This window comes from Mesoplodon mirus (assembly GCF_964341445.2).
Source record: "Mesoplodon mirus genome assembly, contig: SUPER_14_unloc_4, whole genome shotgun sequence".
Lineage (NCBI taxonomy): Eukaryota > Metazoa > Chordata > Mammalia > Artiodactyla > Ziphiidae > Mesoplodon > Mesoplodon mirus.
Genome location: NW_028295741.1, coordinates 1,041,935 through 1,114,023, shown reverse-complemented (window position 1 = coordinate 1,114,023; position 72,089 = coordinate 1,041,935).

Sequence of the window (72,089 nt, the reverse complement as noted above, 5' to 3'; positions counted from 1 at the left end):
TCGGTGGACCTAGGTTGAGCACAGTGTCTGCAGTAGCACAGGCCCCATTTTCAAGAACAATTCCTTTTTCCCAGCCGAAGCTTTCCCGTGAAAGGGAAAGGTTCATACCATATCTATTATAAATTGTATCATACCATGTCTATTATAAAATTCACATTTTGATTGGAGATCTTTTAATGTCTTTTCTAGAGAGATTTAATATGAATATTTTAAATGGTCTCCAGTTTCCCTGTGGATTATTGACATTTTAAACTCTGCACTTCAATTTTCCCTCAATACGTGTAATTTTGTCACAGCTATTTCTGTACTTAAAGATGAGGAACTATATAATTGATTTCTTCATTTTTTCCCCATCTCTTTCCAAGTTACTGCAGTTGATTGTGTCTTGCGACTGAGTGAAAAATGCTAGTCCTTGAGTCAGGACATTGGGCCCTTTAGCAAGTAACTCAACCTATCTGGGCTTCAGCTTCTGTATGTGCGATCAAGAGGCTTGGACTAGCTGACTTTTCAAATGCTGTGTTTCTTTGATTCACTCTCACTTACTGATCTGCTCCTTAAGAAGAGGGTCTGTTCTCATTAAGTAACAACAGTCTTTCGTACTCAGTTTGTTAGTTATATTGCCTTCTACGTATGCTTAGCTCTAAATAATTTATATGGCTCTTGTGACAATTTTTAGATCTTCTTTTTTTCTTATTTTCTTTTACAGTTTCTAATTTGTTATCGCCACTGTAGAGGAGCCTGATTGATTTTTAAAATTTATTTTTTTTTATTTTTTTATTTTTTTAAATTTATTGATCTTGTATGTGTGTGCCTTGTTGAACCGTGTTATTAGTTCCTGCTAGTTTATCTGTGGGTTCTTTTGGGTCTCCTAGATAAATGAGCATATTAAATGTAAATAATGTGTTCTTTGGATAAAGTTTATTTTCTTACATCTATATATATAGAAGCAATATGTTGAATTGATTTAAATATTTAAATACTTACATACCTGTTATCACAATCTAACGTTCTTTATCTTATTTTCTTTCAATCAATATTATGTTTTCAAGATTTATCCACGTGAATCCATATAGATCTAGGTCTTTGATTTTTGACTGTTTGATATTATGTGATCACATGCATATAGCATCATTTATTTTCCATTCAAGCATTATTGGACAATTGGATTGTTTCCCTCCCTTCTCTAGAACAAACAATATTTCCTAGAATATCCCTGAGCACACAGAGCACACAGAGCCTCTCGAGAGCCAGGCTCTGCCTTCTGAGAACTTCTCCCCTAAGGCTGCTCATAATTCACGTGATACCAGCCATATAGAGCCGACTTGGCCCACACTGTCACAGAAAGCCTTATCAGAATCTCTTCTTCTTCATACACTCTTGTGTCTGTTACTTGGTTATTGCCTTTGGTACTCCAGTGATGTGAACCACAGTCGCCAGGGGATGGAGGACACTAGTGACCCATCTTGCTCTGTGGCCTCAGTCCACAGCTGGAGGGTAAGGGAAGAGGCCAAATGAAGGTCAAGAAGGAAAGATGGAGTTTGAAGAGAAGACCTGAGTTAAGGGTGTCTTCTCAAGTCTTGATGACTGAAATGTAGCTCCAGTACCTGAAGTCCTGCTTGTTCTCAAGGCTGACCGCGGGGCTGGGTGCACTCAGTGAAGGAACCGTATACACTTAGTATTTCCTTGCTTGCTCACACTTGCCCTCCTCTGATACACCCTCTGCAAGACTGATCTTCCCCTGAAACAACTTTCCACCTGCTACTGTCATCTCAGGAACATTTACTTCCCCTTACTAGTGTCCCCCTAGAATGCCATTGCAGCCAATTCATAATTTGATAATCATGCTTCTTACCATAGTCTCAGCAACTTCTGAGAAATTTTATTCACTTTATTCCATAGTCTTCACCCATCAATAATCTTCCTTAACTTCCTAGCTGCAGGTTAACCCATTTGGAATCATTTCTTTTTCTTTCTCTTCTTTGGCAAATCCTTTCTATCTTTTAAGGTCTTTTTCTTGTCTCTCTACCATCCTGCCTTCCTGAACTTCTTTTTTTTCCGTTTAAGTAACCTTTCAATCTCCTTCCCCAGTTTCCTCATAAACATTGAGAGTTTATTCCTCACACGTTAGACAGCGGTTTATGAATGTCCAGGCATAATGTACTCAGAATGAGTTGGCACAACCGAGTTACCTGTCTTGCTGGGGAGCCACAGGTGAAGGGCTGTCTGCTGGACACATGTTTGCATGGAGTCAGGATGAGTGGCCTCAGGGTGTTTGCCCTGCACTTGTGTGTGTTTCTCCCTAGTTGGTTTCCTTGTCCAGCCACCTGTGACCTCCCTCCATCGAGCCCAGGGAATCCTTCTCATCACAGGGGTAGGATGTTTGTCTCATTTTCCATCACATCCTTTCCCCAAAGTTTGGTTGTGAGTTGTTCCCATTCCAAAGACCTTTCCTCTTTGAAGAGAAAAGAGAAAATCTTTTCTCTCCTTTCCTCTCACTTCACTTCTGCTCTATTATCACCTCCGTCCAGAATGGCCCACTGACTCACATGGGTGTAGATCCGAAGATGGCAAGAACTGCCAGCAATTCTGAGATAATAATACGGATGGATCAGGAAAACTTGAAAACCTTTATCCCTCCACATTAAAAAAAAATTGCACTTCCAGTGTATTCAGTGTCTCAATGTAGAAACACAAATGATAGAGAAATTGAATTACACTCAAGTTTTTCTTTCCTCCTTTCCTGATTGATTCTAATCCTCAGTGCTATCATGATGAACTATTTGTTAGGTAAAGTTTCAGACATTTTCTACCCATGCACACTTTTCTTTTTTTCACATAAGAGTGTGAACTAGGTCACTTTCAACATGCTGTGATTCTGTGATTCACTGTCTCCCACCGAGTCATCCACTGATAAAGTCATCTGTTTCACGGAGAACTATTTCCAATAGCTAATAGCCAATGTCTGTGGAGTGCTTACTCTGTGTCGGTTTCTTGTAACTACTTTACAGATCATTTGTACAGCGTACCCATGGACCAGGTACAATTATGACCCCCAAGTGACAGATAAGTGCAGATAAGTACAAATAAATAGAGGCCAAGTGACTTGCCCAAGACGCTGGAGCAAATCAAAATCCATGCCTCTGTAATCATTTTGCTCTATTGCCTCTGTCTGGGAGGCTTGATGATTTGGCAACTAAAACCTTAAATATCATGTTCCATTTTTATATCTGTGACACAAGCGTGGGGCTGTGATACGGGGTAACTAACCTGACTACTTTTGAAAACCCTTACGCACCTGGATGAAAGTAAGCCAGGGACTGCAAGCCATAGATTTAAGGTTTCCTACCAACTTTTAAAAATAGCTTCTTGAATGCAATTTATGTAGTGTCAAGTCTAGGATGTAGTCCAAATAGTAACAGAAAAATGGAGATATGTAGGAAAATACTTAAAGTTGACAAGTATTGGGAGTGTAGTATTTTGGGGGCCAGCGTGTAGACCACAGGAAAACTTGCTGTTTCCATCCCAAAGGGAAGAGCCCTACGTTGCAACTGCCAAGGTCCCTGGGGCAGCAAGTGTGCTCACTGCTTAGTAAAGAAGCATCCTCAGTTTGATAGAATCATATGGGAGCCTTACATTTGGTTAGCAGTTCTACATTCTTGATGTAATGATATTTTCAGAGTGTGGGAGCGTATCAAGCTCTGAAAATACCCTTGGAGAGATCTGCTTATTAAGTTTGGCTTTTTCAATCTCCCTACTACTTCTTTACTAAACACCAGGCGGTTTCCTTCACTTTTCAGAACCATGTTGTTTTTCCCTTGTCTAATGAACTTTGAAATACTTTTGGATGAGCTATTAAGTTTGGGAAAAAATAAACATCTCTTTAAAATAAGGAAGATAATAACAATGACAAGTAAAAAAAGCTCTAAAACAGAGTATATCCTCCATTCTAGCCAATGACGGAGTGGAAGGTTCGTGCTCGCTATCCAGGACGTAGAAATAAAAGCTGAGGAGGCGCTGAGGCGTCTCCTGGATCTCTATGAGCCTCCATCATTTCTGCTGCGTAGGGTTGACAGATAAATTATAGGCTGTTTAGTTAAATATGAATGTTTGAAAAACAACGAGTACATTTTGAAGATAAGTATGCCCCAAATAGTTCATAGATTATACTTATACTAAAAATAATGACTTATTATTCATGTGAAGTTCAAGTTTAACTGGGTATCCTGTATATTTATGTCCTAAATCTGACAGCCCTACTGATGATCCACAATGGAGGCAGTTGAGGAGGGGTACATGCTGGCTCTCGGACAGTCAGAAATGGCTTCAGCAGATCCAGGTACAGTATGAAGTTCTTTTTGGATGTAGCTCAGAAGCCATGGCCAGCCCTTGACTGCAAGTACTGCCTCGGGTTTCCCTGAGGTGGGGTAAACCTTCCTCTTAATGGCCTTTTGGTAAGTCTGGAAGACCATATCCAAGGGGAGCCCCAAAGTCAGTTTCATCCTCACAACCATGTTTCCAATTCCTGGAATTGGCTGCATGTGACTCACAAGAGCTGAGGAGGTTTGTGGAAGTTGGGAGTGTCATAGCTTGAACCCTTTGTAGGTAAAGTTTTGCTGTTGTGAGAGTTTTAACAGGAGCAATGTGAAAGACTCCAGGTCCCCAGGTAGATAGAAATAATCCTGTTCTACCTGTGTGTATGTGACAAGTCTCTAATAGTTCAGAGGGCAAGTATCTGGTCTTAGAAAGACTGATCCAAGCTTGGATGTTTCTGGTGACAAGGCAAGGTCCTGAGTTTCAAGTTCACCTTTTATGGTTGAGGAGACAATAAGGTGGTCAGAAGGGAAATCATGGAGGAGACCTTGGCTTCATCCATCGTGCAGGCTTGTATATGTGGTTCTATGTAGATTGTGTTTCAAAGGAGGAGCTTGTTTACAACTATGAACATTCTCCGATGTGCTTTTTGGACCTTCATTCCCAGAGCGAGAGCAGTGCCGAGGCTCTAGAAATGCCATGGATATTCTGAGCTGTCAGTGGCATTTCCCCGGTACTGTTCCCTTGGTGCCGCTCCTTGAAATGTCCAAAGGGATTATCATGTGTCTTGTGGAGGGTCCTAGCATTGTGAAAGGAAGCTGCTGCACCGGGCTCAGAGGATTTCGGATGTGGTGGGAGGAGAAGTAGTACTACGACTATAAATTGTATCACAGCATATCGATTCCATCTTGAGAGTGGGGTTGGGGGGTTATGAAGGGGGGCTTTTATTGTACTTTTATACATTGTACCCTTGAAACTAATTCAATTTTTAAAAATTAATTAATTTATTTGGGGCTGCATTGGGTCTTTGTTGCTGCTAGCGGGCGTTCTCTAGTTGCAGTGAGCAGGGGCTCCTCTTGGCTCTGGTGCACGGGCTTCTCATTGCAGTGGCTTCTCTTGTTGCGGAGCATGGGCTCTAGGCACGCAGGCTTCCGTATTTGTGGCACGTGGGCTTGGTAGATGTGGCACGGGCTCTAGAGTGCAGGCTCAGTAGTTGTGGTGCGTGGGCTTAGTTACTCCGTGGCACGTGGGATCTTCCCAGAACAGGGCTCGAACCCATGACCCCTGCATTCGCAGGCATATTCTTAACCACTGCTCCACCAGGGAAGCCCGATAATTCAGTTTTTTACGAAGAGAAGATTCCTAATATTATTCCAAAATTTTAAAAATATGTAGTTGGATAACACTATGAAAAATTAACTGATATATTCTTTTATTATTTCTCTTTGCTCCCTGGATCTTTTTCCCCATCCAGTCAGCTAGGCACTGTGAGTTCACTGCATTAGGAAGGTAAAGACTCAGCAGAAATGAGGGAGAAAAACAGAAAAGTCTCAGCTTTGGAATGTTCACAACGGAGGCCACAGTAGAACAGGTGAGAATTCTGTGAACCAAAAATAAATGTCGTCTCAAATGCAAAAAAGTATTCTCTGCACTGGGAGGCAGGAGAGGGAGGGAGGGAAGGACTGAAGGAGAGAGATCAGTGTGGCCAGGGACATGGAGACTGTGCTTGAGGACGATATGCCCAGGAAGAGAATCAGAATCTGGAGAAGATTCAGCCTGCACGTGATCATTGCCTCCAGCCAGCACCCTCATCTCAGACGTTGGGAAATTCAGAGAGAGAGTGGGAGTACGTCAGGAGGGCCACGCGCATAGTCTGTGTGGCACGGGTTGTGGCCGTTCCCTATTTGTGAGGAGTCCCCAGCAATTTGCAGGCCTCTTCTGGAAAATGCTGGCGGACGTCTCTAGTGCTTATGTGAAAGCTTGTTCACAAACCTTGAAAGATACAGATGTAGATGACAGATAGATGCATAGATAGAAAAATGTCCTTAAATAAAAGCTCCAGGAAAGGTTTGGAAAATGCCCTTTATTGCATAGGACGCTTCTATTGTCATATGATGTTAGACTGAGTGCCGGTCCCTTCATCCTCCTTCAGACCACGGCATTCTGTCTGCTACTCTCCCGAGGGTCCTTTCTTCTCCCTGGAAGGGATAAAACAAATGAGGTAGGACAGGAAGAGACAAGAAGCACTCCAAGCTCTGCTGGTCAGGGTTACCCTCCAGCATTGCCTTAATGCTCAGAGCCACACACACCACAGTGAGCTTGGCTCCAGATCAACTACCACGCAACGAAGGTTCTGGAACATTTCCATATCTCGGGGGACCTCATTTCCACGTGACTCTCTTTCATATTCCCCTTTGTCACAGAAGGCTAGGTCCAGTGGTCCGGGTGAGATCTCGGCTCAGGCCCAAGGCTCTCAGACCTCAAAGTTCTGGTCCTGCAAGGGCCCCTGTCCTCTCTTGAGACCACTCCTGGCTCTCTCTGCCGAGAAGGAGCTGCTGGCAGTACGTCCTCTAAGAGTTGAGGTCCATCGTGCAGACCCTGAGAAAACTCCTAGGAAAAGGCTCCACCTTCTTGTTTACGTCAACAGAGGTCAATGCCTTTGTTAGTGCTGGGTGTGTCCCATTTGATGCAACTGCAGAGCCATTAGGTAAACCAGCACATGTGTGCGGCCCCTTCCCTTAGACTCCTCTGGGCCCTCGTGACATAGGCTCAGAAGACTGCCAGCCTCAAGCCTTACCTCTTCCAAGGGACGGCCACACCGTCTTCCAGGATCTTCTGTCCCATGAATCTCAGTTGCTGTTTGGAACTCAAAGGAGAGAAAAGACCCTGCCTGCGGGGTCTCTTTGGGCTGGGGCCTTCCCCCGTGGGCTGCTCTCCCTCATTCTCCTTTTCTTCTTGCTTCTCTTCCTCCTCCTCCTCCTCGTCCTCCTCCTCAGGGGTGCTCTCGGATTCCACATTGCCCATCCACTGGGCCATGTTGAGATGAAAGACACGGCAGCTGAAGCCCTGCAGGACGCCGCCCTTCACGTGCTGCTGGAGGATCTCCAAGGTGGGGAAGACCCGGCAGCAGGCCATGCACCTGTAGCCGGTCTCCATGGTCACCATCCAGTCCGGTGTCTTGGCCCTGGGTGTCTCCTCGACGGCAGGTGACCCTGATGGGCTGCCTGGCTCTGCCATTTCCTCATACCCTTTCTCCTCCCCAGTGGGCTCACTGTCAGACAGGAGGCTTTCGGTGAACACATCAGAGGAGCAAGTGCCTACTGTGCACGCATCCTCAGGAAGGGTCATTTCTTCTATCGTCAGCTGCTTTTCAGGCAACTCCAAGGGTTTCTTTGTCTTCCAGGAGACAGCGACACCCTTGTTCACTTGTACCTGCATGTAGTATATTTTCATGCCCCTTTCCTCTTTGTCTGGGTTCAGATAGTCCTTACAGGGTGAAGAGAGTGATGAGGAGACACAGTGTGATGGGGGAGCGGTCTCCCCTTCTTCCTGAACCTGGGCTAGGGGTGCTGTAGGCCAGGCAGTGTCTCGAAATCTCCGCATTGCTGAAAAAGGAAATTAAAACCATAATAACTTGCATGGGCCGTGCCGGAAGCTGAGGGAGCAGGTGTGGTAGACGAGAGAGGGACATTTGCATGACGTAGCTATGTCGAGAGCTTGGTGTCTGTTGGCCGTAGGATGGAGCGGTGTATCTGGTGTCATCTGTGGGCTTTTCATGTGCGTGGGGGGGATACTGGATTGGTGTGTGTATACAGGGGTGTGGAGTATGGTGGTGAGGGCTGTGGTATGTGAGGGATGCGGCTGGATGCGTGTATGACAAGGAGTGTGATTTTGGTAATATCGGTGGTGCATTTCTTGTGGAATGGGGCTGTGGTGCTTGGGGTTTATGTGTGCTGTGAGAAGGGCTGTGCCTGGAGGGCAGATGTATGTGTGAGCTGTGTGGACCTGAGCTGGATGGTCCTGCTCTCAGGCTGGAGGTGTATGATGCAGAACTCTGTCCTTCTCTGGAAGCAAAGGCAAAGACAAAGCCTACATTTTCCTCTGAAGATGCTTAATCTGGTCCCTCTTCCCTCCACCTCAAGCCCAGACCTTTCCGGCCCCTGCTCCTTGACTTCCCCACCATGGTACTACCAGTATTCTCACCGCACCCCCAGTCTCAGCTGGCATCCACGCCCTCGGAATAGCTCAGCCATCCTGCCCAGGCTCCTCCACAGAGCCCTCATCACCTCTGATGACCCTGGATTTGCTCTCAGCCTCCCTGGGATCTGTGTGCCTCCTGCCTCACAGCCAAGCACCCCCTCACCTGAGGAGCCCCGCACCCTTACCAGCGTAGCTGAGCTTGCATGGAGTAGAAGTACAGAAGAAGTATTTAGGGGCAGAGGAGACCTCCATTGCCCCTGGGCTGCAGCCTTGGGCCACCACAGTGGATCCAAGCCGAGGGGGATCCTCTTGTGACTTCGAGATTCCTGAGGGAGGAATGAAAGGCTCAGGGTGGGTTCATCAGTCCTCTGTCCACAAATATTTACTGAGTGTGTGACACGTGTCAGGTGCAGTGAATACACACAGTTGAGAGTGTGGTTCCCAGTGGATCCTCCAGGATTTAATTCCAATCAATACTTATTCTCTCACTGTCTAGTTGGTAATGTAGGCGTCGGTGGTGACTGTGAGTGTGTGGGAAGAGTGAGTGATGTGTATCAGTTAAGTCTGTGGTAAGTGTGGGGTTGGCATGGGGAGCACAGTGCAGACGTGTCTATCTGTGTCTGTGGCCTTTGTGTGCATTTTTTCTGTTCACAAGTCAGGAATTCTGGGAAATGTAACTTTTCCTCATTACATGGTGTGGCTTGTATTTATGGTGCGTGTTCATTCATTCATTCACCAAGATTCAGTAAGCAGCTACTCCTGTGTATCCGGCACTCTTCCATTGTTGTAGTCTTTGGTAACGCTGCACATTCTAGTAGGGGAAGACACACACTAAACAAAACTACAATAAATATATAATACATCAGCTGGTGGTAAGTATATAAGGGTTGCCAGACTTAGCGAACAAGAATACAAGGCACCCAGTTAAATTTCAGTTTCAGATAAACCCAGAATAATTTTTTAGTGTAAGTATTCCCATGCGGTATTTGGCCTGACTTAGTTTTAGTGTAAGTATGGCCCATACAATATTTGGGAGATACTGATACTGCAAAATTACTTGTTCTTTATCTGGAATTCAAATTGAACTGGATAGCCCATATTTTCTCTGGCAATCCTGACATGGGTTACTGAGACTGTGGTTTACTGTGGTTTGTACAAAGCGGGTCTGGCATTACTCAAGAATGTGTTACAAGTGTGGTGTGTATGACACGTGAATGGTTCTTACAGAGGTATTTAGCGATGGCTGAAGTTAGCTGTGTTTGTGCGAGAGTTGTGGAGATACATATATATATATATATATATATATATATATATATATATAGTGTGTGTGTGTGTGTGTCCTATATATATAGTGTGTGTGTCTATATACATATCTCATCTCCAGCGTTTGGTGTTGGAGGAGAGGATTGTGATACAGGTGGGTTGTATGAGAACGTAGTACAGGAGGGATCTGTGTATATACCTCCATGTGCTCTGTGTGGTTTACTAAGGAAGTTATATGTGGGGTGTGTGATATTTTTGCTGCATCAGAGTGTACATGGGTGTATGAGTTACTGTCTCATAAAACACCCCTAACAAGAATTCTGTATACACTCTTACGTACACCGAGTGTCAGCCAGGTCCAGGCAGGGTGACAAGAACTTTACCACGCAGACGTTATATCTGGTAAGCACTCTAACCCCATTCATCTCGCTCTTCTCTGCACTACCACACACACACACACACACACACACACACACTCTCACACACCCACACACACACAGGAACATAGAGCAAAATATTCTGAATGGTCAGGGGCAGTCATTGCCTTCCCCAGCCTGTCCCAGCCACTGCCTGGAAATCTGCCTGCTGTCTAGAGCTCCATTCCCAGGGCCCATCTTACAGTCTCCAGGGCCCTGGGCCTGGTAGGAGCTACTGGGCTCCAATCTGGGGCAGAGGCCTCTAGCTGGAGCTTTGGGGTGACCACCCCTCTCCCAGGGCAAGCTACTCGCCTCCATTTAATGCACGCAGGCACCACGTGGCCCGTGGCTCTCAGAGCTCCCCGCAGGACCCTGAGGCCATTTCTCAGCCCCGCTCACGTGGTATCAATCTCTGGAAAACCCTTCCTTTCCCTTGATCTCCTTTGGGAAATTCTTCCTGTTGAAGGAATAAATCCTCCTTGCTTTCAATATGACACCATTCCTAGACAAAATCTTCTTTCAAAGTGCATTCCACTTGTCAAGATATTTTTCAACAGGGCCTTCAACTCATGGGGCTTCCCTTTCCACTTTGGTAAAAGAGGCCAAATAACTCATGGGTCTCTCTCAGCATCCTTGCATCCTTCACATCCCCCACCTCATGACCCCAGGGAAAGATCCAAGAGAATAAGAGAGAAATCGGGGACTGAGAAAAGCTGCACCTCTAGGTCTGTGCAAGCAGGATGCAGCCTGCTGTGAGTCCGACAAAGCTCCAGGCCCGGCTGCCCCAGGAGAGAGTCCTCAGACCAGCGGAGCTGACCTCCCATCTCCCAGGGGGCATCTGGCCGTTCTGTGCCATCTCACAACACAGGGGCCCTCCAGATAGATACGGCAGCATCAGTGAGACAAGGTCTCTCGCTCCCTGCTTCACAGGTGACACGTTCTCAGTCCCCCGCTTCCTAGAGAAGCTTCAGTTTGGCAGAAACCCATGTGCCCAGCCAAGTTGACCCCACATACCTCCTCCGTTCTCGGCAGTTTCCTGGGAATCTTCATTTTCCAGATGTTTCCTCTTTTGTCGCCATTCCATCGTACCAACTAGAAGTCTCCCTTAGAAGATGACTCAAGAGATGTCCAACTCCTCCTCTTCCCTACAGGTTGGCCCTTCTTGGCTCTTGGGCAATCCGTTGAAATGATTCAATACAAACAAAAATAGTCAAGTCTCCTAAATGGCTGAAAAACTTGTACCACTTAGTGAACCAGCAGTACTGCCTAGTGCTCACCAGGGCTGTTATGTTTGCAAGGTTGCCAGGCGCACAGCGGAATTCTGTGACCTCAGTGATGACATCAGAGCATTCGGTGGACCTAGGTTGAGCACAGTGTCTGCAGTAGCACAGGCCCCATTTTCAAGAACAATTCCTTTTTCCCAGCCGAAGCTTTCCCGTGAAAGGGTAAGGTTCATACCATATCTATTATAAATTGTATCATACCATGTCTATTATAAAATTCACATTTTGATTGGAGATCTTTTAATGTCTTTTCTAGAGAGATTTAATATGAATATTTTAAATGGTCTCCAGTTTCCCTGTGGATTATTGACATTTTAAACTCTGCACTTCAATTTTCCCTCAATACGTGTAATTTTGTCACAGCTATTTCTGTACTTAAAGATGAGGAACTATATAATTGATTTCTTCATTTTTTCCCCATCTCTTTCCAAGTTACTGCAGTTGATTGTGTCTTGCGACTGAGTGAAAAATGCTAGTCCTTGAGTCAGGACATTGGGCCCTTTAGCAAGTAACTCAACCTATCTGGGCTTCAGCTTCTGTATGTGCGATCAAGAGGCTTGGACTAGCTGACTTTTCAAATGCTGTGTTTCTTTGATTCACTCTCACTTACTGATCTGCTCCTTAAGAAGAGGGTCTGTTCTCATTAAGTAACAACAGTCTTTCGTACTCAGTTTGTTAGTTATATTGCCTTCTACGTATGCTTAGCTCTAAATAATTTATATGGCTCTTGTGACAATTTTTAGATCTTCTTTTTTTCTTATTTTCTTTTACAGTTTCTAATTTGTTATCGCCACTGTAGAGGAGCCTGATTGATTTTTAAAATTTATTTTTTTTTATTTTTTTATTTTTTTAAATTTATTGATCTTGTATGTGTGTGCCTTGTTGAACCGTGTTATTAGTTCCTGCTAGTTTATCTGTGGGTTCTTTTGGGTCTCCTAGATAAATGAGCATATTAAATGTAAATAATGTGTTCTTTGGATAAAGTTTATTTTCTTACATCTATATATATAGAAGCAATATGTTGAATTGATTTAAATATTTAAATACTTACATACCTGTTATCACAATCTAACGTTCTTTATCTTATTTTCTTTCAATCAATATTATGTTTTCAAGATTTATCCACGTGAATCCATATAGATCTAGGTCTTTGATTTTTGACTGTTTGATATTATGTGATCACATGCATATAGCATCATTTATTTTCCATTCAAGCATTATTGGACAATTGGATTGTTTCCCTCCCTTCTCTAGAACAAACAATATTTCCTAGAATATCCCTGAGCACACAGAGCACACAGAGCCTCTCGAGAGCCAGGCTCTGCCTTCTGAGAACTTCTCCCCTAAGGCTGCTCATAATTCACGTGATACCAGCCATATAGAGCCGACTTGGCCCACACTGTCACAGAAAGCCTTATCAGAATCTCTTCTTCTTCATACACTCTTGTGTCTGTTACTTGGTTATTGCCTTTGGTACTCCAGTGATGTGAACCACAGTCGCCAGGGGATGGAGGACACTAGTGACCCATCTTGCTCTGTGGCCTCAGTCCACAGCTGGAGGGTAAGGGAAGAGGCCAAATGAAGGTCAAGAAGGAAAGATGGAGTTTGAAGAGAAGACCTGAGTTAAGGGTGTCTTCTCAAGTCTTGATGACTGAAATGTAGCTCCAGTACCTGAAGTCCTGCTTGTTCTCAAGGCTGACCGCGGGGCTGGGTGCACTCAGTGAAGGAACCGTATACACTTAGTATTTCCTTGCTTGCTCACACTTGCCCTCCTCTGATACACCCTCTGCAAGACTGATCTTCCCCTGAAACAACTTTCCACCTGCTACTGTCATCTCAGGAACATTTACTTCCCCTTACTAGTGTCCCCCTAGAATGCCATTGCAGCCAATTCATAATTTGATAATCATGCTTCTTACCATAGTCTCAGCAACTTCTGAGAAATTTTATTCACTTTATTCCATAGTCTTCACCCATCAATAATCTTCCTTAACTTCCTAGCTGCAGGTTAACCCATTTGGAATCATTTCTTTTTCTTTCTCTTCTTTGGCAAATCCTTTCTATCTTTTAAGGTCTTTTTCTTGTCTCTCTACCATCCTGCCTTCCTGAACTTCTTTTTTTTCCGTTTAAGTAACCTTTCAATCTCCTTCCCCAGTTTCCTCATAAACATTGAGAGTTTATTCCTCACACGTTAGACAGCGGTTTATGAATGTCCAGGCATAATGTACTCAGAATGAGTTGGCACAACCGAGTTACCTGTCTTGCTGGGGAGCCACAGGTGAAGGGCTGTCTGCTGGACACATGTTTGCATGGAGTCAGGATGAGTGGCCTCAGGGTGTTTGCCCTGCACTTGTGTGTGTTTCTCCCTAGTTGGTTTCCTTGTCCAGCCACCTGTGACCTCCCTCCATCGAGCCCAGGGAATCCTTCTCATCACAGGTGTAGGATGTTTGTCTCATTTTCCATCACATCCTTTCCCCAAAGTTTGGTTGTGAGTTGTTCCCATTCCAAAGACCTTTCCTCTTTGAAGAGAAAAGAGAAAATCTTTTCTCTCCTTTCCTCTCACTTCACTTCTGCTCTATTATCACCTCCGTCCAGAATGGCCCACTGACTCACATGGGTGTAGATCCGAAGATGGCAAGAACTGCCAGCAATTCTGAGATAATAATACGGATGGATCAGGAAAACTTGAAAACCTTTATCCCTCCACATTAAAAAAAAATTGCACTTCCAGTGTATTCAGTGTCTCAATGTAGAAACACAAATGATAGAGAAATTGAATTACACTCAAGTTTTTCTTTCCTCCTTTCCTGATTGATTCTAATCCTCAGTGCTATCATGATGAACTATTTGTTAGGTAAAGTTTCAGACATTTTCTACCCATGCACACTTTTCTTTTTTTCACATAAGAGTGTGAACTAGGTCACTTTCAACATGCTGTGATTCTGTGATTCACTGTCTCCCACCGAGTCATCCACTGATAAAGTCATCTGTTTCACGGAGAACTATTTCCAATAGCTAATAGCCAATGTCTGTGGAGTGCTTACTCTGTGTCGGTTTCTTGTAACTACTTTACAGATCATTTGTACAGCGTACCCATGGACCAGGTACAATTATGACCCCCAAGTGACAGATAAGTGCAGATAAGTACAAATAAATAGAGGCCAAGTGACTTGCCCAAGACGCTGGAGCAAATCAAAATCCATGCCTCTGTAATCATTTTGCTCTATTGCCTCTGTCTGGGAGGCTTGATGATTTGGCAACTAAAACCTTAAATATCATGTTCCATTTTTATATCTGTGACACAAGCGTGGGGCTGTGATACGGGGTAACTAACCTGACTACTTTTGAAAACCCTTACGCACCTGGATGAAAGTAAGCCAGGGACTGCAAGCCATAGATTTAAGGTTTCCTACCAACTTTTAAAAATAGCTTCTTGAATGCAATTTATGTAGTGTCAAGTCTAGGATGTAGTCCAAATAGTAACAGAAAAATGGAGATATGTAGGAAAATACTTAAAGTTGACAAGTATTGGGAGTGTAGTATTTTGGGGGCCAGCGTGTAGACCACAGGAAAACTTGCTGTTTCCATCCCAAAGGGAAGAGCCCTACGTTGCAACTGCCAAGGTCCCTGGGGCAGCAAGTGTGCTCACTGCTTAGTAAAGAAGCATCCTCAGTTTGATAGAATCATATGGGAGCCTTACATTTGGTTAGCAGTTCTACATTCTTGATGTAATGATATTTTCAGAGTGTGGGAGCGTATCAAGCTCTGAAAATACCCTTGGAGAGATCTGCTTATTAAGTTTGGCTTTTTCAATCTCCCTACTACTTCTTTACTAAACACCAGGCGGTTTCCTTCACTTTTCAGAACCATGTTGTTTTTCCCTTGTCTAATGAACTTTGAAATACTTTTGGATGAGCTATTAAGTTTGGGAAAAAATAAACATCTCTTTAAAATAAGGAAGATAATAACAATGACAAGTAAAAAAAGCTCTAAAACAGAGTATATCCTCCATTCTAGCCAATGACGGAGTGGAAGGTTCGTGCTCGCTATCCAGGACGTAGAAATAAAAGCTGAGGAGGCGCTGAGGCGTCTCCTGGATCTCTATGAGCCTCCATCATTTCTGCTGAGTAGGGTTGACAGATAAATTATAGGCTGTTTAGTTAAATATGAATGTTTGAAAAACAACGAGTACATTTTGAAGATAAGTATGCCCCAAATAGTTCATAGATTATACTTATACTAAAAATAATGACTTATTATTCATGTGAAGTTCAAGTTTAACTGGGTATCCTGTATATTTATGTCCTAAATCTGACAGCCCTACTGATGATCCACAATGGAGGCAGTTGAGGAGGGGTACATGCTGGCTCTCGGACAGTCAGAAATGGCTTCAGCAGATCCAGGTACAGTATGAAGTTCTTTTTGGATGTAGCTCAGAAGCCATGGCCAGCCCTTGACTGCAAGTACTGCCTCGGGTTTCCCTGAGGTGGGGTAAACCTTCCTCTTAATGGCCTTTTGGTAAGTCTGGAAGACCATATCCAAGGGGAGCCCCAAAGTCAGTTTCATCCTCACAACCATGTTTCCAATTCCTGGAATTGGCTGCATGTGACTCACAAGAGCTGAGGAGGTTTGTGGAAGTTGGGAGTGTCATAGCTTGAACCCTTTGTAGGTAATGTTTTGCTGTTGTGAGAGTTTTAACAGGAGCAATGTGAAAGACTCCAGGTCCCCAGGTAGATAGAAATAATCCTGTTCTACCTGTGTGTATGTGACAAGTCTCTAATAGTTCAGAGGGCAAGTATCTGGTCTTAGAAAGACTGATCCAAGCTTGGATGTTTCTGGTGACAAGGCAAGGTCCTGAGTTTCAAGTTCACCTTTTATGGTTGAGGAGACAATAAGGTGGTCAGAAGGGAAATCATGGAGGAGACCTTGGCTTCATCCATCGTGCAGGCTTGTATATGTGGTTCTATGTAGATTGTGTTTCAAAGGAGGAGCTTGTTTACAACTATGAACATTCTCCGATGTGCTTTTTGGACCTTCATTCCCAGAGCGAGAGCAGTGCCGAGGCTCTAGAAATGCCATGGATATTCTGAGCTGTCAGTGGCATTTCCCCGGTACTGTTCCCTTGGTGCCGCTCCTTGAAATGTCCAAAGGGATTATCATGTGTCTTGTGGAGGGTCCTAGCATTGTGAAAGGAAGCTGCTGCACCGGGCTCAGAGGATTTCGGATGTGGTGGGAGGAGAAGTAGTACTACGACTATAAATTGTATCACAGCATATCGATTCCATCTTGAGAGTGGGGTTGGGGGGTTATGAAGGGGGGCTTTTATTGTACTTTTATACATTGTACCCTTGAAACTAATTCAATTTTTAAAAATAAATTAATTTATTTGGGGCTGCATTGGGTCTTTGTTGCTGCTAGCGGGCGTTCTCTAGTTGCAGTGAGCAGGGGCTCCTCTTGGCTCTGGTGCACGGGCTTCTCATTGCAGTGGCTTCTCTTGTTGCGGAGCATGGGCTCTAGGCACGCAGGCTTCCGTATTTGTGGCACGTGGGCTTGGTAGATGTGGCACGGGCTCTAGAGTGCAGGCTCAGTAGTTGTGGTGCGTGGGCTTAGTTACTCCGTGGCACGTGGGATCTTCCCAGAACAGGGCTCGAACCCATGACCCCTGCATTCGCAGGCATATTCTTAACCACTGCTCCACCAGGGAAGCCCGATAATTCTGTTTTTTACGAAGAGAAGATTCCTAATATTATTCCAAAATTTTAAAAATATGTAGTTGGATAACACTATGAAAAATTAACTGATATATTCTTTTATTATTTCTCTTTGCTCCCTGGATCTTTTTCCCCATCCAGTCAGCTAGGCACTGTGAGTTCACTGCATTAGGAAGGTAAAGACTCAGCAGAAATGAGGGAGAAAAACAGAAAAGTCTCAGCTTTGGAATGTTCACAACGGAGGCCACAGTAGAACAGGTGAGAATTCTGTGAACCAAAAATAAATGTCGTCTCAAATGCAAAAAAGTATTCTCTGCACTGGGAGGCAGGAGAGGGAGGGAGGGAAGGACTGAAGGAGAGAGATCAGTGTGGCCAGGGACATGGAGACTGTGCTTGAGGACGATATGCCCAGGAAGAGAATCAGAATCTGGAGAAGATTCAGCCTGCACGTGATCATTGCCTCCAGCCAGCACCCTCATCTCAGACGTTGGGAAATTCAGAGAGAGAGTGGGAGTACGTCAGGAGGGCCACGCGCATAGTCTGTGTGGCACGGGTTGTGGCCGTTCCCTATTTGTGAGGAGTCCCCAGCAATTTGCAGGCCTCTTCTGGAAAATGCTGGCGGACGTCTCTAGTGCTTATGTGAAAGCTTGTTCACAAACCTTGAAAGATACAGATGTAGATGACAGATAGATGCATAGATAGAAAAATGTCATTAAATAAAAGCTCCAGGAAAGGTTTGGAAAATGCCCTTTATTGCATAGGACGCTTCTATTGTCATATGATGTTAGACTGAGTGCCGGTCCCTTCATCCTCCTTCAGACCACGGCATTCTGTCTGCTACTCTCCCGAGGGTCCTTTCTTCTCCCTGGAAGGGATAAAACAAATGAGGTAGAACAGGAAGAGACAAGAAGCACTCCAAGCTCTGCTGGTCAGGGTTACCCTCCAGCATTGCCTTAATGCTCAGAGCCACACACACCACAGTGAGCTTGGCTCCAGATCAACTACCACGCAACGAAGGTTCTGGAACATTTCCATATCTCGGGGGACCTCATTTCCACGTGACTCTCTTTCATATTCCCCTTTGTCACAGAAGGCTAGGTCCAGTGGTCCGGGTGAGATCTCGGCTCAGGCCCAAGGCTCTCAGACCTCAAAGTTCTGGTCCTGCAAGGGCCCCTGTCCTCTCTTGAGACCACTCCTGGCTCTCTCTGCTGAGAAGGAGCTGCTGGCAGTACGTCCTCTAAGAGTTGAGGTCCATCGTGCAGACCCTGAGAAAACTCCTAGGAAAAGGCTCCACCTTCTTGTTTACGTCAACAGAGGTCAATGCCTTTGTTAGTGCTGGGTGTGTCCCATTTGATGCAACTGCAGAGCCATTAGGTAAACCAGCACATGTGTGCGGCCCCTTCCCTTAGACTCCTCTGGGCCCTCGTGACATAGGCTCAGAAGACTGCCAGCCTGAAGCCTTACCTCTTCCAAGGGACGGCCACACCGTCTTCCAGGATCTTCTGTCCCATGAATCTCAGTTGCTGTTTGGAACTCAAAGGAGAGAAAAGACCCTGCCTGCGTGGTCTCTTTGGGCTGGGGCCTTCCCCCGTGGGCTGCTCTCCCTCATTCTCCTTTTCTTCTTGCTTCTCTACCTCCTTCTCCTCCTCCTCCTCCTCATCCTCCTCGTCCTCTTCCTCAGGGGTGCTCTCGGATTCCACATTGCCCATCCGCTGGGCCATGGTGAGATGAAAGGCACGGCAGCTGAAGCCCTGCAGGACGCCGCCCTTCACGTGCTGCTGGAGGATCCCCAAGGTGGGGAAGACCCGGCAGCAGGCCATGCACCTGAAGCCGGTCTCCATGGTCAGCATCCAGTCCGCTGTCTTGGCGCTGGGTCTCTCCTCGACGGCAGGTGGCCCTGATGGGCTGCCTGGCTCTGCCCTTTCCTCATACTCTTTCTCCTCCCCAGTGGGCTCACTGTCAGACAGGAGGCTTCCGGTGGACACATCAGAAGAGGGGTCAGTGGCTACTGCGCACACATCCTCAGGAAGGGTCACTTCTTCTATCCTCAGCTGCTTTTCAGACAACTCCAAGGGTTTCTTTGTCTTCCAGGAGACAGCGACACCCTTGTTCACTTGTACCTGCATGTAGTATATTTTCATGCCCCTTTCCTCTTTGTCTGGGTGCAGATAGTTCTTACAGGGTGAAGAGGGTGAGGAGGAGACACAGTGTGATGGGGAAGCGGTCTCTCCTTCTTCCTGATCCTGGGCTAGGGGTGGTCTAGGCTGGGCAGTGTCTCGATGAAATCTCCGGATTCCTGAAAAAGGAAATTAAAATCATAATAACATGCATGGGCCATGCCGGAAGCTGAGGGAGCAGGTGTGGTAGACGAGAGAGGGACATTGGCACGACATAGCAATGTCGTGAGCTTGGTGTCCGTTGGCCGTAGGACGGAGTGGTGTATGTGGTGTCATCTGTGGGCTTTTCATGTGCGTGGGGGGGTATACTGGAGCGGTGTCTGTATACAGGGGTGTGGAGTATGGTGGTGAGGGCTGTAGTATGTGAGGGATGCGGCTGGATGCGTGTACGATGAGGAGTGTGAGTTTGGGAATATCGGTGGTGCATTCCTTGTGGAATGGGGCTGTGGTGCAGGAGAGTACTGTGGAGCACGTGCTTGGGGTTGATGTGCACTGAGAAGGGCTGTGCCTGGAGGGCGCGTGTATGTGTGAGCTGTGTGCACCTGAGCTGGATGGTCCTGCTCTCAGGCTGGAGGTGTATGATGCAGAACTCTGTCCTTCTCTGGAAGCAAAGGCAAAGACAAAGCCTACATTTTCCTCTGAAGATGCTTAATCTGGTCCCTCTTCCCTCCACCTCAAGCCCAGACCTTTCCGGCCCCTGCTCCTTGACTTCCCCACCATGGTAGTAGCAGTATTCACACACACACACCCAGACTCAGCTGGCATCCACGCCCTCGGAACAGCTCAGCCATCCTGCCCAGGCTCCTCCACAGAGCCCTCATCACCTCTGATGACCCTGGATTTCCTCTCAGCCTCCCTGGGATCTGTGTGCCTCCTGCTTCACAGCCAAGCACCCCGTCACCTGAGGAGCCCCACGCCCTTACCAGCGTAGCTGAGCTTGCGCAGAGTAGAAGTACAGAAGAAGTATTTAGAGGCAGAGGAGACCTCCACTGCCCCTGGGCTGCAGCCTTGGACCACCACAGTGGATCCAAGCCGAGGGGGATCCTCTTGTGACTTCGAGATTCCTGAGGGAGGAATGAAAGGCTCAGGGTGGGTTCATCAGTCCTCTGTCCACAAATATTTACTGAGTGTGTGACACGTGTCAGGTGCAGTGAATACACACAGTTGAGAGTGTGGTTCCCAGTGGATCCTCCAGGATTTAATTCCAATCAATACTTATTCTCTCACTGTCTAGTTGGTAATGTAGGCCTCGGTGGTGACTGTGAGTGTGTGGGAAGAGTGAGTGATGTGTATCAGTTAAGTTTGTGGTAAGTGTGGGGTTGGCATGGGGAGCACAGTGCAGACGTGTCTATCTGTGTCTGTGGCCTTTGTGTGCATGGTTTCTGTTCACAAGTCAGGAATTCTGGGACATGTAACGTTTCCTCATTACATGGTGTGGCTTGTATTTATGGTGTGTGTTCATTCATTCATTCACCAAGATTCAGTAAGCAGCTACTCCTGTGTATCCGGCACTCTTCCATTGTTGTAGTCTTTGGTAACGCTGCACATTCTAGTAGGGGAAGACACACACTAAACAAAACTACAATAAATATATAATACATCAGCTGGTGGTAAGTATATAAGGGTTGCCAGACTTAGCGAACAAGAATACAAGGCACCCAGTTAAATTTCAGTTTCAGATAAACCCAGAATAATCTTTTAGTGTAAGTATTCCCATGCAGTATTTGGCCTGACTTAGTTTTAGTGTAAGTATAGCCCATACAATATGTGGGACATACGGATACTGAAAAATTACTTGTTGTTTATCTGGAATTCAAATTGAACTGGATAGCCCATATTTTCTCTGGCAATCCTGACATGGGTTACTGAGACTGTGGTTTACTGTGGTTTGTACAAAGCGTGTCTGGCATTACGCAAGAATGTGTTATAAGTGTGGTGTGTATGACACGTGACTGGTTCTTATAGAGGTATTTAGAGATGGCTGAAGTTAGCTGTGTTTGTGCAAGAGTTGAGGAGATACATGTATATAGTGTGTGTGTGTGTGTGTGTGTGTGTCCTATATATATAGTGTGTGTGTCTATATACATATCTCATCTCCAGGGTTTGGTTTTGGAGGAGAGGATTGTGATACAGGTGGGTTGTATGAGAATGTAGTACAGGAGGGATGCGTGTATATACCTCCATGTGCTCTGTGTTGTTTACTAAAGAAGTTATATGTAGGGTGTGTGATATTTTTGCTGTATCAGAGTGTACATGGGTGTATGAGTTACTGTCTCATAAAACACCCCTAACAAGAATTCTGTATACACTCTTACGTACACCGAGTGTCAGCCAGGTCCAGGCAGGGTGACAAGAACTTTACCACGCAGACTTTATATCTGGTAAGCACTCTACCCCCATTCATCTCGCTCTTCTCTGCACTACCACACACACAAACACACACACACACACACACACTCACACACACACACTCACAGGAACATAGGGCAAAATATTCTGAATGGTCAGGGGCAGTCATTGCCTTCCCCAGCCTGTCCCAGCCACTGCCTGGAAATCTGCCTGCTGTCTAGAGCTCCATTCCCAGGGCCCATCTTACAGTCTCCAGGGCCCTGGGCCTGGTAGGAGCTACTGGGCTCTAATCTGGGGCAGAGGCCTCTAGCTGGAGCTCTGGGGTGACCACCCCTCTCCCAGGGCAAGCTACTCGCCTACATTTAATGCACGCAGGCACCACGTGGCCCGTGGCTCTCAGAGCTCCCCGCAGGACCCTGAGGCCATTTCTCACCCCCGCTCACGCGGTCTCAGTCTCTGGAAAACCCCTCCCTTCCCTTGATCTCCTTTGGGAAATTCTTCCTGTTGAAGGAATAAAATCTCCTTGCTTTCAATATGACACCATCCCTAGACAAACAATCTTCTTTCAAAGTGCATTCCACTTGTCAAGATATTTTTCAACAGGGCCTTCAACTCATGGGGCTTCTCTTTCCACTTTGGTAAAAGAGGCCAAGCAACTCATGGGTCTCTCTCAGCATCCTTGCATCCTTCACATCCCCCACCTCATGACCCCTAGGAAAGATCCAAGAGCATAAGAGAGAAATCGGGGACTGAGGAAAGCTGCACCTCTAGGTCTGTGCAAGCAGGATGCAGCCTGCTGTGAGTCCGACAAAGCTCCAGGCCCGGCTGCCCCAGGAGAGAGTCCTCAGACCAGCGGAGCTGACCTCCCATCTCCCAGGGGGCATCTGGCCGTTCTGTGCCGTCTCACACCACAGGGACCCTCCGGATAGATACGGCAGCATCAGTGAGACAAGGTCTCTCGCTCCCTGCTTCACAGGTGACACGTTCTCAGTCCCCCGCTTCCTAGAGAAGCTTCAGTTTGGCAGAAACCCATGTGCCCAGCCAAGTTGACCCCACATACCTCCTCCGTTCTCGGCAGTTTCCTGGGACTCTTCATTTTCCAGATGTTTCCTCTTTTGTTGCCGTTCCATCATATCAACTAGAAGTCTCCCTTAGAAGATGCCTCAAGAGATGTCCAACTCCTCCTCTTCCCTACAGGTTGGCCCTTCTTGGCTCTTGGGCAATCCGTGAAATGATTCAATACAAACAAAAATAGTAAAGTCTCCTAAATGGCTGAAAAACTTGTACCACTTGGTGAACCAGCAGTAGTGCCTAGTGCTCACCAGGGCTGTTATGTTTGCAAGGTTGCCAGGCTCACAGTGGAATTCTGTGACCTCAGTGATGACATCAGAGCATTCGGTGGACCTAGGTTGAGCACAGTGTCTGCAATAGCACAGGCCCCATTTTCAAGAACAATTCCTTTTTCCCAGCCGAAGCTTTCCCGTGAAAGGGAAAGGTTCCTACCATATCTATTATAAATTGTATCATACCATGTCTATTATAAAATTCACATTTTGATTGGAGATCTTTTAATGTCTTTTCTAGAGAGATTTAATATGAATGTTTTAAATGGTCTCCAGTTTCCCTGTCGATTATTGACATTTTAAACTCTGCACTTCATTAGGTCCCATGTGTTTATTTTTGTCTTTATTTCCATTTCTCTAGGAGGTGGATCAAAAAGGATCTTGCTGTGATTTATGTCATAGAGTGTTCTGCCTATGTGTTCCTCTAAGAGTTTGATAGTGTCTGGCCTTACATTTAGGTCTTTAATCCATTTTGAGCTTATTTTTGTGTATGGTGTTAGGGAGTGATCTAATCTCATACTTTTACATGTCCCTATCCAGTTTTCCCAGCACCACTTATTGAAGAGACTGTCCTTTCTCCACTGTACATTCCTGCCTCCTTTATCAAAGATAAGGTGACCATATGTCCGTGGGTTTAACTCTGGGCTTTCTATCCTGTTCCATTGATCTATCTTTCTGTTTTTGTGCCAGTACCATACTGTCTTGATTACTGTAGCTTTGTAGTATAGTCTGAAGTCAGGGAGCCTGATTCCTCCAGCTCCATTTTTCGTTCTCAAGATTGCTTTGGCTATTCGGGGTCTTCTGTGTTTCCATACAAATTATGAAATTTTTTGTTCTAGTTCTGTGAAAAATGCCAGTGGTAGTTTGATAGGGATTGCATTGAATCTGTAGATTGCTTTGGGTAGTAGAGTCATTTTCACAATGTTGATTCTTCCAATCCAAGAACATGGTACATCTCTCCATCTATTTGTATCATCTTTAATTTCTTTCATCAGTGTCTTATAATTTTCTGCATACAGGTCTTTTGTCTCCTTAGGTAGGTTTATTCCTAGATATTTTATTCTTTTTGTTGCAATGGTAAATGGGAGTGTTTCCTTGATTTCACTTTCAGATTTTTCATCATTAGTATATAGGAATGCCAGAGATTTCTGTGCATTAATTTTGTATCCTGCAACTTGACCAAATTCATTGATTAACTCTAGTAGTTTTCTGGTAGCATCTTTAGGATTCTCTATGTATAGTATCATGTCATCTGCAAACAGTGACAGCTTTACTTCTTCTTTTCCGATTTGGATTCCTTTTATTTCCTTTTCTTCTCTGATTGCTGTGGCTAAAACTTCCAAAACTAGGTTGAATAAGAGTGGTGAGAGTGGGCAGCCTTGTCTTGTTCCTGATCTTAGTGGAAATGGTTTCAGTTTTTCACCATTGAGGACGATGCTGGCTGTGGGTTTGTCATATATGGCCTTTATTATGTTGAGGAAAGTTCCCTCTATGCCTACTTTCTGCAGGGTTTTTATCATAAATGGGTGTTGAATTTTGTCGAAAGCTTTCTCTGCATCTATTGAGATGATCATATGGTTTTTCTCCTTCAATTTGTTAATATGGTGTATCACGTTGATTGATTTGCGTATATTGAAGAATCCTTGCATTCCTGGAATAAACCCCACTTAATCATGGTGTATGATCCTTTTAATGTGCTGTTGGATTCTGTTTGCTAGTATTTTGTTGAGGATTTTTGCATCTATGTTCATCAGTGATATTAGCCTGTAGTTTTCTTTCTTTGTGACATCCTTGTCTGGTTTTGGTATCAAGGTGATGGTGGCCTCGTAGAATGAGTTTGGGAGTGTTCCTCCCTCTGCTATATTTTGGAAGAGTTTCAGAAGGATAGGTGTTAGCTCTTCTCTAAATGCTTGACAGAATTCGCCTGTGAAGCCATCTGGTCCTGGGCTTTTGTTTGTTGGAAGATTTTTTATCACAGTTTCAATTTCAGTACTTGTGATTGGTCTGTTCATATTTTCTATTTCTTCCTGATTCGGATGGATCAGGAACACTTGAAAACCTTTATCCCGCCACATTAAAAAAAATTGCACTTCCAGTGTATTCAGAGTCTCAGTGTAGAAACACAAATGATAGAGAAATTGAATTACACTCAAGTTTTTCTTTCCTCCTTTCCTGATTTATTCTAATCCTCAATGCTAACATGATGAACTATTTGTTAGGTAAAGTTTCAGACATTTTCTACCCATGCACACTTTACTTTTTTTCACATAAGAGTGTGAACTAGGTCACTTTCAACATGCTGTGATTCTGTGATTCACTGTCTCCCACCGAGTCATCCACTGATAAAGTCATCTGTTTCATGGAGAAAGATTTCCAATAGCTAATAGCCAATGTCTGTGGAGTGCTTACTCTGTGTCAGTTTCTTGTAACTACTTTTCAGATCTTTTGTACAACGTACCCATGGACCAGGTACAATTATAACCCCCAAGTGACAGATAAGTGTAGATAAGTACAAATAAATACAGTGGCCAAGTGACTTTCCCAAGACACTGGGAAGGGCTTCATGTGGAGCCTGAACCTCGACATGCATCAGAAGGTCCCCACAGGAGAGAAACCATATAAGTGAGGGGAGCGTGGTAAGCACTTCAGTCAGGCCTCAAGTCTTCAGCTTCATCAGAGCATCCACACTGGAGAGAAGTCGTACAGATGTGATGTGTGTGGTAAAGTCTTTAGTCGGTCTTCACAGCTTCAGTATCACAGGCGAGTTCATACAGGGGAGAAACCTTACCAGTGTGAGACCTGTGGTAAAAGCTTCAGTTGGTGCTCCAATCTTATAAGTCATCACAAAATGCATACTGGGGACACATTTTATGAAAGCAGCGAGAGTGGTAAGAACATCAAGGAACTGTCAGAGGATAGAAGTTCTACAAAATGTTGTTTTCAAAAAACTCACGTGCAACGTGAATTCTTGCAAGCGTCAGGTCTCATAGGAGAGAAAGTATTTTAACTTAGTTGGTGTTGAAGCAGTAGCTAAACAGATCCTAGTGTTCAGCAGAGCACACAGCAGAGATCCCTTCTGAGTGGTGCAGTAAGGGCTGCATTCAGAACTTTGACATTTATCAGATGTCACTTAGGAGATAGCACTTAGAAAGGAAAAGAGTTTGGTCTGGGCTTTAACAAAAGTGTAAGGATGAGCTAGTCAAAATTGATGTCCATGAGAATGTGCGCTCCATGAGGGCAGGGACTTGGCTGCTGAATGTACACAACCTTATCATTGACTAGTGCTTTTAGGTGTGCTCAGTACTTGTGTTTTAAATAAACCAAAAGGGGGAAATGTATAATATATGAAAGTTGTATCCAGATGGGGAAACCTGCAAAATAAAATTAATTCAGGACATGAACTTTTGTTGAAATACTGAAAACCACTGCAGAAAACCAATCTGCAATATATATTTTTTTAATTTATTTTTGGCTGCCTTGGGTCTTTATTGCTGCACGCAGGCTTTCTCTAGTTGCAGTGAGTGGGGGCTACTTTTCATTGCAGTGTGTGGGCTTCTCATTGCAGTGGCTTCTCTTTGTGGAGCACGGGCTCTAGGTGTGCAGGCTTCAGTAGTTGTGGCACACGGCTGAGCTGCTGTGCAGCATGTGGGATCTTCCTGGACCAGGGCTCAAACCCGTGTCCCCTGCATTGGCAGGCAGATTCTTAACCACTACGCCACCAGGGAAGGGAAGCCCCCCAATCTTCAATATTAATATGCTATTAGCCTATCGCAACTGGCTCCTTGCCTCCCGCAGCCTCTGTTCTCAAGTTGGGTGGTTATTTGAGACCCCGTCTAGTTTTCCAAGGACTGTGTTCAGTAGAAATTGAACTACCTTGTGATTTTTTTTTCTGATGGTACAGAGTGAAAAAACATGATTAACTTTGCAACAACAGTAACTGCATAGTATACAATTGATTTTTTGTCTGTCAATATTAAGGCAGGGTTTACTGTAACACTTTGAAAGTGTCACAAAAATTGTTTGTCCCTAGAAAAAAAAATTTTTAGTTGACCTTGAACTTACTGATTTCTAATTCTCTGCATTTTCATCCAGACTTTGAAATGTTTGCCTTCTAATTATTGTAGCATTTCTTCTAAAGTTCTCAGGTAGGGGCTATGCCATATTCTTCCCCCACATCCATGAGGCAAATACCCAGAAAACTTGTAGGAATCTGATAAAATTATCCAGTGTATTATTGAGACAAGACTGACATTTATGTGCTTTTCCCTATTGGTTGCAGTAAAGCATGGTTCCAGGAAAGGAGTATATATATCAGAATATATTAGATCTCTTTGATTTAGAAATCATATAATTGGAAGTTATTGATTGTGAGATTAAAATACCAAAAAGATGAACACCACATCAATGATGTCACTAAATTTTTTAATGGAAATTAGTGTACAGCTGTAAGAATTTGAGTTTTGATAGATTCCTATATTAATCTGAAGCCGGTGAAATGATGACAGGGACTTCCCTGGTGGTGCAGTGGCTAAGAATTCGCCTGCCAATGCAGGGGACACGGGTTCGAGCCCTGGTCCAGGAAGATCCCACATGCTGTGGAGCAACTAAGCCCGTGTGCCACAACTACTGAGGCTGTGTGCCACAACAACTGAAGCCTACGTGCTTAGAGCCTGTGCTCCGCAACAAGAGAAGCCACTGCAATGAGAAGCCCGCGCACCGCAACGAAGAGTAGCCCACACTCACTGCAACTAGAGAAAGCCCGCACGCAGCAACGAAGACCCAATGCAGCCCAAAATAAATAAATTAAATAAAAAGTTTATTTTAAAAATTTATGACATATCATAATCGCAGGAGATACACAATATGGGCTTTGAGAGGTCACAGATTGTAGCCTTCATAGTATAATCAACCATAAATCTTTGTTAGTGTTTGTGTATGTGTGCATGTGCACACATGTATGTGTACATGCATAAGATCATGTGTAAAGGGATACTCTTCCAGAGTGGTTTTCCTAGGCAAGGAGCATTTTGTGATATTTTTCCATTTTATAACTTCATGTTATATTTTTTTCATTGAATAGTGGGTATTGCCAAAGCAGGAAATTATTTTAATAGAATTTGAAAAAGTATTAAATAATTATCCCTTGCAGTTAAGACCTCATATGATTGTTCTATATTGTCATAAGGCATATAAGATCAAAATTATGGTATGAACTCTGGAAGCCAATTTCAAAAACAAAACAGTTCTCAGATTATTTTGCATACACAGAAAAATTCATGAGTTTCAACAGTTGAAGCTTTATTATTTATGCTGTGCTTTAACTACAGATCCATAATAGGGAGAGGGAAAATCCTGGAGCTAGAAACAAAAGTGGATATACCTACATTGTGGAGGTTTAAAAAAAAAAGTTTCTCTTGTTGAAAAGATGCACATGAGGAGAGAACTGAGCATAATAGCAGAGGACCCTCTGGATGTGGCACCAGTAAGGACAAAGCAGGTTTGGATGGCATTCCATACGCAGACCAATGGTGGTATTTTTAATATAGTTGGTTAAAGGGCTTTATTTAGCAAGTTACAGTTGACCCTTGAACAATATGGGTTTGAACTGGGCAGGTCCACTTATATGCAGGGTTTTTTTTTTTAATAGTAATTACTACAGTACTACATGATCTGTGGTTGGTTGAACCCATGGTTGCAGAATTGCAGATACAGAGGAACCACGGATATGGAAGTCTGACCATAAGTTATTTATACAGATCTGTCTACCCATCCATCCATCCGTCCACCCATCTGTAGAGAGAGAGAGGGAGTGAGTGCACGTGCTAGGTATTTACAGAAGTAGATATGGAAGTGCGAGGATATACAAACACACATGTGTATGTGATGTATATAAGCATGTATATCCACGTTTCTATTTCAGGGCTGGAGCAAGGAAAGTGTAGAATGATCCTGGAGAAAATTTACTGTGCCAGAAAGTAGGAAAGAGTGGTGGGACGTGTAAAAAGATCCAGCTTGAAGAGACTCACACTGGGTAAATCTGAGCAATTTGACCCTAAAATAAATAATTATCATACAGAATATGAATAAAAAAAGAGGAAGGGAGGGAAGGAAGGGCTCTCATAATAGAATGCCAAACCATAAACATATAGAAGGAATGACGTAATGTAAAAATCATTATTTACAACCATCATAGTAATGATAGGTTCTGGCAAGAGTAATCAATGAATTATAAAACTACTGGTTGAAAGTTTACAAGGAGCAGGATGCTACAAAACCCCAAATATCTCTCCACAAAGTATTGATCACAACAAGAAATACAGTAGGTATAAATTTGGTGAACACTACCTTAGCCAAGAGGTGAACATTATCAATAACAGAACAAACGAACGTTTTAGATCTCTGGGGTATGATATACTGAGAAGGACGCAACGTTGCTTCAGGATTATTTCTGACAGAAATAAACAACCAGATCTTATCACAAGGAAGCATCCACGTTGAGAGTCTCCTGTTTCACAGTTATGACCACAGGGAGCATAACTGGCCAAAGGTCCCAGCTGCTGCTCTTAAATCCATCACCACGTTTGCCTGGAGGCCGGCCTTGCCCCTGATTGCTCCTAGTCAGCACAGCAGGGATCCTAAGGCAGGCCATTTCTTGGAGACCAGGATTCCTCTGTCCAGTGACCTTTTTTCAAGGACTCTGACAGCCTTGAAGGATTTTACGTAGATGACAAGGCAGTCTCGGATGATTTACCAAATCTTTCTTCCAAATCTTCACTCAGGGTCAGACTTGCACTATGCGCTGATAGTTCTGCCAGCCTTCCAGAGCTCCCTGCCATTTTCTCTCCGATGTTTCCCCTAATGAAATATTTGTTCATTAAAGTCTTTCTCAGCACTTTGCCGTCTAGTTCTTGGAGGACCAGGACAAGCCCCAAACCCTAGAAGCATCCCTTTTTGGCTCTTTCTAGTAACCTTCCTTTCCATATGGTAGCCACTAATTTGTAATGGTGTAGATTCACTTAGCCTATTTTGTACTTGATATAAATGGAGTCATGTAATAGGTGCTATTTTGTGTTGGCTTCATTTGCTCCACAGTATATCCATGACATTTATCCATATTGATGGGAGTGGATACCGTTGATTCATTTTCATTGGTGGATATTATTGCAGTGTGTAAACATATCAAAATCTATTTATTAATCCCATTATTGGTGGGTATTGGGTACTTCCCCATTCTTGGCTATCACAGTTAGTGGTGATGTGAGCAATCTAGAATGTGCCTTGTGCACTTGTTTGAGGGATATTTCTATGGGTGGAACCAAAGGGTTATAGGGTATATGTTCAACTTTGGTAGATACAGTTGACCCTTGAAGAATGCATGGGCATGAGGGATGCATCTGCGTCTTTTATTCCATAGATGTTTTTAAAATCTCTCTCACTTTTGGCCCAAGAGTGCTGCGTTTGGGTTTACGGTGTTTCTTAACTTTGAAATAGTCCAATTTTTCAATTTTTTCTTTCACAGTTGGTGATTTTTTTGGTCTTAAGAAATTCTTCCTACTCCAAGGCAAAAAGGCTGTTATCTTATGTTTCTTTCCTAAAGCATCATTGTTTACTTTTCAAATTTAAGTCTGCAGATCTTCTGGAATTTATATTTTTATATCCTATGCAGTAATGATTAATATTTTTCCCATATGGATATCCAGCTGACTGAGAACCAATAGTTGACCCTTGGACAACATGGGTTTAAACTACAAAAGTGCACTTATACGAGGATTTTTTTGAATAGTAAATACTGCACTACTACACGATCCAAGGTTGGTTCAATCCTCAGATGCAGAATTGCCGATTATGGAGAAACCATGTACGTACAGAGGACTGGCTATAAGTTATACTTGGATTTTCAACTTAGCAGAGGGTTGGCACCCCTAACCCCCTTGAACCCTAGTTCAAGGATCAACTGTATTAACAAGAGTTCTTCCCCCTCTCTGCTGCAGTGTTTTCTTTTCTTTCTTTTTTCTTTTGGCCGTGCTGCGTGGCTTGCAGGATCTCAGTTCCCTGACCAGGGATTGAACCAGGGTCACCACAGTGAAAGCGCCAAATCCTTACCACTAGACCACCAGGGAGCTCCCTGCAGTGTTTTCTTTTTACACGTTGTTATAATGTCTGTTTCAACATGGATTTTGATGTCTATTATCTTGTCTATCCTTGAGCAAACACCAGACTATCTTATATTGTAGAGTTATAGTAAGGTTTAATGTGACTAATATCTTTCTTTTCATTCTTCTTTCAGATTGCCCCAGCTCTTCTTTTATTTTTTATTTTTATGTTTTTTTAGATGTTGGGGGTAGGAGTTTATTTACTTATTTTTGCTGTGTTGGGTCTTCGTTTCTGTGCGAGGGCTTTCTTTAGTTGTGGCAAGCGGGGGCCACTCCTCATCGTGGTGCGTGGGCCTCACTATCACGGCCTCTTGTTGGGGAGCACAGGCTCCAGACGCGCAGGCTCAGTACGTGGCTCACGGGCCTAGTTGCTCCGTGGCATGTGGGATCTTCCCAGACCAGGGCTCAAACCCGTGTCCCCTGCATTAGCAGGCAGATTCTCAACCACTGCGCCACCAGGGAAGCCCCCAGCTCTTCTTGTAGCTCTTTGCTTTCCCACATAATATTTGTAAACATCTCATCAATTTCCAAGGGAAAAAATGCTGATGTTTTTATTGGGGTTTGATTGAGCCTATAGATCATTTTGAGGATTACTGATATCTTTGTAATATTGAATCTTCAAGCCATGAATATCACTATTTTTAAGAATTTCTCTTGGAGAAAAATAAAAGTGGATCCCATGTAATAAAATGTACATAAATAGACTCCAAAATATTTAAAGGACCTACATGTGAAAGATAAGTCTAGAAAGTTAATTTTTAAAAGGTAGAAATATATTTTTTCACCTGAGGAGTTTCAGAAGCACAGATGTTAAGAAATTATTGGTTTATTATCTTATAATTAAAGATTTCTATTCCATGAAGAACACAATAGAAAAATTTTAGAAACACGTGCCCAATTAGGAAAGGATACTTGTAATTGGTAAAACTGAAAAGGTATTAATAATCAGAATATGTAATAGAAATGAGGAAGAAAAAGATAGCATCCACATTAGAAAATGGGGCAAAAGTTGTAAGTAGACACTTATAGATGAAGCTACCAAGCATTTGAAAAAAAGATCAAACTTATTAGAAATCAGAGAAATTTAACTAAAACAAGATACTACTATACATTTAATACACTAGCAAAACGGTGATGAGTCGTCCAAATGAAGGTAAGTGGTTGCACAAAAACCTGACGTGCAACTCTTTGGTAATCTGGACTGGTGTAGCCGTTCAGGAAGTCAATCTGGCTATATTATTAAAGTATACATATTTGCTATGAAATAATTTCACTCGGGTATGTGTTCCAAAGAAATTCTCAGATACGTCTATAAACAAATGTAAGAAGATGTTTATTTTATTATCATTGGCATGGCAGTTGGAAGAGTACAGGTAAAATGTGGGTGCAGAAAATGGAACTCTATGAAACAAATTAGATAGAGGGGTGAATGTTTTTGTTTGTTTGTTTGTTTTTCTGCGGTACGTGGGCCTCTCGCTGTTGTGGCCTCTCCCGCTGCGGAGCACAGGCTCCGGACGTGCAGGCTCAGCAGCCATGGCTCACGGGCCCAGCCGCTCCACGGCATGTGGGATTTTCCCAGACTGGGGCATGAACCCGCGTCCCCTGCATCGGCAGGCAGACTCTCAACCACTGTGCCACCAGGGAAGCCTGGATGGGTGAATCTTAAAAATATACTCCTGAATGAAGGAAATAAACACCAGAATGAATTTTATGACACAATATTATTTATATGAATTGAAAATATACACAAGTGCACATTTTGCACAAGAACACACCCAAAAGAAAACACATCAAACAAATTAGAATGGTAGCTTACGGGGTAGAGAAGGGAGTGGAGGGTGCCATAGGGAACAGGAGGTGAATAAATAAAACTTAATCATGTTACCGTATTTCATCATGCTATATCCAAGATTTCACTTTCCTTGTAGTGGAAAGAAATCCTGTGTGCTATGTTGGCTTAAGTCAGGAATAGTTCTTGGAGGATATTTTCCTGAAAGAATTTGGAACACATTTTTGAAAAAATCTTTGTTTATACTATGGATGATCTTTTTTTGTTTGTTTTGTTTGTTTCTTTAATTTCTGTTTTGTGGGTGTGTGTGGGATCTACTTTATTTTTGTATTTCATTCATCTGATCTTATATTTTTCCATCTGCCTTCTTCAGTTTTATTATTCATTTATTAATTTCCTGAAATGGATGTTTTCTGAATCAATTTTCAACTTCCTTTCTACTTTATTTGTTTTGTTTTGTTTTGTTTTTGTTTTCCTTGCTGTACGCGGGCCTCTCACTGTTGTGGCCTCTCCCGTTGCGGAGCACAGGCTCCGGACGCCCAGGCTCAGCGGCCATGGCTCACGGGCCCAGCCGCTCCGTGGTGTGTGGGATCTTCCCGGACCAGGGCACGAACCCATGTCCCCTGCATCGGCAGGCGGACTCTCAACCACTGCGCCACCAGGGAAGCCCCCCTTGCTACTTTAATATATGCTTTTAAGGCTCAACATTTCCCTCTATGTATGTGTTCCAATCTCCAGATCCAATTATGAATTTGAATGTTTCTCTTCATGGTTCTGTCAGTGTTTGCTTTATAACGTATCAGCTGAAGTTATTAGTTTCTGAGAATTTGAAACTTTTATGACTGTGAAGTGTCCCTCCGTATGTCAAGTAATGCTTTTTCCTTCCCCTTAAAGTTCACTTGGTCAAATAGCAATGTCACAGATTTTATAATTACAGAAATAACTTGAGACCTAGGATGTTGATGTCTGTCTCTAGAAAGGATTTTCCCTTGCTTCTGCACGGGTTGTAAGATGCTAACAAAACACGTTCACCTTTACACAATTTCAGGGAATGAGGTGTTTTGGCGTTTGGCTTCAGTCCCTGCCAAAGAAAGCCCAGTTTCCTTCTCCCCTTATTCCAATGGTGAAACTCTTTGGGGTTTACCAGGAAGCCTTCGTGGCTGTTAATGCTTTTACGTCGCTTAGCCTCTTGAAGACGTCCAAAATTCGACTGAGTTTGTACGCCTTTCAATGAACAGAATCTACACTCTTCTGAGGCCTACACAGTAGAACGGCAAGACGGCCTGAGACCTTCTCAGGGATTCCGGAGAGTGAAAACCAGAGTGAAAACATGTAGTCCAGAGCTCGTGCCGGTAGACACCCCCGCACCCACCCTTGCATTCTGGGACATGTAGTCCAGAGCTCGTAAACTCGTGTAGCCCCATATACTGCAGCTACAGTAACGCCTCGCTGTAAAGGTTTACCCGCGGAATTCTGGGAAATATGGTCCAGGAGTTCCGGGTTAGTCGCAGGCACTTCCGCCCCAGGAGGACACGTAGCAGCCATGTTCTGCCTGGTGACGGTGTTTCAGGTCCGCTCTTCACGACCCATTCAAGCTTCCCCTTTGCAGACCTTTCATTTGGGGAGAAAGAGGAGGAGCGGCTAAAAGCGGAGGTTTGAGGGCCTGGAGTGGTGATGTACGTCCCGCGGGCGGAGCTTCTTTGCGTTTGGTAACGTAGCCGGGATGGGGTGGGCTCAGGTCGTGCCTCCTGGGGTTTGAGGGTCTCCCCGGTTTTCTTCACCCCTAACCTGACCCCGTCCCCCACCTATGAGCTAGCCCTACCGCTTCATACGGCGTCACACTGGGTGGGTTGCTTAACTCCTCTGTGCCTCCGTTGCTGTTCGGTAAAAGGGGGGAAAAAGGAATGCCTTGTTAATATAGTGTTGTGAGGAGAAACGAGATAGCACAAGTAAAAGGTCTACAACTGCCTGATACATTGTTGGTATTAATACTACGCTAATTCGGGAGGCACCCATTTCGCAGCGGGATTCTGTGAGCCCAGGAAGCTGAATTGTCCTGGACTCCTGGCCTGTTTTGGAAGGAGAGGACTTCTAGCTGGTACGGGGGCGGAAGGGGGTGCGGTATGAATTAGTGGGGATGGAAACACAGCCCTGGTATTTCACAGTCTCCTTTCCTTCCCCAGCCCTGGCTTCTCAAAAAGCACTGCACGGAGGAAGAGGCAGCAGAGCCCCACGTGAGTAGGACTTGGCATTCTTCTACTTAAGATATTCCTATAAATTGTAGAACGTATGAGACATGGGTAAGGATGATAACTGAGCCTTGGTCACTAATTTCCATTCTAAAAGCTTTATGCAAATGAACACATTTCCATCAGGCGGTGGCTCTGTGAATTGGTACTGCTGTTTTCTCTACTTTAAGGCAGGGAACACAACCCTGTTGGCCCATCCTCACCCAGATGGTAGGAGGCAGAGCTGGGGTTGGGACCCAGGCAGTTTGAGTCCAGCAGCTGAGTTTGCTAATCCCTTTGGTATATTCTCTTTGAGCATAGGGTACTGGCTAGAATCATATCATGAAAGGAGGTTGGGACTTAATTGTGGGGACCTTGAGAGCAAGGTTTAGGCTATTTTATGAGTGTTTAAGATAGTTTTCTCAACTGGGTCATTTATTTTATTTCAAATAATATGTATATCATAGAAGTAGCATAATCATTATGGAAAAATGCAGATATATACATAAAGAAAAATTTTAATTATCTGTAACTTTAGGATGTAAAGATAACAGTTGTTAATGTTTTAGTGCCTTTTTGTCTGGTTACTCTTTGTGTATGTTTCTGTGTAGTGGAGGCTGTTTTTTTGTGGGACTGATGTTACACTGCAGTGCTACTCAAATTGTGTTCCACAAACCAGCGACATTGGCATCACTTGGATAGAAATGCCCAGCCTTGAGCCCCATTCGAGACCTTCTGATTTATAATTTCTGCGTAGGGGGTCCAGGAGGCTGCATTCCAACAAGATCCCGCAGTAATTCACATGCACGTGAAAATTCGAGAAGCTCAAGAGAGGGTCTTTTCTGGAAACTGAGGCCGAGGAAATTGACCCTGCTGGATGTCACAGATAAAACTGAGCTGGCTTCACCAAAGGCCTACTTAGTCCAATGATTTTATTCCCCCACTAATTATTGTCAACTGTCAGGGCCCCTTTCAGAATCCTGAATTGAGCAGAAGACAGCTAGCAAGTGTAGAGTCAAAATGGAGGTCGTTAGAAGTTGTGAAGATATCTCTCTCCCAAGCTTTGGGGAGTGGAATCATTGCCATCTTTTGTACTAGATCGAACCCGGGCCCCCTGCATTGGGAATGTGGCGTCTTATCCACTGCACCACCAGGGAAGTCTCCCATTTATTTCTTAAACTTTCCTATATTTATAATGATATAATTACAATTCAGATTCCTGTCTTTTTTTCATTTGAATTAGGTATGGGCTGTCAAACTATTTTTTATTGTTGTTGCAGAATCCTGGCTTTTATTAGTTCTCTTTACCTCTGTGCATAATTGTCAAAAGGGTACTTCCTGTTTAAGAAGAAACTTAACGTATTTTTATACCTTTTGTAAAAAGTTGTCCATGTCAATTTAAATATTATTGTTGCAGTCACAAAATCTTTAGGAAGACAAGCAGAGATTTTCAGAAGTCTATAAAGACTCTCACATAACAGGGCAACAACGTACGACCTCCACATGTCTGACAGTCTTCTGTTGGTAGAAATCACATCTCTAAGGATAATTTCTAACTAAAATATCATCTGCTTTACCGCAGTTGCTAAGAAATAAGAAACCCTGACAGTGGTGTTCTCAGAGCTTCCTACCTTATGACGATCTCACGAGGTGGATGCCCGTGTTCTCCCCTACTGGCAGAAGACAGAACAGAGGCGAAGAGATGTGAATAATTTGCCCAGGGTGACACTGCTAGTGAATGGCGTAGCCTGATCAGAGCCCATGCATATTGACTCCAAAACCTACTCTGACTTACATGGTCTCTGTTTACCCCATACCCAGAATAAGAATGACCCCTGTGGAAGCCGCAGGCACACTGTGAGGGGGCCACTGTGTATGGCTGGGCAGGTCATTCCTCACACAGCCACTGAGGGGGTTCACGGGGGCATCTGGTATCTGCGTGGGGCTCTGCTCATCAAGCATAATCAGCTGTAGCCACCCCGAGGACTGGGAGCCTTGGTAATTCACAATGAGCACCACGTGGGTTAGTGACTTCTTTTTCTTTAAACCAGTTTCCAGTTTGACTTCTTCTTTCCCTGTCTGTCTTGCTAGGACTCTGCACTGCCCCAGAAGGAGAGAGAACATGAGCACATTCCAGGTGAGTAGAGCTTGCCTTTCTTGCTGTTAAAAACGCCATTTTTGTACTCAGGTTGGACACAGGTTTTCCTCTTTTTTTTCTTTTTCTTTTTTTTTTTTGATTGGAGTATAGTTGATTTACAATGTATTAATTTCAGGTGTACAGCAAAGTGATTCAGTTATACATATATATACATATATTTTCAGATTCTTTTCCCTTATAGGTTATTACGAAATATTGGGTATAGTTCCATATGGGTTTTCTCTTTCAAGGAGAGTCTAAGCATATGAGGACCTGAGTGTGCCATGTGTGCTTTTTTTAAAATTCCTGTTAAATTTAATTGGTTTCGGTTTTAATTTTTGTTTTATTTCATCATTTTTTTTTATTTTACAAGTAAAAGAAAAATTAAGGGAAATGAAGGACATCTTCCAGTCTACTGCTTACCTGCTTACAAATTAGCTGCTTTTATATTTCTGTAATCTCTTCATCATATGTATTCATGGATGTGTATTTGTATTTATAACATAGATACAGTTTTAAATTGTTTTTTTCATTTAATACTAGCTAACATTCACTTTTAATTGCTTTATCCTGTTCCTGCAAACTTATGCACCTATTTTTTTTTTTTTCTGGTATGCGGGCCTCTCACTGTTGTGGCCTCTCCCGTTGCGGGGCACAGGCTCCGGACGCGCAGGCTCAGCGGCCATGGCTCACGGGCCCAGCTGCTCCGCGGCATGTGGGATCTTCCCGGACCGGGGCACGAACCCGTGTCCCCTGCATCGGCAGGCGGACTCTCAACCACTGCGCCACCAGGGGAGCCCTGCACCTATTCTTTAAACTATTCTTTATGCACAGACATTTAGTTTAAAGACTTCTCCTGTTTTAGGAGCACTACAGTGACAGTGTTCCTGATTTAACCTTTTTCTCAAAATATCTGTTCTGAAGAATATTGCCCCTTTTTGCCCTTAACATAGTAGGTTTAGGTATTCAGAATTTAAGAGGTATGTTTTACATGTGGTGCCTTGGATGTTTTTTGGTAGAATATCCAAATACGGCAGAGCACAGCAGGATCAAACTGCTGCTTCACGCAGAAAAAATCATGTATTGTTAGAAGTTTTCTCACGACCAGAGTTAGATTCAGTCTTCCCCATGCTTGAGTCAGACCCTTTGTGTATTTTATTTACTGGTTTGTTTCTTTTTCCATCTTAGATTTTTTTCTAATCAGAGTAATGCATGACCTTAGTTTAAAAAGTCCAGTGGTACTTAAAGCACTTGTCACTGCATAGACAGCTCAGAACAATTGTATAAAGAGGTGCTTGGTTTCATCTTTGTTTTAAATATAAAGAATCGGGGTTGTGAAAAAAGGAGGAACCAACTCAGACTCACCCAGAAAACCAAGGGTCTGGAGTCAGAGTATTGCATTCAAGCGAAAGACAGAAACGGGGAAAGAGAGAGTTTTCATTCAGAGACCTGGCATGGCCTTTTGGTTAGTTTCCACATATAACACTCCTTCTCAGCTGGTTCCCACCTCAGTGAGAAAGCAGGTGCCATCAAATACTGCCAGGACTAAATTGGTAACTGTTTCTGGGGCACTTGGCAATAATAATTAAACAGTGAAAGCTTTTTAGTTCAGGATCCAGTGGTTAGAATTCTAGGGAGTTTACTTATGAGTTGTCTGAGAGCCCCAGGTAAACACACAAAGCTTTCTCTTTCATAGCTGCACGTCCAGTGAGGCTGAGGAAAGTCAGTGTGTGGCATTGGCAGGATGGAAGGAGGGGGTGCTGGGAAGTCTGCACACCTCACAGGAGCCGGAGCAACTTCCCATCCTCCTCGTCTCCTCGGGGCTGCCCCTCTTCCACTGGCCACTGGGTATAAGATTGAGGTGGTGTTGTTTGTCGTAGGAGGCGGTGACCTTCAAGGACGTGGCCGTGGCCTTCACAGAGGAGGAGCTGGGGCTGCTGGACTCGGCCCAGAGGAAGCTGTACCAGGATGTGATGGTGGAACACTTCGGGAACCTGGTCTCAGTGGGTGAGGACAGCCTTTCTCTGCGAGTGTCTTTGTGACCTTGGTGTTTCAAGGCTTTGGGCCTCTTGAGGTGGTTCCCTGAGTTTGGGGACCAGACTTCTGCAATTCCTGTGGGACACGAGAGGATGTCTCTGGTCTTTCCAAACAGTGTGTTTCAGGTCCTTTTCAATTATTTTGTAAAAGAACTGTAAATCGGCAGTATCTTGCTGTACCTTGTGTATTCTTCTTCAGATTTCCCTCCCTGCCATTAGTGGATCATAAAGCCAATTTACTGAGCCCTACGTGTGACTTTTTAATGAAATAAAATAGTATAGAAAATATCAGAGTTTCTTAGGAAGAGTACAACACATTGCAGCAGAAACTCTGGGCGATGGCATGAGTGGTGTGAGAGCCAGTGGGAACAGATTTCATGAAAAGAGACATTGGTTAGATATAGGTCATTCAAGCTTCGTTTTAGTAATGTATACTTTTCTACCTGTGTATCTAGGTTGTGAAATAAATGCTGTTTCTTCAGTGGGTCGTGATACAAAGTTTGAAAAACACAGCTTTCAATACCTTGAATATGCAGTTGGAACTCAAATTTCTAGTAAACTTTCGCTCTAGCCCGTTCATGTTAACTTGTGACTTTGCATGTTCTCATTCTTCAAACGAGATACAAAACATATAGAAAGAGAAGAGAGGCTTTGGTTGATGAATTCAGCAACCCAGATAGAAATTTAAGTGAGAACCAAGCAGCCGTGAGTTCCTGTGGTTAGCTCTCTATCTGTTTTGCTTCTCACCAGCCCTGTGCTGTCCATCACCTGGTCCCAGTTGGAAATCTCTTTCCAGGATTATTGCATAGTCTTTGTACTGGTCACCTGTTGCCACCCTTCTCCTCCCACAGTTTGTTCTTTAGGTGGCAAAGTGATCTTTTGTAACTTTAAGTCAGGTTATGTTCTTGTTTCAGAATTCTCTTGTGGCTTCTTTTACTTAGAATAAAAACCACTTAAAGTGGCTTCTAGAGCCTTCTGTGGGCTGCTGTTCGTTCTCCACCACCTCCCTGAATACACCACCTCTCCTCCCTCTTACCCTATCTTTTCCAGACCTGCAAAGGATGCTTCTGCCACAGAGCCTTTTCCTGGTCCTTCTCTCTGCCTGGAATACTCTTTCACCTGTAATCTTTTAGGCCTCTACTTCTTTCAGTCAGTCACCTTAAAGATGAGGAGGTGGCTGTCCTCTGACCACCCTATGGAAAATACAGTCCTCTCTTTCTTACTCTCTCTGCCCTGCCTTGTTTTGTCTCTAAGCGTTTCACTCATGTACATTTTGTTCACCTGTTTCTCACCTCTCTTTCTTCCACTGGAGGGTAATCCAGGAGTGCAGGAGGAATTCGGTCTGTTATATGTTTATTGCTCACTAGCCTCAGTGCTTAGCATAGTCTTGGTACATGACAGGAACTCTTAAATATTTCTTGAATAAACGAATGAGTTAATGGATAGAGAAATTAGCCTTCCATGAAAATAGCTAGTAGGCGGTGAACAAATCCGAGTGAATAAGGGATATTGCTAAATGTTTTTTTGTCTTCAAATGAATTCCTAGCCTAATTCTAACTTCTCAGGTGCCCATGATGTGTGTATGTGTGTGTTTGCCTTTCTGTACAAGTTGGCCCTCATCAACTTGCACAAAAAATATGTACAGAACCTGTAATTATAACCAAACTGAGTAAAATGCTTTCCCTGTGACTTTCCTTGAGCGCTCAGTAGCAGAGCAAATTCATTTGGGGAGGAAATACTGTTGTGAATGAGGATTCTTATGTCTACTTCTTAGGTAACCCTCCCATAGAAGGAAAGAAATTTCTATTTCCTTATCCCTTATACCAGGGGAGAACAGGTCTCAGAAAACAGCCAGCTGGTGAGTTAGCCTTTCCCTTAAAAGATTTGCCCCGCTGCGTCCCATTTGCCTCCTCCAAAGCCCACCTCACTAATAAGAAATCGATCTTTGTTAGCTGTACAAACATTTTGTGTGTGTGTGTGTGTGTGCATTTGTATGTATCTTGTAGAAGGCATTTTAGATAATGTCACCTTGAGTGCTTTGATCATTCTTTAATAGTTTCTAGTCTGTTTCTTCTCAATACTTATCACAGGCTATGGAATTTATTCCCAGCTCACTCATAAAGCCCATTCTTCACTTTGGAACTCATTCTTGTTAAAGACCAATGTATCTGTGTCCAAAAATTTTCCATGCTGTTTTTAAAGAGACAGCATTCTTCCCTAGCCTCTACATTTTGACTCCTGCTTGGCAGGGGGAGTGGAGGAACATATTAGGCAGCACAAATGCCTGAGAAGGATCCAGTGCATAGGTCTTCATGCTTTTTTTTAACCCCACTGATTCTTAGACCCTTTTTTAAAATTAATTAATTGTTGGTTGCATTGGGTCTTGGTTGCTGCATATGGGCTTTTCTCTCGTTGTGGTGAGTGGGAGCAGCTCTTCGTTGTGGTGCGCAGGCTTCTCAGTGCAGTGGCTTCTCTTGTTTCAGAGCACGGTCTCTAGGAACGCGGGCTTCAGTAGTTGTGGCACGTGGGCTCAGTAGTTGTGGCTCACGGGCTTAGTTGCTCTGCGGCATGTGGGATCTTCCCGGACCAGGGCTCGAACCTGTGTCCCCTGCACTGGCAGGCAGATTATTAACCACTGTGCCACCGGGGCAGTCCCGGTTTTTAGCCCCTTTCATATCCTCCTCAGCACTAACCCCCTTGGTGTGCTGCCGCCTCGGGTGCAGCCTTTCAACTTAAGCCAAACTGTACTTTCCAGTCCTTTTCCTGTATCTGATACCTGACTTGTAAAAGCTGTTTCGCTTCTCTGACTTGGTTCAAACTTAACCTGGGATTCAGAATTGTAGAGAATCCTAGAAATCAAACTGAGTTCACCTGTGCATGCATTTCTTGAGCCCTGACTAACTGCTAGGCACTGTTAAAGCTGTGAGCACAGCAAAATGCTTGTCTTTATTGATACTGTGTTATGGTAGGAATGACATGTAATTTTTGAAAGATGATTGAAATAGTATGTCCGAGTAGTCATTTGGTTTTAAATGGGTTTCATTAATGCTAAGTATTTGGGAGTTTAACAGACCATCTCTTGGTTTCTGTTAGTATATAAACCAGAGAACTTCATTTGTCGTGCGAAAGATAAGCTGAACCATCCTGAGGTTCATTAAAGTCCCATACTGTGTCTTAAGTGTAAAATCTTGAATCTTTGAACAAAGCTTTCACGTGTCCACATCTCTGAATTCTCTGTCCCTCTAGAAGAAAACAATCAAAGTGAGTTGAGGGCCGTTCAAGACAGAGGATCACGTGAAGAGCTTTCCTGCTGGCAAATCTGGCAACAAATTGCAAATGACTTAACCAGATGCCAAGACTCCATGATAAATAGTTGTCAGTTCCACAAACAAGGTGATTCCCCCTGCCAGATTGGGGCAGGACTCTATTCAAATTTCTGAAGATGAGAACCGTATATTAAATGATAAAGCAGGTGATCCCAGTAGTCCTGGAAATCCAAGGTTTGCAACTTTGAGAGCCCAGGATTCTTGGAGGAAAACTTCATTGGCTGAGTCACAGAATTATCAGAATAGACACCAGCAAATTTCCATGAAAAATAAACTGTGTCAGTGTAAAGAGGATGTTGACACCATCAGTTGGATTTCACATCACCTTGATGCTCATGGAGTACACAAGGGTCAAAAACCTTACGGCTACAGTGATTATAGAAAAGATAGCACGAGGGTTTCAACACTGGATCAGAATACTATGATTCACACGGGACAAAAACCTTACCAGTGTAATGAATGTAAAGAAACCTTCACCGATCTCTCCACCTTTGATCTTCACCAGCAATTACACTCAAAAGAGAAGTCTCATACGTGCAGTGAGTGTGGAAAAGGCTTCCGTTACAGCTCGGTTCTTCATATTCATCAGAGAGTTCACGTGGGAGGAGAACACAGTGAGTGTGATGAGTGTGGCAAGGAGTTCAGTCAGAGCTCCCAGCTGCAGACTCCTCAGAAAGTCCACACTGTAGAGAAACCATTCAAATGTGGGGAATGTGGGAAAGGCTTCAGTCGTAGGTCAGCACTTAACTATTCATTGTAAAGTCCACACGGGAGAGAAACCTTATAATTGTGAGGAGTGTGGGAGGGCCTTCAGTCAGGCCTCTCACCTTCAGGACCATCAGAGAGTCCACACTGGGGAGAAACCATTCAAATGTGACACATGTGATAAGAGCTTCAGTCGGAATTCACACCTTCAGTCCCATCAGAGAGTCCATACGGGAGAGAAACCGTACAAATGTGAGGAGTGTGGGAAGGGCTTCATTTGTAGCTCAAATCTATACATTCATCAGAGGGTCCACACAGGAGAAAAACTCTACAAATGTGAGCAATGTGGGAAAGGCTTTAGTCGGCCTTCAAGTCTTCAGGCCCATCAGGGAGTCCACACTGGAGAGAAATCATACATACGTAATGTGTGTGGTAAAGGCTTTACTCTGAGTTCAAACCTTCAGGCACATCAAAGAGTCCATACAGGAGAGAAACCATACAACTGTAAGGAGTGTGGGAAGAGCTTCAGGAGGAACTCCCATTATCAAGTTCATCTGGTTGTCCACACAGGGGAGAAGCCCTATAAATGTGAGGTATGTGGGAAGGGCTTCCGTCAGAGTTCATATCTTCAAATCCATCAGAAGGCCCACAGTGTAGAGAAACCTTACAAGTGTGAGGAGTGTGGGCAGGGCTTCAATCAGAGTTCACGACTTCAGATCCACCAGCTGATCCATACCGGTGAGAAACCATACAAATGTGAAGAGTGTGGGAAGGGATTCAGTCGTAGAGCAGATCTTAAAATTCATTGCAGAATCCACACCGGAGAGAAACCGTATAGTTGTGAGGAGTGTGGGAAAGTCTTCAGGCAGGCCTCAAATCTTCTGGCCCATGAGAGAGTCCACAGCAGAGAAAAACCATTCAAATGTGAAGAGTGTGGGAAGAGCTTTGGTCGGAGTTCACACCTTCAAGCCCATCAAAAAGTCCACACTGGAGAAAAGCCATACAAATGTGAGGAGTGTGGGAAGGGCTTCAAGTGGAGCCTGAACCTCGACATGCATCAGAGGGTCCACACAGGAGAGAAACCATATAAGTGTGGGGAGTGTGGGAAGCACTTCATTCAGGCCTCAAGTCTTCAGCTTCATCAAAGCGTCCACACTGGAGAGAAGCCGTACAGATGTGACAGATGCAGTAAGGTCTTCAGTCGGCCTTCACAGCTACAGTCTCATCAAAGAGTGCACACAGGGGAGAAGCCTTACAAGTGTGAGACCTGTGGTAAGAGCTTCAGTTGGCGCTCCAATCTTATAAGTCATCACAAAATGCATACTGGGGACACATTTTATGAAAGCAGCGAGAGTGGTAAGAACATCAAGGAACTGTCAGAGGATAGAAGTTCTACAAAATGTTGTTTTCAAAAAACTCACGTGCAACGTGAATTCTTGCAAGCGTCAGGTCTCATAGGAGAGAAAGTATTTTAACTTAGTTGGTGTTGAAGCAGTAGCTAAACAGATCCTAGTGTTCAGCAGAGCACACAGCAGAGATCCCTTCTGAGTGGTGCAGTAAGGGCTGCATTCAGAACTTTGACATTTATCAGATGTCACTTAGGAGATAGCACTTAGAAAGGAAAAGAGTTTGGTCTGGGCTTTAACAAAAGTGTAAGGATGAGCTAGTCAAAATTGATGTCCATGAGAATGTGCGCTCCATGAGGGCAGGGACTTGGCTGCTGAATGTACACAACCTTATCATTGACTAGTGCTTTTAGGTGTGCTCAGTACTTGTGTTTTAAATAAACCAAAAGGGGGAAATGTATAATATATGAAAGTTGTATCCAGATGGGGAAACCTGCAAAATAAAATTAATTCAGGACATGAACTTTTGTTGAAATACTGAAAACCACTGCAGAAAACCAATCTGCAATATATATTTTTTTAATTTATTTTTGGCTGCCTTGGGTCTTTATTGCTGCACGCAGGCTTTCTCTAGTTGCAGTGAGTGGGGGCTACTTTTCATTGCAGTGTGTGGGCTTCTCATTGCAGTGGCTTCTCTTTGTGGAGCACGGGCTCTAGGTGTGCAGGCTTCAGTAGTTGTGGCACACGGCTGAGCTGCTGTGCAGCATGTGGGATCTTCCTGGACCAGGGCTCAAACCCGTGTCCCCTGCATTGGCAGGCAGATTCTTAACCACTACGCCACCAGGGAAGGGAAGCCCCCCAATCTTCAATATTAATATGCTATTAGCCTATCGCAACTGGCTCCTTGCCTCCCGCAGCCTCTGTTCTCAAGTTGGGTGGTTATTTGAGACCCCGTCTAGTTTTCCAAGGACTGTGTTCAGTAGAAATTGAACTACCTTGTGATTTTTTTTTTCTGATGGTACAGAGTGAAAAAACATGATTAACTTTGCAACAACAGTAACTGCATAGTATACAATTGATTTTTTGTCTGTCAATATTAAGGCAGGGTTTACTGTAACACTTTGAAAGTGTCACAAAAATTGTTTGTCCCTAGAAAAAAAAATTTTTAGTTGACCTTGAACTTACTGATTTCTAATTCTCTGCATTTTCATCCAGACTTTGAAATGTTTGCCTTCTAATTATTGTAGCATTTCTTCTAAAGTTCTCAGGTAGGGGCTATGCCATATTCTTCCCCCACATCCATGAGGCAAATACCCAGAAAACTTGTAGGAATCTGATAAAATTATCCAGTGTATTATTGAGACAAGACTGACATTTATGTGCTTTTCCCTATTGGTTGCAGTAAAGCATGGTTCCAGGAAAGGAGTATATATATCAGAATATATTAGATCTCTTTGATTTAGAAATCATATAATTGGAAGTTATTGATTGTGAGATTAAAATACCAAAAAGATGAACACCACATCAATGATGTCACTAAATTTTTTAATGGAAATTAGTGTACAGCTGTAAGAATTTGAGTTTTGATAGATTCCTATATTAATCTGAAGCCGGTGAAATGATGACAGGGACTTCCCTGGTGGTGCAGTGGCTAAGAATTCGCCTGCCAATGCAGGGGACACGGGTTCGAGCCCTGGTCCAGGAAGATCCCACATGCTGTGGAGCAACTAAGCCCGTGTGCCACAACTACTGAGGCTGTGTGCCACAACAACTGAAGCCTACGTGCTTAGAGCCTGTGCTCCGCAACAAGAGAAGCCACTGCAATGAGAAGCCCGCGCACCGCAACGAAGAGTAGCCCACGCTCACTGCAACTAGAGAAAGCCCGCACGCAGCAACGAAGACCCAATGCAGCCCAAAATAAATAAATTAAATAAAAAGTTTATTTTAAAAATTTATGACATATCATAATCGCAGGAGATACACAATATGGGCTTTGAGAGGTCACAGATTGTAGCCTTCATAGTATAATCAACCATAAATCTTTGTTAGTGTTTGTGTATGTGTGCATGTGCACACATGTATGTGTACATGCATAAGATCATGTGTAAAGGGATACTCTTCCAGAGTGGTTTTCCTAGGCAAGGAGCATTTTGTGATATTTTTCCATTTTATAACTTCATGTTATATTTTTTTCATTGAATAGTGGGTATTGCCAAAGCAGGAAATTATTTTAATAGAATTTGAAAAAGTATTAAATAATTATCCCTTGCAGTTAAGACCTCATATGATTGTTCTATATTGTCATAAGGCATATAAGATCAAAATTATGGTATGAACTCTGGAAGCCAATTTCAAAAACAAAACAGTTCTCAGATTATTTTGCATACACAGAAAAATTCATGAGTTTCAACAGTTGAAGCTTTATTATTTATGCTGTGCTTTAACTACAGATCCATAATAGGGAGAGGGAATATCCTGGAGCTAGAAACAAAAGTGGATATACCTACATTGTGGAGGTTTAAAAAAAAAAGTTTCTCTTGTTGAAAAGATGCACATGAGGAGAGAACTGAGCATAATAGCAGAGGACCCTCTGGATGTGGCACCAGTAAGGACAAAGCAGGTTTGGATGGCATTCCATACGCAGACCAATGGTGGTATTTTTAATATAGTTGGTTAAAGGGCTTTATTTAGCAAGTTACAGTTGACCCTTGAACAATATGGGTTTGAACTGGGCAGGTCCACTTATATGCAGGGTTTTTTTTTTTAATAGTAATTACTACAGTACTACATGATCTGTGGTTGGTTGAACCCATGGTTGCAGAATTGCAGATACAGAGGAACCACGGATATGGAAGTCTGACCATAAGTTATTTATACAGATCTGTCTACCCATCCATCCATCCGTCCACCCATCTGTAGAGAGAGAGAGGGAGTGAGTGCACGTGCTAGGTATTTACAGAAGTAGATATGGAAGTGCGAGGATATACAAACACACACATGTGTATGTGATGTATATAAGCATGTATATCCACGTTTCTATTTCAGGGCTGGAGCAAGGAAAGTGTAGAATGATCCTGGAGAAAATTTACTGTGCCAGAAAGTAGGAAAGAGTGGTGGGACGTGTAAAAAGATCCAGCTTGAAGAGACTCACACTGGGTAAATCTGAGCAATTTGACCCTAAAATAAATAATTATCATACAGAATATGAATAAAAAAAGAGGAAGGGAGGGAAGGAAGGGCTCTCATAATAGAATGCCAAACCATAAACATATAGAAGGAATGACGTAATGTAAAAATCATTATTTACAACCATCATAGTAATGATAGGTTCTGGCAAGAGTAATCAATGAATTATAAAACTACTGGTTGAAAGTTTACAAGGAGCAGGATGCTACAAAACCCCAAATATCTCTCCACAAAGTATTGATCACAACAAGAAATACAGTAGGTATAAATTTGGTGAACACTACCTTAGCCAAGAGGTGAATATTATCAATAACAGAACAAACGAACGTTTTAGATCTCTGGGGTATGATATACTGAGAAGGACGCAACGTTGCTTCAGGATTATTTCTGACAGAAATAAACAACCAGATCTTATCACAAGGAAGCATCCACGTTGAGAGTCTCCTGTTTCACAGTTATGACCACAGGGAGCATAACTGGCCAAAGGTCCCAGCTGCTGCTCTTAAATCCATCACCACGTTTGCCTGGAGGCCGGCCTTGCCCCTGATTGCTCCTAGTCAGCACAGCAGGGATCCTAAGGCAGGCCATTTCTTGGAGACCAGGATTCCTCTGTCCAGTGACCTTTTTTCAAGGACTCTGACAGCCTTGAAGGATTTTACGTAGATGACAAGGCAGTCTCGGATGATTTACCAAATCTTTCTTCCAAATCTTCACTCAGGGTCAGACTTGCACTATGCGCTGATAGTTCTGCCAGCCTTCCAGAGCTCCCTGCCATTTTCTCTCCGATGTTTCCCCTAATGAAATATTTGTTCATTAAAGTCTTTCTCAGCACTTTGCCGTCTAGTTCTTGGAGGACCAGGACAAACCCCAAACCCTAGAAGCATCCCTTTTTGGCTCTTTCTAGTAACCTTCCTTTCCATATGGTAGCCACTAATTTGTAATGGTGTAGATTCACTTAGCCTATTTTGTACTTGATATAAATGGAGTCATGTAATAGGTGCTATTTTGTGTTGGCTTCATTTGCTCCACAGTATATCCATGACATTTATCCATATTGATGGGAGTGGATACCGTTGATTCATTTTCATTGGTGGATATTATTGCAGTGTGTAAACATATCAAAATCTATTTATTAATCCCATTATTGGTGGGTATTGGGTACTTCCCCATTCTTGGCTATCACAGTTAGTGGTGATGTGAGCAATCTAGAATGTGCCTTGTGCACTTGTTTGAGGGATATTTCTATGGGTGGAACCAAAGGGTTATAGGGTATATGTTCAACTTTGGTAGATACAGTTGACCCTTGAAGAATGCATGGGCATGAGGGATGCATCTGAGTCTTTTATTCCATAGATGTTTTTAAAATCTCTCTCACTTTTGGCCCAAGAGTGCTGCGTTTGGGTTTACGGTGTTTCTTAACTTTGAAATAGTCCAATTTTTCAATTTTTTCTTTCACAGTTGGTGATTTTTTTGGTCTTAAGAAATTCTTCCTACTCCAAGGCAAAAAGGCTGTTATCTTACGTTTCTTTCCTAAAGCATCATTGTTTACTTTTCAAATTTAAGTCTGCAGATCTTCTGGAATTTATATTTTTATATCCTATGCAGTAATGATTAATATTTTTCCCATATGGATATCCAGCTGACTGAGAACCAATAGTTGACCCTTGGACAACATGGGTTTAAACTACACAAGTGCACTTATACGAGGATTTTTTTGAATAGTAAATACTGCACTACTACACGATCCAAGGTTGGTTCAATCCTCAGATGCAGAATTGCCGATTATGGAGAAACCATGTACGTACAGAGGACTGGCTATAAGTTATACTTGGATTTTCAACTTAGCAGAGGGTTGGCACCCCTAACCCCCTTGAACCCTAGTTCAAGGATCAACTGTATTAACAAGAGTTCTTCCCCCTCTCTGCTGCAGTGTTTTCTTTTCTTTCTTTTTTCTTTTGGCCGTGCTGCGTGGCTTGCAGGATCTCAGTTCCCTGACCAGGGATTGAACCAGGGTCACCACAGTGAAAGCGCCAAATCCTTACCACTAGACCACCAGGGAGCTCCCTGCAGTGTTTTCTTTTTACACGTTGTTATAATGTCTGTTTCAACATGGATTTTGATGTCTATTATCTTGTCTATCCTTGAGCAAACACCAGACTATCTTATATTGTAGAGTTATAGTAAGGTTTAATGTGACTAATATCTTTCTTTTCATTCTTCTTTCAGATTGTCCCAGCTCTTCTTTTATTTTTTATTTTTATGTTTTTTTAGATGTTGGGGGTAGGAGTTTATTTACTTATTTTTGCTGTGTTGGGTCTTCGTTTCTGTGCGAGGGCTTTCTTTAGTTGTGGCAAGCGGGGGCCACTCCTCATCGTGGTGCGTGGGCCTCACTATCACGGCCTCTTGTTGGGGAGCACAGGCTCCAGACGCGCAGGCTCAGTACGTGGCTCACGGGCCTAGTTGCTCCGTGGCATGTGGGATCTTCCCAGACCAGGGCTCAAACCCGTGTCCCCTGCATTAGCAGGCAGATTCTCAACCACTGCGCCACCAGGGAAGCCCCCAGCTCTTCTTGTAGCTCTTTGCTTTCCCACATAATATTTGTAAACATCTCATCAATTTCCAAGGGAAAAAATGCTGATGTTTTTATTGGGGTTTGATTGAGCCTATAGATCATTTTGAGGATTACTGATATCTTTGTAATATTGAATCTTCAAGCCATGAATATCACTATTTTTAAGAATTTCTCTTGGAGAAAAATAAAAGTGGATCCCATGTAATAAAATGTACATAAATAGACTCCAAAATATTTAAAGGACCTACATGTGAAAGATAAGTCTAGAAAGTTAATTTTTAAAAGGTAGAAATATATTTTTTCACCTGAGGAGTTTCAGAAGCACAGATGTTAAGAAATTATTGGTTTATTATCTTATAATTAAAGATTTCTATTCCATGAAGAACACAATAGAAAAATTTTAGAAACACGTGCCCAATTAGGAAAGGATACTTGTAATTGGTAAAACTGAAAAGGTATTAATAATCAGAATATGTAATAGAAATGAGGAAGAAAAAGATAGCATCCACATTAGAAAATGGGGCAAAAGTTGTAAGTAGACACTTATAGATGAAGCTACCAAGCATTTGAAAAAAAGATCAAACTTATTAGAAATCAGAGAAATTTAACTAAAACAAGATACTACTATACATTTAATACACTAGCAAAACGGTGATGAGTCGTCCAAATGAAGGTAAGTGGTTGCACAAAAACCTGACGTGCAACTCTTTGGTAATCTGGACTGGTGTAGCCGTTCAGGAAGTCAATCTGGCTATATTATTAAAGTATACATATTTGCTATGAAATAATTTCACTCGGGTATGTGTTCCAAAGAAATTCTCAGATACGTCTATAAACAAATGTAAGAAGATGTTTATTTTATTATCATTGGCATGGCAGTTGGAAGAGTACAGGTAAAATGTGGGTGCAGAAAATGGAACTCTATGAAACAAATTAGATAGAGGGGTGAATGTTTTTGTTTGTTTGTTTGTTTTTCTGCGGTACGTGGGCCTCTCGCTGTTGTGGCCTCTCCCGCTGCGGAGCACAGGCTCCGGACGTGCAGGCTCAGCAGCCATGGCTCACGGGCCCAGCCGCTCCACGGCATGTGGGATTTTCCCAGACTGGGGCATGAACCCGCGTCCCCTGCATCGGCAGGCAGACTCTCAACCACTGTGCCACCAGGGAAGCCTGGATGGGTGAATCTTAAAAATATACTCCTGAATGAAGGAAATAAACACCAGAATGAATTTTATGACACAATATTATTTATATGAATTGAAAATATACACAAGTGCACATTTTGCACAAGAACACACCCAAAAGAAAACACATCAAACAAATTAGAATGGTAGCTTACGGGGTAGAGAAGGGAGTGGAGGGTGCCATAGGGAACAGGAGGTGAATAAATAAAACTTAATCATGTTACCGTATTTCATCATGCTATATCCAAGATTTCACTTTCCTTGTAGTGGAAAGAAATCCTGTGTGCTATGTTGGCTTAAGTCAGGAATAGTTCTTGGAGGATATTTTCCTGAAAGAATTTGGAACACATTTTTGAAAAAATCTTTGTTTATACTATGGATGATCTTTTTTTGTTTGTTTTGTTTGTTTCTTTAATTTCTGTTTTGTGGGTGTGTGTGGGATCTACTTTATTTTTGTATTTCATTCATCTGATCTTATATTTTTCCATCTGCCTTCTTCAGTTTTATTATTCATTTATTAATTTCCTGAAATGGATGTTTTCTGAATCAATTTTCAACTTCCTTTCTACTTTATTTGTTTTGTTTTGTTTTGTTTTTGTTTTCCTTGCTGTACGCGGGCCTCTCACTGTTGTGGCCTCTCCCGTTGCGGAGCACAGGCTCCGGACGCCCAGGCTCAGCGGCCATGGCTCACGGGCCCAGCCGCTCCGTGGTGTGTGGGATCTTCCCGGACCAGGGCACGAACCCATGTCCCCTGCATCGGCAGGCGGACTCTCAACCACTGCGCCACCAGGGAAGCCCCCCTTGCTACTTTAATATATGCTTTTAAGGCTCAACATTTCCCTCTATGTATGTGTTCCAATCTCCAGATCCAATTATGAATTTGAATGTTTCTCTTCATGGTTCTGTCAGTGTTTGCTTTATAACGTATCAGCTGAAGTTATTAGTTTCTGAGAATTTGAAACTTTTATGACTGTGAAGTGTCCCTCCGTATGTCAAGTAATGCTTTTTCCTTCCCCTTAAAGTTCACTTGGTCAAATAGCAATGTCACAGATTTTATAATTACAGAAATAACTTGAGACCTAGGATGTTGATGTCTGTCTCTAGAAAGGATTTTCCCTTGCTTCTGCACGGGTTGTAAGATGCTAACAAAACACGTTCACCTTTACACAATTTCAGGGAATGAGGTGTTTTGGCGTTTGGCTTCAGTCCCTGCCAAAGAAAGCCCAGTTTCCTTCTCCCCTTATTCCAATGGTGAAACTCTTTGGGGTTTACCAGGAAGCCTTCGTGGCTGTTAATGCTTTTACGTCGCTTAGCCTCTTGAAGACGTCCAAAATTCGACTGAGTTTGTACGCCTTTCAATGAACAGAATCTACACTCTTCTGAGGCCTACACAGTAGAACGGCAAGACGGCCTGAGACCTTCTCAGGGATTCCGGAGAGTGAAAACCAGAGTGAAAACATGTAGTCCAGAGCTCGTGCCGGTAGACACCCCCGCACCCACCCTTGCATTCTGGGACATGTAGTCCAGAGCTCGTAAACTCGTGTAGCCCCATATACTGCAGCTACAGTAACGCCTCGCTGTAAAGGTTTACCCGCGGAATTCTGGGAAATATGGTCCAGGAGTTCCGGGTTAGTCGCAGGCACTTCCGCCCCAGGAGGACACGTAGCAGCCATGTTCTGCCTGGTGACGGTGTTTCAGGTCCGCTCTTCACGACCCATTCAAGCTTCCCCTTTGCAGACCTTTCATTTGGGGAGAAAGAGGAGGAGCGGCTAAAAGCGGAGGTTTGAGGGCCTGGAGTGGTGATGTACGTCCCGCGGGCGGAGCTTCTTTGCGTTTGGTAACGTAGCCGGGATGGGGTGGGCTCAGGTCGTGCCTCCTGGGGTTTGAGGGTCTCCCCGGTTTTCTTCACCCCTAACCTGACCCCGTCCCCCACCTATGAGCTAGCCCTACCGCTTCATACGGCGTCACACTGGGTGGGTTGCTTAACTCCTCTGTGCCTCCGTTGCTGTTCGGTAAAAGGGGGGAAAAAGGAATGCCTTGTTAATATAGTGTTGTGAGGAGAAACGAGATAGCACAAGTAAAAGGTCTACAACTGCCTGATACATTGTTGGTATTAATACTACGCTAATTCGGGAGGCACCCATTTCGCAGCGGGATTCTGTGAGCCCAGGAAGCTGAATTGTCCTGGACTCCTGGCCTGTTTTGGAAGGAGAGGACTTCTAGCTGGTACGGGGGCGGAAGGGGGTGCGGTATGAATTAGTGGGGATGGAAACACAGCCCTGGTATTTCACAGTCTCCTTTCCTTCCCCAGCCCTGGCTTCTCAAAAAGCACTGCACGGAGGAAGAGGCAGCAGAGCCCCACGTGAGTAGGACTTGGCATTCTTCTACTTAAGATATTCCTATAAATTGTAGAACGTATGAGACATGGGTAAGGATGATAACTGAGCCTTGGTCACTAATTTCCATTCTAAAAGCTTTATGCAAATGAACACATTTCCATCAGGCGGTGGCTCTGTGAATTGGTACTGCTGTTTTCTCTACTTTAAGGCAGGGAACACAACCCTGTTGGCCCATCCTCACCCAGATGGTAGGAGGCAGAGCTGGGGTTGGGACCCAGGCAGTTTGAGTCCAGCAGCTGAGTTTGCTAATCCCTTTGGTATATTCTCTTTGAGCATAGGGTACTGGCTAGGATCATATCATGAAAGGAGGTTGGGACTTAATTGTGGGGACCTTGAGAGCAAGGTTTAGGCTATTTTATGAGTGTTTAAGATAGTTTTCTCAACTGGGTCATTTATTTTATTTCAAATAATATGTATATCATAGAAGTAGCATAATCATTATGGAAAAATGCAGATATATACATAAAGAAAAATTTTAATTATCTGTAACTTTAGGATGTAAAGATAACAGTTGTTAATGTTTTAGTGCCTTTTTGTCTGGTTACTCTTTGTGTATGTTTCTGTGTAGTGGAGGCTGTTTTTTTGTGGGACTGATGTTACACTGCAGTGCTACTCAAATTGTGTTCCACAAACCAGCGACATTGGCATCACTTGGATAGAAATGCCCAGCCTTGAGCCCCATTCGAGACCTTCTGATTTATAATTTCTGCGTAGGGGGTCCAGGAGGCTGCATTCCAACAAGATCCCGCAGTAATTCACATGCACGTGAAAATTCGAGAAGCTCAAGAGAGGGTCTTTTCTGGAAACTGAGGCCGAGGAAATTGACCCTGCTGGATGTCACAGATAAAACTGAGCTGGCTTCACCAAAGGCCTACTTAGTCCAATGATTTTATTCCCCCACTAATTATTGTCAACTGTCAGGGCCCCTTTCAGAATCCTGAATTGAGCAGAAGACAGCTAGCAAGTGTAGAGTCAAAATGGAGGTCGTTAGAAGTTGTGAAGATATCTCTCTCCCAAGCTTTGGGGAGTGGAATCATTGCCATCTTTTGTACTAGATCGAACCCGGGCCCCCTGCATTGGGAATGTGGCGTCTTATCCACTGCACCACCAGGGAAGTCTCCCATTTATTTCTTAAACTTTCCTATATTTATAATGATATAATTACAATTCAGATTCCTGTCTTTTTTTCATTTGAATTAGGTATGGGCTGTCAAACTATTTTTTATTGTTGTTGCAGAATCCTGGCTTTTATTAGTTCTCTTTACCTCTGTGCATAATTGTCAAAAGGGTACTTCCTGTTTAAGAAGAAACTTAACGTATTTTTATACCTTTTGTAAAAAGTTGTCCATGTCAATTTAAATATTATTGTTGCAGTCACAAAATCTTTAGGAAGACAAGCAGAGATTTTCAGAAGTCTATAAAGACTCTCACATAACAGGGCAACAACGTACGACCTCCACATGTCTGACAGTCTTCTGTTGGTAGAAATCACATCTCTAAGGATAATTTCTAACTAAAATATCATCTGCTTTACCGCAGTTGCTAAGAAATAAGAAACCCTGACAGTGGTGTTCTCAGAGCTTCCTACCTTATGACGATCTCACGAGGTGGATGCCCGTGTTCTCCCCTACTGGCAGAAGACAGAACAGAGGCGAAGAGATGTGAATAATTTGCCCAGGGTGACACTGCTAGTGAATGGCGTAGCCTGATCAGAGCCCATGCATATTGACTCCAAAACCTACTCTGACTTACATGGTCTCTGTTTACCCCATACCCAGAATAAGAATGACCCCTGTGGAAGCCGCAGGCACACTGTGAGGGGGCCACTGTGTATGGCTGGGCAGGTCATTCCTCACACAGCCACTGAGGGGGTTCACGGGGGCATCTGGTATCTGCGTGGGGCTCTGCTCATCAAGCATAATCAGCTGTAGCCACCCCGAGGACTGGGAGCCTTGGTAATTCACAATGAGCACCACGTGGGTTAGTGACTTCTTTTTCTTTAAACCAGTTTCCAGTTTGACTTCTTCTTTCCCTGTCTGTCTTGCTAGGACTCTGCACTGCCCCAGAAGGAGAGAGAACATGAGCACATTCCAGGTGAGTAGAGCTTGCCTTTCTTGCTGTTAAAAACGCCATTTTTGTACTCAGGTTGGACACAGGTTTTCCTCTTTTTTTTCTTTTTCTTTTTTTTTTTTGATTGGAGTATAGTTGATTTACAATGTATTAATTTCAGGTGTACAGCAAAGTGATTCAGTTATACATATATATACATATATTTTCAGATTCTTTTCCCTTATAGGTTATTACGAAATATTGGGTATAGTTCCATATGGGTTTTCTCTTTCAAGGAGAGTCTAAGCATATGAGGACCTGAGTGTGCCATGTGTGCTTTTTTTAAAATTCCTGTTAAATTTAATTGGTTTCGGTTTTAATTTTTGTTTTATTTCATCATTTTTTTTTATTTTACAAGTAAAAGAAAAATTAAGGGAAATGAAGGACATCTTCCAGTCTACTGCTTACCTGCTTACAAATTAGCTGCTTTTATATTTCTGTAATCTCTTCATCATATGTATTCATGGATGTGTATTTGTATTTATAACATAGATACAGTTTTAAATTGTTTTTTTCATTTAATACTAGCTAACATTCACTTTTAATTGCTTTATCCTGTTCCTGCAAACTTATGCACCTATTTTTTTTTTTTCTGGTATGCGGGCCTCTCACTGTTGTGGCCTCTCCCGTTGCGGGGCACAGGCTCCGGACGCGCAGGCTCAGCGGCCATGGCTCACGGGCCCAGCTGCTCCGCGGCATGTGGGATCTTCCCGGACCGGGGCACGAACCCGTGTCCCCTGCATCGGCAGGCGGACTCTCAACCACTGCGCCACCAGGGGAGCCCTGCACCTATTCTTTAAACTATTCTTTATGCACAGACATTTAGTTTAAAGACTTCTCCTGTTTTAGGAGCACTACAGTGACAGTGTTCCTGATTTAACCTTTTTCTCAAAATATCTGTTCTGAAGAATATTGCCCCTTTTTGCCCTTAACATAGTAGGTTTAGGTATTCAGAATTTAAGAGGTATGTTTTACATGTGGTGCCTTGGATGTTTTTTGGTAGAATATCCAAATACGGCAGAGCACAGCAGGATCAAACTGCTGCTTCACGCAGAAAAAATCATGTATTGTTAGAAGTTTTCTCACGACCAGAGTTAGATTCAGTCTTCCCCATGCTTGAGTCAGACCCTTTGTGTATTTTATTTACTGGTTTGTTTCTTTTTCCATCTTATATTTTTTTCTAATCAGAGTAATGCATGACCTTAGTTTAAAAAGTCCAGTGGTACTTAAAGCACTTGTCACTGCATAGACAGCTCAGAACAATTGTATAAAGAGGTGCTTGGTTTCATCTTTGTTTTAAATATAAAGAATCGGGGTTGTGAAAAAAGGAGGAACCAACTCAGACTCACCCAGAAAACCAAGGGTCTGGAGTCAGAGTATTGCATTCAAGCGAAAGACAGAAACGGGGAAAGAGAGAGTTTTCATTCAGAGACCTGGCATGGCCTTTTGGTTAGTTTCCACATATAACACTCCTTCTCAGCTGGTTCCGACCTCAGTGAGAAAGCAGGTGCCATCAAATACTGCCAGGACTAAATTGGTAACTGTTTCTGGGGCACTTGGCAATAATAATTAAACAGTGAAAGCTTTTTAGTTCAGGATCCAGTGGTTAGAATTCTAGGGAGTTTACTTATGAGTTGTCTGAGAGCCCCAGGTAAACACACAAAGCTTTCTCTTTCATAGCTGCACGTCCAGTGAGGCTGAGGAAAGTCAGTGTGTGGCATTGGCAGGATGGAAGGAGGGGGTGCTGGGAAGTCTGCACACCTCACAGGAGCCGGAGCAACTTCCCATCCTCCTCGTCTCCTCGGGGCTGCCCCTCTTCCACTGGCCACTGGGTATAAGATTGAGGTGGTGTTGTTTGTCGTAGGAGGCGGTGACCTTCAAGGACGTGGCCGTGGCCTTCACAGAGGAGGAGCTGGGGCTGCTGGACTCGGCCCAGAGGAAGCTGTACCAGGATGTGATGGTGGAACACTTCGGGAACCTGGTCTCAGTGGGTGAGGACAGCCTTTCTCTGCGAGTGTCTTTGTGACCTTGGTGTTTCAAGGCTTTGGGCCTCTTGAGGTGGTTCCCTGAGTTTGGGGACCAGACTTCTGCAATTCCTGTGGGACACGAGAGGATGTCTCTGGTCTTTCCAAACAGTGTGTTTCAGGTCCTTTTCAATTATTTTGTAAAAGAACTGTAAATCGGCAGTATCTTGCTGTACCTTGTGTATTCTTCTTCAGATTTCCCTCCCTGCCATTAGTGGATCATAAAGCCAATTTACTGAGCCCTACGTGTGACTTTTTAATGAAATAAAATAGTATAGAAAATATCAGAGTTTCTTAGGAAGAGTACAACACATTGCAGCAGAAACTCTGGGCGATGGCATGAGTGGTGTGAGAGCCAGTGGGAACAGATTTCATGAAAAGAGACATTGGTTAGATATAGGTCATTCAAGCTTCGTTTTAGTAATGTATACTTTTCTACCTGTGTATCTAGGTTGTGAAATAAATGCTGTTTCTTCAGTGGGTCGTGATACAAAGTTTGAAAAACACAGCTTTCAATACCTTGAATATGCAGTTGGAACTCAAATTTCTAGTAAACTTTCGCTCTAGCCCGTTCATGTTAACTTGTGACTTTGCATGTTCTCATTCTTCAAACGAGATACAAAACATATAGAAAGAGAAGAGAGGCTTTGGTTGATGAATTCAGCAACCCAGATAGAAATTTAAGTGAGAACCAAGCAGCCGTGAGTTCCTGTGGTTAGCTCTCTATCTGTTTTGCTTCTCACCAGCCCTGTGCTGTCCATCACCTGGTCCCAGTTGGAAATCTCTTTCCAGGATTATTGCATAGTCTTTGTACTGGTCACCTGTTGCCACCCTTCTCCTCCCACAGTTTGTTCTTTAGGTGGCAAAGTGATCTTTTGTAACTTTAAGTCAGGTTATGTTCTTGTTTCAGAATTCTCTTGTGGCTTCTTTTACTTAGAATAAAAACCACTTAAAGTGGCTTCTAGAGCCTTCTGTGGGCTGCTGTTCGTTCTCCACCACCTCCCTGAATACACCACCTCTCCTCCCTCTTACCCTATCTTTTCCAGACCTGCAAAGGATGCTTCTGCCACAGAGCCTTTTCCTGGTCCTTCTCTCTGCCTGGAATACTCTTTCACCTGTAATCTTTTAGGCCTCTACTTCTTTCAGTCAGTCACCTTAAAGATGAGGAGGTGGCTGTCCTCTGACCACCCTATGGAAAATACAGTCCTCTCTTTCTTACTCTCTCTGCCCTGCCTTGTTTTGTCTCTAAGCGTTTCACTCATGTACATTTTGTTCACCTGTTTCTCACCTCTCTTTCTTCCACTGGAGGGTAATCCAGGAGTGCAGGAGGAATTCGGTCTGTTATATGTTTATTGCTCACTAGCCTCAGTGCTTAGCATAGTCTTGGTACATGACAGGAACTCTTAAATATTTCTTGAATAAACGAATGAGTTAATGGATAGAGAAATTAGCCTTCCATGAAAATAGCTAGTAGGCGGTGAACAAATCCGAGTGAATAAGGGATATTGCTAAATGTTTTTTTGTCTTCAAATGAATTCCTAGCCTAATTCTAACTTCTCAGGTGCCCATGATGTGTGTATGTGTGTGTTTGCCTTTCTGTACAAGTTGGCCCTCATCAACTTGCACAAAAAATATGTACAGAACCTGTAATTATAACCAAACTGAGTAAAATGCTTTCCCTGTGACTTTCCTTGAGCGCTCAGTAGCAGAGCAAATTCATTTGGGGAGGAAATACTGTTGTGAATGAGGATTCTTATGTCTACTTCTTAGGTAACCCTCCCATAGAAGGAAAGAAATTTCTATTTCCTTATCCCTTATACCAGGGGAGAACAGGTCTCAGAAAACAGCCAGCTGGTGAGTTAGCCTTTCCCTTAAAAGATTTGCCCCGCTGCGTCCCATTTGCCTCCTCCAAAGCCCACCTCACTAATAAGAAATCGATCTTTGTTAGCTGTACAAACATTTTGTGTGTGTGTGTGTGTGTGCATTTGTATGTATCTTGTAGAAGGCATTTTAGATAATGTCACCTTGAGTGCTTTGATCATTCTTTAATAGTTTCTAGTCTGTTTCTTCTCAATACTTATCACAGGCTATGGAATTTATTCCCAGCTCACTCATAAAGCCCATTCTTCACTTTGGAACTCATTCTTGTTAAAGACCAATGTATCTGTGTCCAAAAATTTTCCATGCTGTTTTTAAAGAGACAGCATTCTTCCCTAGCCTCTACATTTTGACTCCTGCTTGGCAGGGGGAGTGGAGGAACATATTAGGCAGCACAAATGCCTGAGAAGGATCCAGTGCATAGGTCTTCATGCTTTTTTTTAACCCCACTGATTCTTAGACCCTTTTTTAAAATTAATTAATTGTTGGTTGCATTGGGTCTTGGTTGCTGCATATGGGCTTTTCTCTCGTTGTGGTGAGTGGGAGCAGCTCTTCGTTGTGGTGCGCAGGCTTCTCAGTGCAGTGGCTTCTCTTGTTTCAGAGCACGGTCTCTAGGAACGCGGGCTTCAGTAGTTGTGGCACGTGGGCTCAGTAGTTGTGGCTCACGGGCTTAGTTGCTCTGCGGCATGTGGGATCTTCCCGGACCAGGGCTCGAACCTGTGTCCCCTGCACTGGCAGGCAGATTATTAACCACTGTGCCACCGGGGCAGTCCCGGTTTTTAGCCCCTTTCATATCCTCCTCAGCACTAACCCCCTTGGTGTGCTGCCGCCTCGGGTGCAGCCTTTCAACTTAAGCCAAACTGTACTTTCCAGTCCTTTTCCTGTATCTGATACCTGACTTGTAAAAGCTGTTTCGCTTCTCTGACTTGGTTCAAACTTAACCTGGGATTCAGAATTGTAGAGAATCCTAGAAATCAAACTGAGTTCACCTGTGCATGCATTTCTTGAGCCCTGACTAACTGCTAGGCACTGTTAAAGCTGTGAGCACAGCAAAATGCTTGTCTTTATTGATACTGTGTTATGGTAGGAATGACATGTAATTTTTGAAAGATGATTGAAATAGTATGTCCGAGTAGTCATTTGGTTTTAAATGGGTTTCATTAATGCTAAGTATTTGGGAGTTTAACAGACCATCTCTTGGTTTCTGTTAGTATATAAACCAGAGAACTTCATTTGTCGTGCGAAAGATAAGCTGAACCATCCTGAGGTTCATTAAAGTCCCATACTGTGTCTTAAGTGTAAAATCTTGAATCTTTGAACAAAGCTTTCACGTGTCCACATCTCTGAATTCTCTGTCCCTCTAGAAGAAAACAATCAAAGTGAGTTGAGGGCCGTTCAAGACAGAGGATCACGTGAAGAGCTTTCCTGCTGGCAAATCTGGCAACAAATTGCAAATGACTTAACCAGATGCCAAGACTCCATGATAAATAGTTGTCAGTTCCACAAACAAGGTGATTCCCCCTGCCAGATTGGGGCAGGACTCTATTCAAATTTCTGAAGATGAGAACCGTATATTAAATGATAAAGCAGGTGATCCCAGTAGTCCTGGAAATCCAAGGTTTGCAACTTTGAGAGCCCAGGATTCTTGGAGGAAAACTTCATTGGCTGAGTCACAGAATTATCAGAATAGACACCAGCAAATTTCCATGAAAAATAAACTGTGTCAGTGTAAAGAGGATGTTGACACCATCAGTTGGATTTCACATCACCTTGATGCTCATGGAGTACACAAGGGTCAAAAACCTTACGGCTACAGTGATTATAGAAAAGATAGCACGAGGGTTTCAACACTGGATCAGAATACTATGATTCACACGGGACAAAAACCTTACCAGTGTAATGAATGTAAAGAAACCTTCACCGATCTCTCCACCTTTGATCTTCACCAGCAATTACACTCAAAAGAGAAGTCTCATACGTGCAGTGAGTGTGGAAAAGGCTTCCGTTACAGCTCGGTTCTTCATATTCATCAGAGAGTTCACGTGGGAGGAGAACACAGTGAGTGTGATGAGTGTGGCAAGGAGTTCAGTCAGAGCTCCCAGCTGCAGACTCCTCAGAAAGTCCACACTGTAGAGAAACCATTCAAATGTGGGGAATGTGGGAAAGGCTTCAGTCGTAGGTCAGCACTTAACTATTCATTGTAAAGTCCACACGGGAGAGAAACCTTATAATTGTGAGGAGTGTGGGAGGGCCTTCAGTCAGGCCTCTCACCTTCAGGACCATCAGAGAGTCCACACTGGGGAGAAACCATTCAAATGTGACACATGTGATAAGAGCTTCAGTCGGAATTCACACCTTCAGTCCCATCAGAGAGTCCATACGGGAGAGAAACCGTACAAATGTGAGGAGTGTGGGAAGGGCTTCATTTGTAGCTCAAATCTATACATTCATCAGAGGGTCCACACAGGAGAAAAACCCTACAAATGTGAGGAATGTGGGAAAGGCTTTAGTCGGCCTTCAAGTCTTCAGGCCCATCAGGGAGTCCACACTGGAGAGAAATCATACATACGTAATGTGTGTGGTAAAGGCTTTACTCTGAGTTCAAACCTTCAGGCACATCAAAGAGTCCATACAGGAGAGAAACCATACAACTGTAAGGAGTGTGGGAAGAGCTTCAGGAGGAACTCCCATTATCAAGTTCATCTGGTTGTCCACACAGGGGAGAAGCCCTATAAATGTGAGGTATGTGGGAAGGGCTTCCGTCAGAGTTCATATCTTCAAATCCATCAGAAGGCCCACAGTGTAGAGAAACCTTACAAGTGTGAGGAGTGTGGGCAGGGCTTCAATCAGAGTTCACGACTTCAGATCCACCAGCTGATCCATACCGGTGAGAAACCATACAAATGTGAAGAGTGTGGGAAGGGATTCAGTCGTAGAGCAGATCTTAAAATTCATTGCAGAATCCACACCGGAGAGAAACCGTATAGTTGTGAGGAGTGTGGGAAAGTCTTCAGGCAGGCCTCAAATCTTCTGGCCCATGAGAGAGTCCACAGCAGAGAAAAACCATTCAAATGTGAAGAGTGTGGGAAGAGCTTTGGTCGGAGTTCACACCTTCAAGCCCATCAAAAAGTCCACACTGGAGAAAAGCCATACAAATGTGAGGAGTGTGGGAAGGGCTTCAAGTGGAGCCTGAACCTCGACATGCATCAGAGGGTCCACACAGGAGAGAAACCATATAAGTGTGGGGAGTGTGGGAAGCACTTCATTCAGGCCTCAAGTCTTCAGCTTCATCAAAGCGTCCACACTGGAGAGAAGCCGTACAGATGTGACAGATGCAGTAAGGTCTTCAGTCGGCCTTCACAGCTACAGTCTCATCAAAGAGTGCACACAGGGGAGAAGCCTTACAAGTGTGAGACCTGTGGTAAGAGCTTCAGTTGGCGCTCCAATCTTATAAGTCATCACAAAATGCATACTGGGGACACATTTTATGAAAGCAGCGAGAGTGGTAAGAACATCAAGGAACTGTCAGAGGATAGAAGTTCTACAAAATGTTGTTTTCAAAAAACTCACGTGCAACGTGAATTCTTGCAAGCGTCAGGTCTCATAGGAGAGAAAGTATTTTAACTTAGTTGGTGTTGAAGCAGTAGCTAAACAGATCCTAGTGTTCAGCAGAGCACACAGCAGAGATCCCTTCTGAGTGGTGCAGTAAGGGCTGCATTCAGAACTTTGACATTTATCAGATGTCACTTAGGAGATAGCACTTAGAAAGGAAAAGAGTTTGGTCTGGGCTTTAACAAAAGTGTAAGGATGAGCTAGTCAAAATTGATGTCCATGAGAATGTGCGCTCCATGAGGGCAGGGACTTGGCTGCTGAATGTACACAACCTTATCATTGACTAGTGCTTTTAGGTGTGCTCAGTACTTGTGTTTTAAATAAACCAAAAGGGGGAAATGTATAATATATGAAAGTTGTATCCAGATGGGGAAACCTGCAAAATAAAATTAATTCAGGACATGAACTTTTGTTGAAATACTGAAAACCACTGCAGAAAACCAATCTGCAATATATATTTTTTTAATTTATTTTTGGCTGCCTTGGGTCTTTATTGCTGCACGCAGGCTTTCTCTAGTTGCAGTGAGTGGGGGCTACTTTTCATTGCAGTGTGTGGGCTTCTCATTGCAGTGGCTTCTCTTTGTGGAGCACGGGCTCTAGGTGTGCAGGCTTCAGTAGTTGTGGCACACGGCTGAGCTGCTGTGCAGCATGTGGGATCTTCCTGGACCAGGGCTCAAACCCGTGTCCCCTGCATTGGCAGGCAGATTCTTAACCACTACGCCACCAGGGAAGGGAAGCCCCCCAATCTTCAATATTAATATGCTATTAGCCTATCGCAACTGGCTCCTTGCCTCCCGCAGCCTCTGTTCTCAAGTTGGGTGGTTATTTGAGACCCCGTCTAGTTTTCCAAGGACTGTGTTCAGTAGAAATTGAACTACCTTGTGATTTTTTTTTTCTGATGGTACAGAGTGAAAAAACATGATTAACTTTGCAACAACAGTAACTGCATAGTATACAATTGATTTTTTGTCTGTCAATATTAAGGCAGGGTTTACTGTAACACTTTGAAAGTGTCACAAAAATTGTTTGTCCCTAGAAAAAAAAATTTTTAGTTGACCTTGAACTTACTGATTTCTAATTCTCTGCATTTTCATCCAGACTTTGAAATGTTTGCCTTCTAATTATTGTAGCATTTCTTCTAAAGTTCTCAGGTAGGGGCTATGCCATATTCTTCCCCCACATCCATGAGGCAAATACCCAGAAAACTTGTAGGAATCTGATAAAATTATCCAGTGTATTATTGAGACAAGACTGACATTTATGTGCTTTTCCCTATTGGTTGCAGTAAAGCATGGTTCCAGGAAAGGAGTATATATATCAGAATATATTAGATCTCTTTGATTTAGAAATCATATAATTGGAAGTTATTGATTGTGAGATTAAAATACCAAAAAGATGAACACCACATCAATGATGTCACTAAATTTTTTAATGGAAATTAGTGTACAGCTGTAAGAATTTGAGTTTTGATAGATTCCTATATTAATCTGAAGCCGGTGAAATGATGACAGGGACTTCCCTGGTGGTGCAGTGGCTAAGAATTCGCCTGCCAATGCAGGGGACACGGGTTCGAGCCCTGGTCCAGGAAGATCCCACATGCTGTGGAGCAACTAAGCCCGTGTGCCACAACTACTGAGGCTGTGTGCCACAACAACTGAAGCCTACGTGCTTAGAGCCTGTGCTCCGCAACAAGAGAAGCCACTGCAATGAGAAGCCCGCGCACCGCAACGAAGAGTAGCCCACGCTCACTGCAACTAGAGAAAGCCCGCACGCAGCAACGAAGACCCAATGCAGCCCAAAATAAATAAATTAAATAAAAAGTTTATTTTAAAAATTTATGACATATCATAATCGCAGGAGATACACAATATGGGCTTTGAGAGGTCACAGATTGTAGCCTTCATAGTATAATCAACCATAAATCTTTGTTAGTGTTTGTGTATGTGTGCATGTGCACACATGTATGTGTACATGCATAAGATCATGTGTAAAGGGATACTCTTCCAGAGTGGTTTTCCTAGGCAAGGAGCATTTTGTGATATTTTTCCATTTTATAACTTCATGTTATATTTTTTTCATTGAATAGTGGGTATTGCCAAAGCAGGAAATTATTTTAATAGAATTTGAAAAAGTATTAAATAATTATCCCTTGCAGTTAAGACCTCATATGATTGTTCTATATTGTCATAAGGCATATAAGATCAAAATTATGGTATGAACTCTGGAAGCCAATTTCAAAAACAAAACAGTTCTCAGATTATTTTGCATACACAGAAAAATTCATGAGTTTCAACAGTTGAAGCTTTATTATTTATGCTGTGCTTTAACTACAGATCCATAATAGGGAGAGGGAATATCCTGGAGCTAGAAACAAAAGTGGATATACCTACATTGTGGAGGTTTAAAAAAAAAAGTTTCTCTTGTTGAAAAGATGCACATGAGGAGAGAACTGAGCATAATAGCAGAGGACCCTCTGGATGTGGCACCAGTAAGGACAAAGCAGGTTTGGATGGCATTCCATACGCAGACCAATGGTGGTATTTTTAATATAGTTGGTTAAAGGGCTTTATTTAGCAAGTTACAGTTGACCCTTGAACAATATGGGTTTGAACTGGGCAGGTCCACTTATATGCAGGGTTTTTTTTTTTAATAGTAATTACTACAGTACTACATGATCTGTGGTTGGTTGAACCCATGGTTGCAGAATTGCAGATACAGAGGAACCACGGATATGGAAGTCTGACCATAAGTTATTTATACAGATCTGTCTACCCATCCATCCATCCGTCCACCCATCTGTAGAGAGAGAGAGGGAGTGAGTGCACGTGCTAGGTATTTACAGAAGTAGATATGGAAGTGCGAGGATATACAAACACACACATGTGTATGTGATGTATATAAGCATGTATATCCACGTTTCTATTTCAGGGCTGGAGCAAGGAAAGTGTAGAATGATCCTGGAGAAAATTTACTGTGCCAGAAAGTAGGAAAGAGTGGTGGGACGTGTAAAAAGATCCAGCTTGAAGAGACTCACACTGGGTAAATCTGAGCAATTTGACCCTAAAATAAATAATTATCATACAGAATATGAATAAAAAAAGAGGAAGGGAGGGAAGGAAGGGCTCTCATAATAGAATGCCAAACCATAAACATATAGAAGGAATGACGTAATGTAAAAATCATTATTTACAACCATCATAGTAATGATAGGTTCTGGCAAGAGTAATCAATGAATTATAAAACTACTGGTTGAAAGTTTACAAGGAGCAGGATGCTACAAAACCCCAAATATCTCTCCACAAAGTATTGATCACAACAAGAAATACAGTAGGTATAAATTTGGTGAACACTACCTTAGCCAAGAGGTGAATATTATCAATAACAGAACAAACGAACGTTTTAGATCTCTGGGGTATGATATACTGAGAAGGACGCAACGTTGCTTCAGGATTATTTCTGACAGAAATAAACAACCAGATCTTATCACAAGGAAGCATCCACGTTGAGAGTCTCCTGTTTCACAGTTATGACCACAGGGAGCATAACTGGCCAAAGGTCCCAGCTGCTGCTCTTAAATCCATCACCACGTTTGCCTGGAGGCCGGCCTTGCCCCTGATTGCTCCTAGTCAGCACAGCAGGGATCCTAAGGCAGGCCATTTCTTGGAGACCAGGATTCCTCTGTCCAGTGACCTTTTTTCAAGGACTCTGACAGCCTTGAAGGATTTTACGTAGATGACAAGGCAGTCTCGGATGATTTACCAAATCTTTCTTCCAAATCTTCACTCAGGGTCAGACTTGCACTATGCGCTGATAGTTCTGCCAGCCTTCCAGAGCTCCCTGCCATTTTCTCTCCGATGTTTCCCCTAATGAAATATTTGTTCATTAAAGTCTTTCTCAGCACTTTGCCGTCTAGTTCTTGGAGGACCAGGACAAACCCCAAACCCTAGAAGCATCCCTTTTTGGCTCTTTCTAGTAACCTTCCTTTCCATATGGTAGCCACTAATTTGTAATGGTGTAGATTCACTTAGCCTATTTTGTACTTGATATAAATGGAGTCATGTAATAGGTGCTATTTTGTGTTGGCTTCATTTGCTCCACAGTATATCCATGACATTTATCCATATTGATGGGAGTGGATACCGTTGATTCATTTTCATTGGTGGATATTATTGCAGTGTGTAAACATATCAAAATCTATTTATTAATCCCATTATTGGTGGGTATTGGGTACTTCCCCATTCTTGGCTATCACAGTTAGTGGTGATGTGAGCAATCTAGAATGTGCCTTGTGCACTTGTTTGAGGGATATTTCTATGGGTGGAACCAAAGGGTTATAGGGTATATGTTCAACTTTGGTAGATACAGTTGACCCTTGAAGAATGCATGGGCATGAGGGATGCATCTGAGTCTTTTATTCCATAGATGTTTTTAAAATCTCTCTCACTTTTGGCCCAAGAGTGCTGCGTTTGGGTTTACGGTGTTTCTTAACTTTGAAATAGTCCAATTTTTCAATTTTTTCTTTCACAGTTGGTGATTTTTTTGGTCTTAAGAAATTCTTCCTACTCCAAGGCAAAAAGGCTGTTATCTTACGTTTCTTTCCTAAAGCATCATTGTTTACTTTTCAAATTTAAGTCTGCAGATCTTCTGGAATTTATATTTTTATATCCTATGCAGTAATGATTAATATTTTTCCCATATGGATATCCAGCTGACTGAGAACCAATAGTTGACCCTTGGACAACATGGGTTTAAACTACACAAGTGCACTTATACGAGGATTTTTTTGAATAGTAAATACTGCACTACTACACGATCCAAGGTTGGTTCAATCCTCAGATGCAGAATTGCCGATTATGGAGAAACCATGTACGTACAGAGGACTGGCTATAAGTTATACTTGGATTTTCAACTTAGCAGAGGGTTGGCACCCCTAACCCCCTTGAACCCTAGTTCAAGGATCAACTGTATTAACAAGAGTTCTTCCCCCTCTCTGCTGCAGTGTTTTCTTTTCTTTCTTTTTTCTTTTGGCCGTGCTGCGTGGCTTGCAGGATCTCAGTTCCCTGACCAGGGATTGAACCAGGGTCACCACAGTGAAAGCGCCAAATCCTTACCACTAGACCACCAGGGAGCTCCCTGCAGTGTTTTCTTTTTACACGTTGTTATAATGTCTGTTTCAACATGGATTTTGATGTCTATTATCTTGTCTATCCTTGAGCAAACACCAGACTATCTTATATTGTAGAGTTATAGTAAGGTTTAATGTGACTAATATCTTTCTTTTCATTCTTCTTTCAGATTGTCCCAGCTCTTCTTTTATTTTTTATTTTTATGTTTTTTTAGATGTTGGGGGTAGGAGTTTATTTACTTATTTTTGCTGTGTTGGGTCTTCGTTTCTGTGCGAGGGCTTTCTTTAGTTGTGGCAAGCGGGGGCCACTCCTCATCGTGGTGCGTGGGCCTCACTATCACGGCCTCTTGTTGGGGAGCACAGGCTCCAGACGCGCAGGCTCAGTACGTGGCTCACGGGCCTAGTTGCTCCGTGGCATGTGGGATCTTCCCAGACCAGGGCTCAAACCCGTGTCCCCTGCATTAGCAGGCAGATTCTCAACCACTGCGCCACCAGGGAAGCCCCCAGCTCTTCTTGTAGCTCTTTGCTTTCCCACATAATATTTGTAAACATCTCATCAATTTCCAAGGGAAAAAATGCTGATGTTTTTATTGGGGTTTGATTGAGCCTATAGATCATTTTGAGGATTACTGATATCTTTGTAATATTGAATCTTCAAGCCATGAATATCACTATTTTTAAGAATTTCTCTTGGAGAAAAATAAAAGTGGATCCCATGTAATAAAATGTACATAAATAGACTCCAAAATATTTAAAGGACCTACATGTGAAAGATAAGTCTAGAAAGTTAATTTTTAAAAGGTAGAAATATATTTTTTCACCTGAGGAGTTTCAGAAGCACAGATGTTAAGAAATTATTGGTTTATTATCTTATAATTAAAGATTTCTATTCCATGAAGAACACAATAGAAAAATTTTAGAAACACGTGCCCAATTAGGAAAGGATACTTGTAATTGGTAAAACTGAAAAGGTATTAATAATCAGAATATGTAATAGAAATGAGGAAGAAAAAGATAGCATCCACATTAGAAAATGGGGCAAAAGTTGTAAGTAGACACTTATAGATGAAGCTACCAAGCATTTGAAAAAAAGATCAAACTTATTAGAAATCAGAGAAATTTAACTAAAACAAGATACTACTATACATTTAATACACTAGCAAAACGGTGATGAGTCGTCCAAATGAAGGTAAGTGGTTGCACAAAAACCTGACGTGCAACTCTTTGGTAATCTGGACTGGTGTAGCCGTTCAGGAAGTCAATCTGGCTATATTATTAAAGTATACATATTTGCTATGAAATAATTTCACTCGGGTATGTGTTCCAAAGAAATTCTCAGATACGTCTATAAACAAATGTAAGAAGATGTTTATTTTATTATCATTGGCATGGCAGTTGGAAGAGTACAGGTAAAATGTGGGTGCAGAAAATGGAACTCTATGAAACAAATTAGATAGAGGGGTGAATGTTTTTGTTTGTTTGTTTGTTTTTCTGCGGTACGTGGGCCTCTCGCTGTTGTGGCCTCTCCCGCTGCGGAGCACAGGCTCCGGACGTGCAGGCTCAGCAGCCATGGCTCACGGGCCCAGCTGCTCCACGGCATGTGGGATTTTCCCAGACTGGGGCATGAACCCGCGTCCCCTGCATCGGCAGGCAGACTCTCAACCACTGTGCCACCAGGGAAGCCTGGATGGGTGAATCTTAAAAATATACTCCTGAATGAAGGAAATAAACACCAGAATGAATTTTATGACACAATATTATTTATATGAATTGAAAATATACACAAGTGCACATTTTGCACAAGAACACACCCAAAAGAAAACACATCAAACAAATTAGAATGGTAGCTTACGGGGTAGAGAAGGGAGTGGAGGGTGCCATAGGGAACAGGAGGTGAATAAATAAAACTTAATCATGTTACCGTATTTCATCATGCTATATCCAAGATTTCACTTTCCTTGTAGTGGAAAGAAATCCTGTGTGCTATGTTGGCTTAAGTCAGGAATAGTTCTTGGAGGATATTTTCCTGAAAGAATTTGGAACACATTTTTGAAAAAATCTTTGTTTATACTATGGATGATCTTTTTTTGTTTGTTTTGTTTTTTTCTTTAATTTCTGTTTTGTGGGTGTGTGTGGGATCTACTTTATTTTTGTATTTCATTCATCTGATCTTATATTTTTCCATCTGCCTTCTTCAGTTTTATTATTCATTTATTAATTTCCTGAAATGGATGTTTTCTGAATCAATTTTCAACTTCCTTTCTACTTTATTTGTTTTGTTTTGTTTTGTTTTTGTTTTCCTTGCTGTACGCGGGCCTCTCACTGTTGTGGCCTCTCCCGTTGCGGAGCACAGGCTCCGGACGCCCAGGCTCAGCGGCCATGGCTCACGGGCCCAGCCGCTCCGTGGTGTGTGGGATCTTCCCGGACCAGGGCACGAACCCATGTCCCCTGCATCGGCAGGCGGACTCTCAACCACTGCGCCACCAGGGAAGCCCCCCTTGCTACTTTAATATATGCTTTTAAGGCTCAACATTTCCCTCTATGTATGTGTTCCAATCTCCAGATCCAATTATGAATTTGAATGTTTCTCTTCATGGTTCTGTCAATGTTTGCTTTATAAAGTATCAGCTGAAGTTATTAGTTTCTGAGAATTTGAAACTTTTATGACTGTGAAGTGTCCCTCCGTATGTCAAGTAATGCTTTTTCCTTCCCCTTAAAGTTCACTTGGTCAAATAGCAATGTCACAGATTTTATAATTACAGAAATAACTTGAGACCTAGGATGTTGATGTCTGTCTCTAGAAAGGATTTTCCCTTGCTTCTGCACGGGTTGTAAGATGCTAACAAAACACGTTCACCTTTACACAATTTCAGGGAATGAGGTGTTTTGGCGTTTGGCTTCAGTCCCTGCCAAAGAAAGCCCAGTTTCCTTCTCCCCTTATTCCAATGGTGAAACTCTTTGGGGTTTACCAGGAAGCCTTCGTGGCTGTTAATGCTTTTACGTCGCTTAGCCTCTTGAAGACGTCCAAAATTCGACTGAGTTTGTACGCCTTTCAATGAACAGAATCTACACTCTTCTGAGGCCTACACAGTAGAACGGCAAGACGGCCTGAGACCTTCTCAGGGATTCCGGAGAGTGAAAACCAGAGTGAAAACATGTAGTCCAGAGCTCGTGCCGGTAGACACCCCCGCACCCACCCTTGCATTCTGGGACATGTAGTCCAGAGCTCG